This window comes from Hordeum vulgare, chromosome 6H (genome assembly GCF_904849725.1).
Source record: "Hordeum vulgare subsp. vulgare chromosome 6H, MorexV3_pseudomolecules_assembly, whole genome shotgun sequence".
Taxonomy (NCBI): domain Eukaryota; kingdom Viridiplantae; phylum Streptophyta; class Magnoliopsida; order Poales; family Poaceae; genus Hordeum; species Hordeum vulgare.
Window position 1 is genome coordinate 100,277,280 of NC_058523.1, and position 72,089 is coordinate 100,349,368.

The 72,089-nt window shown below is 42.8% G+C and overlaps 2 protein-coding genes and 1 long non-coding RNA gene across 3 annotated transcripts; all 3 read left to right on the plus strand.

The window, feature by feature from the left end:
- Positions 1-2,182: 2,182 nt before the first annotated feature.
- LOC123403607 lies at positions 2,183-3,040 on the plus strand. The gene is made up of 3 exons (XR_006611512.1): positions 2,183-2,389; positions 2,499-2,563; positions 2,700-3,040. It is a non-coding gene; the product is annotated as an uncharacterized LOC123403607 (long non-coding RNA).
- Positions 3,041-39,254: 36,214 nt separating this feature from the next.
- Positions 39,255-43,878, plus strand: LOC123402114 (probable beta-1,3-galactosyltransferase 2). The gene is made up of 12 exons (XM_045095995.1): positions 39,255-39,423; positions 39,511-40,000; positions 40,638-40,734; positions 40,936-40,997; positions 41,109-41,320; positions 41,415-41,478; positions 42,121-42,193; positions 42,318-42,438; positions 42,681-42,768; positions 42,848-42,973; positions 43,074-43,183; positions 43,289-43,878. The coding sequence occupies exons 2-12, from the start codon at positions 39,900-39,902 to the stop codon at positions 43,435-43,437; spliced, it is 1,203 nt and encodes a 400-aa protein (XP_044951930.1). The 5' UTR covers positions 39,255-39,423; positions 39,511-39,899; the 3' UTR covers positions 43,438-43,878.
- A 503-nt stretch (positions 43,879-44,381) lies between these two features.
- LOC123402172 lies at positions 44,382-45,155 on the plus strand. Its single transcript, XM_045096053.1, has one exon. It carries the CDS (start codon positions 44,493-44,495, stop codon positions 44,865-44,867), a length of 375 nt encoding a protein of 124 aa, XP_044951988.1. The 5' UTR covers positions 44,382-44,492; the 3' UTR covers positions 44,868-45,155.
- The last annotated feature ends 26,934 nt before the right edge of the window (positions 45,156-72,089 follow it).

A 72,089-nucleotide genomic window follows, 5' to 3' on the forward strand; every position in this document is an offset into this window, starting at 1 on the left:
CGCTTCTGAGTATTCAACCCGCACTCCTATTGTAAGTGGATACTTTGAAAAAACGTTTCGTTCTTACACAAAACCCCCTGCAGTTTTGCCTATTCAACCCGCAATCCTTTTGTACCTGAATCGGCTAGACGCAAACCATCCGCGTAGCATCTGGATCGGGTCAACACGGCGGCTCGAGCGGCTGGGGGCGATGCGGAGGCTCGAGCCCCGCCTTGTCGCCGGAGAGAGATTGAGACGTGGGATGAGGAAGAAGCGGAGGAGAGGGAGAGGCGTCCGGATGGGGCGCTGACCTGGAGGCGGACGGTCGCCGGAGCCGCGGGCTGGAGGAGATCCGGAGGAGCGGCCCCCGCGGCGTTCCCCGTGCAGTTCCTTCGTCGAATCGGGGCGGGGTGCTGCCGAGTGTAGACAGGGATAAAACACTCTGTCCGCGTCTCTCCGATCTGAATCACCCCTTCGTCCCTCCGGATCAGGATCCGCGGATGCGTCTCGTAGGTCTCCGGCCATCTGAATTCGGTAGCCTAGGATGTTCCTTTTCGGTTCCTCTTTCCTCTACGAGCGATTCCGCTCGTCCTTGACACCACGGCCGTCTGGAGCACACGCTGGTGACGAAAATCGACCCATGTGTTTGCTTCGGATGATTTCCCTTTGCTGCACATAGCTGCAAGCCTGCGACCAAGTGTGAGTCTGACAGAGGTGGCAATTCATTAGTCCGAGGCACAATGAGAATATGGATTGTGAGGCTGTGTATTTAGACAGGTTTAGAGCATCCTTAATAGTATCCAGAAGATAGTTTGTTTATGCGTACTCGATAACAAGTCAAATGATTGTGATTTGGTCATGCGGAGCCGTCGGTTGTTCATGATCACACTGTTTTTTTCACTCAACTATACCCGCAATGTTTTTGACTGTCCGCCTTTTACTCGTTCCAGTACCTTTATCTGAAGAATATCAAAGGGAACGATGGCACTGTCACGCAGTATGAGGACATGTTTGCATAGTGGAAGACTTGCCGCCCTGACAATATTAGTCTATGGAGAAATTGTATTGCAGATTTTGGTAAGCTTAGACATTTAACATCTGTGCAACTCTGTCTTCTTCAGGCATGTGCTCTTTATAACAACTGGTGGCCAATGATAACATGTTAGAGGCACTTCGAAACATTTATCTGATAATTTTAAACAAGTATCATGCAAATGATCCATGACATTTTTTGCAGTTTTGATGTACCTCATACTACCCATGCTGCTCATATTTTTCCTGGGCTCAGATTCCCCATCGATCATGTTGAATGAGAATGATGGATAAGCTGAAGATCAAGGGGAGCATCAGCGCCGCACAGAAGTTCACGCCGGACATCTTCCCCAAGCCCTCAAGTTGTAGAAGGCCGGATTGCCATGCCTTGCCTTGCCCTGGTGATCGGTTAACAAACATGATGGGGGAGGACTACTGCCACTGGGATTGTACAATGAGATTAGGCTTTTTTAAAGCTTGCTTCTAGATATTTTGATAAAAAATGTGAGACATTCTTTGTCATTTCTGCTACTTAAGTAGACAGCTTGGTTGATTTGACTTACTAAGCAATGAGCCATGACTTAAGAAATATCCATTATTTGTAGTAAATGTGCTATATCATTTTTCTATGATTATATGAAATAAATATTGTTTAATCGGTGGCAACAATCTTTACTTGATCACATTATCTCTTAGCACAAACGGAAAGTGTGGTGCTGCGGAAATATTAAGATCTGGTTCAACACCCAACGAGTGATTAAAGTCCTTGTTGACTGCACTTTGCACAATCTAATTATTGTTAGATCAATCTGAGTATGGGGAGAAGCCTCTAGGTTGTCACGTGCACGTGTATGAGCGGTCGACATGGTTAATGATTTAATGTTCAACCCGTAGCAACGCACGGACACATTTACCAGTTTAACTAAAAACAAAGAGGGAGGGTGCGCGTTTGGAAAGAAAATACCTGTATTTTACGCAATGAATGTAAAATAGTACTCCCTTCGTTACGGTTTACAAGGCACCCTTTATATTTCATGCATTTTATGATTTGAGAAGTATTAAGGCGCATTTTATTCACTCCCTAATAGTACACCACGCATTAATATCACCCTTCACATAAGATGGATACAGAGACTATGGTACCTTGGGTTTGCATTAAATTGGAGAATCTTTTTGCTAAGACCATCTTCTTTTTGACATGTGCATCTCAATCTTAGCCTGAAATTAATGTCAATTATGCCAACTGAAAGGTGATAGGCTTCCGATCTATTGAATCACAGTGGATATATTTATCTGCAGACAATGGCAAAGCTCCGTCAGCGTTATGATGATTTGAAAGAGCGGTATGCAGTTTCCGATGTTACTGTTTCACTACAGAGTAAGCAGACAATATCCAACATCATTTCTTCACTTTTAGCATAGATGGATGGATGTATTTCAGTCGGGGGAAACCCTATTGACATTCTCTTGAACTGAACACCTTCCAGATGTGGCTTCTCAGCTAGGCTACAGCAGCATCGACTCTTTGAGCCTGGAGGACACGGTCGTTGAGGTATTGCAATATAAGCATACCAGACATAAGTGTGCCTACACTATTGGACACAAATTTAGGACTTTTTGTGTGTGAATAACTTATCATGAATACAGCTAATGGTGACGTTGGACACATTTCAATTTTGTTTTTTCAGATTGTGAGTCGGATTGAGAAGCTGATGCAAGCAAAGACAATGATGGAAGCTGCTGGGAAGCCTGAATGATTCGAGCACCGACTGAGGTCCGAGGAATCAAGTTCGTAGCTTGATTTCAATATTTTTTGCAACATTCCATATACATAGTGTGTACGTATGAAGGCTTTGAGGGCATGCGCCATGTCGTGTAAATGAGTCTTTCATGACATTATAGTAACACGCTTCCTCGCTGCAAGTTATTCATGCGGCCAGTTGTAAAATGTAAATGGCTCAATGGCCGAACATTAATCAGGAGATGTTTTTTTCCAGTGAGTAAGAAAGAAGAAGGGGAGCACCATTTCACTCTTAATGGAAATATTGTAGTATGTCGATCCCTTGTTTGCCTGATTTTTTATGTTTAATGATCTCAAGAGGGCTACTGAGGCATGCAGTCACCATCTGGATCGTTGTTCCCCTCGAGTCAGCGGCAAATGATATGTTGTAGGGCATGGGGAAAAACTATTTCAGGCCCTGATTCCTTTTCTCATTTTCTTCTTTCTCTTCATATTTCATCATTCATATTCTCTCTTCTTGGACTGGAATTTGAGTTCATGGTAAAATTCCCACGACATTTCTCATGTTAATATTGTTATTAACACGAGCTCTCCCCTTTCAAAATTTGTAGACCTACACAATAGCAAGTTATATATCATTGTGTTTTGCCATCTAATTCTAGCTAATTTTAAATACACATTAATTATATCTCCCGTTGCAACGCACGGGCATTTTTACTAGTACTTTCATAACAGAAATACAATGTTTTGATACCAGAACCAGAAAGAAAGGAAAAGGGAAAAAAGCGAGTTCGGGACAATATCAGCAAACCCACAATTCATGCCTGTCATCAGGAACACAAACTGTGGGGCGAAAACCTGATAGCATCCAAAAACTACGCAACAAAGACCAAAAGTATTACACTGCCATGTATCAGCACCACTACCAGGAGCCCCAAAACAACCATCATCGAACCAGGTTCATAAAAGAGCACAGAAATAAACCGAAAGTTTTCACCAACTGGATAAAGAACCTAAACATTACCATGGATGCCAAGCCATCAGCATTGCAACCAGCAAAGTTTATCACCAACTAGACTTAGAGCCTTCCCGCATTTACCATTCATCCCAGACTTCTTCTTCATCAGCCTGCTCGCTCGCTTCTGGTCTTGGTGGTCCACACAGCCGCAGCATTTGAGCTGCGTTCTCTTTCAGCAACTGAGCTCCCTTCTTGACATTTCCTGCCATCGCCGGTTTTTGCATACCTGCCCAGTATTCAATAAACGTACATGTTGTGAAAGCAATTTCAAAAGGAGTTTTAATCCACTTCTTTTCAAATGTAGCCCGATTCCGAGCCAGCCAAATAGACCACCAAACTGCAGCTAAGCCAACAGTATATATCTCACACAAGCCCGGTAAAAAAGCATACAGCCAAGAGAAAACCTGCCAAATTGTTTTGGGTATACAGCTGGTACCAAAAACAGCACCAACTGTTCTCCAAACAATCTTGGCCACAGAGCATCCAAGGAACAGATGCTGCGCCGATTCAAGTTCATCACAGAAAGAACATTTAGGATCTCCCTGCTAGTGTCGTTTTGTCATATTATCTCTAGTAAGAATGGAGTTTTGAAATAGCTGCCACAAGAAGATTTGAATCTTCAAAGGAATTTTAGTCCCCCAGATCCACTTATAATGGGCCCCCGCAAGATTTCTTTCTAACCATTTATACATATATTTAGTGGAATATTCTCCCGAATTATCTAACTTCCAGTAAACCTCATCACTTTTATCTGCACAAACTTTAGTCAACACACATTGCTTCATTTCATCCCATTTCTGAAGCATAGTTGGAGATAACCTTCTTCTAAAAGAAGTTAGATGGTTCATACTATCCAGTTTATCCACAGTACAGTCCCTATCTAGACAAATTTCAAAAAGATCAGGATATTTATCTTTTAAGAAGTATGTTTTCACCCAAATCATCTAGCCAAAGGCTAACAATGTTACCTTTATTAAGCACCACCCCTCTACCAGCCATGTAATACTCCTTAACTTTCAGAATATTTTTCCAACACGGGGAATCAGTAGTTTTCTGTTTAACTTTAGCCACAAATGTTCTTCTAAGGTACTTAGCTTTCACTATATCTTGCCATAATCCCTTCTTCTTCTCCAACTTCCACCACCATTTAGCTAATAAGCTGATATTTTGCTTCCTTAAATCTTTAACCCCTAGACCCCCCTTTGATTTAGATCTACAAACACGGGTCCATTTCACCATATGATACCCCTTTCTCCCTTTGCAGTGCCAAAAGAATTTTCTTCTAGGTTTGTCCCATTTTTCCAGTGTAGATTTTTTAATCAAAGCCATGGACATATAATATGAGGGAATATGAGATAACACCGCATTTACTTTGATTAATCTGCCTCCACTGGACAAAGATTCACTAATCTAGGATTCCCCATGGCTAATAAACTTATCATCAACAAAAAGCCAATCACTGCATTTAAGCCCAGCATAGCTAACAGGCATACCCAGGTATTTAATAGGGAAAGCCCCAATCTCACAATTGAACATATCAGCATAATTCCTCATAGTATCATCATCCACACCAACTGAGAAAATCTCACTTTTCAGAAAGTTGATTTTTAAACCAGACATAATCTCAAAGAGATAAAGCAGCAGCTTAATATTCAAAGCATTCCTAACATTGTCTTCAAAGCATAGGATAGTATCATCCGCTTACTGAAGAATTGCTACCCCATTGTCCACTAAGTCCGCCCTAACCCAGTAAACAGGCCATTCGCCTGTGCCTTCAGGACCATCTTAGTAAGACAGTCAGCAGCCAGATTAAAGAGGAAAGGGGACACGGGATCACCCTGCCTCACTCCCTTAGCACTCTGGAAATATTCTCCCACCTCATCATTTAATTTCATGCTAATGGTACCACCTACGAGAATTATTCTAATCCAATCAATCCAGCGTGGGTCAAAATTTCTTTTGCTATGACAATCCAACAGGAATTCCCAGTTCACCTTATCATACGGGACTATGGAAATAGACTAGGACTAGGTATCATAATACTACTAGGACTTGGTTTGGTTTTCTTTCCTAATCCTACGTGTACACGATCAACATGATTAACTTCTACATTCACCTCCTTAATCTTGTTGCTTGACTTCACTTCTTGCACTCCGACTTTCTTCCTCATCTCGATGAACTTCTGTTGACCGAGGGACTTGGTGAGAATATCGACAAGCTGGTCTTTCGTGTTCACGTGCTGAACTTCGATCATCTCTTCCTCCATGCACTCCGGATGTGATGGAACCGGTATCTATGTGCTTGCTCCTTTCGTGATGAACCGGATTTTTGCACAATGAGATTGCAGCTTGGTTGTCGATCTTCAATGACACCTTCTGCACCTCCCGCTTCGCAAGAATAGCTAGGAGTCTTCTCAGCCACACTGCTTGACAAGCTTTCGTGCTTGCCGCTATGTATTCTGCCCCGCATGAAGACAGTGCTACCACCTTTTGCTTCTGAGAATTCCAGCTAATCGGATTCAGGCCAAGGTAGAAAACCATGCCCGTTGTGCTCTTTCAGTCATCAACATCACCTGCCATGTCGCTATCTGAATATCCACGAAGGACCAATCTTTCCTTTCCTTTTCTGTACGTGCAGCCAAGATTAATTGTGCCTTTCACATAGCGTAGGATTTGATTGACCGCGCTCATGTGTTCGGTTGTCGGATTCTCCATGAAACGACTCACAATCCCGACGGAATAAGCCAAGTCAGGTCGGGTATGCACCAAGTATCTTAGGCTGCCCACAAAGCTTCGATACATTGTGGTGTCCACCAGTGGATTTGAGCTATGCTTGCTCAACTTGTGACGTTGGTCCATTGGAACTTGTGTCTCGTAGCAATCTGACATGCCACACTTGTCCAATAACTTGACCATGTAGGCCGATTGACATAGGGAAATCTCTCCGGAGCTTTGCTTCACTTCGATGCCCAAGTAATAGCTGAGTAATCCCAGATCACTCATGCTAAACTTGTTCTTCATTTGCACCTTGAGACATTCAATTTCTTGTACGCTATCTCCGGTGATAATCAGATCGTCGACATAAACTCCAACTAGCAGGTTTGAGCCTTTGGAGTTCCTTGTATAAACTGTGTGCTCGAGGGGACATCTCTTGAACCCGAGCGAGACCAAACTTCGGTCTATCTTTGAGTTCCAACCTCTTGGCACTTGCTTCAACCCGTAAAGTGCCTTCTTGAGCTTGTAAACTTTCCCTTCTTCACCTTTCTTCTCATAGCCGAGGGGTTGTTCCACGTACACTTCTTTTGTGAGATCACCGTTGAGGAAAGCAGATTTAACATCCATATGATGAACCTTCCAATCCTCTTGTGCTATCAAATCTAGGAGCACTCTCACTGTCTCGAGTCGAGCAACCGGTGCAAACACCTCATCATAGTCAACTCCTTGACGTGTCAACGACGGTTCGATTGCGCCTTTCAACGACCCCGTTCCGCTGCGGCGTGTAAGGTGCCGTGAGGAACCTTTTTATGCCAATCTTCTCTTAGTAATCGTTGAATTCGTTCAACGTAAACTCTCAGCCGCAATCTGTCCGTAGAGCGCGAACCTTCAACTTGTGTTATGATAACCCACAAGTATAGGGGATCGCAACAGTTTTCGAGGGTAGAGTATTCAACCCAAATTTGTTGGTTCGCCAAAGTAGAAGCGAAATATATTCTCAAGTATTAGCAGCTGAGTTTGTCAGATTCAACCACACCTGAAAGATTAGTGTCTGCAAGCAAAGTATCAGTAGCAAAGTAGTATGATAGCAACGGTGCCAGAAACGATCTATTGACGACAGACTATTCCTAACTGTTGTATCAATGGCGCCAGTAGGTTGCATGTGGGCGGGTAACTATTCTTCCCCGACAACAGTGTCGGAAAAGGATCTTGCAACAAGTAACAGCGAAGTAGCAAGGAACAGCAGTAGCAGCAGCAGAGTAACAGCAGTAGCAACAGCAGCAAAGTGGCCCAATCCCTTTTGTAGCAAGCGACAAGCCTAGACAAAGTAACGTAGCAAGGACCAATAGTAAAAGACTCGTAGGCAGTGGATCGGTGATGGATGAGTATGACGGATGTGATTCATCATGTAACAGCTATAACACAGAGAGATATGTAACTAGCTCCCGTTCGTCAATCTAATGTAGGCATGTATTCCGTATGTAGTCATACGTGCTTAGGGAAAAGAACTTGCATGACATCTATTGTACATCCCTCCCGTGGCAGCGGGGTCCTAATGGAAACTACGAGATATTAAGGTTCTCCTTTTAATAAAGAACCGTACCAACGCATTAACACTTGGTGAATACATGAACTCCTCATACTATGGTCATCTCCGGGAGTGGTTCCGGCTATTGTCACTCCGGGGTTGCCGGGTCATAAGGCATAGTAGGTGACTACAACTTGCAAGATAGGATCTAAAACACACATATATTGGCGACAACATAATAGGTTCAGATCTAAAATCATGGCACTCGGGCCCTAGTGACAAGCATTAAGCATAGCCAAGTAGTAGCAACGTCAATCTAGAACATAGTGGAGACTAGGGATCAATCCCCGTCAAAAACTAACTCGATTACATGATAGATCTCATCCAACTCATCACCGTCCAGCAAGCCTACGATGAGATTACTCACGAACGATGAAGAGCATCATGGAATTGTCGATGGAGGAAGGTTGATGATGACGATGGCGACGATTTCCCCTCTCCGGAGCCCGAAACGGACTCGAGATCTGCCCTCCAGATGAAGAACAGGATGTGGCGGCGCCTCCGTATCGTAAAACGCTATGAAACCTTCTCTTTGATTTTTTTTTGGGCGAGACGGAAGATATAGAGCTGAGTTTGGGGGCGGTGGTGCCACGTGGGCCCCACAAGCCCTCACGGCGCGGCCTAGGGGGGTGGCCGCGGCCCAGGGGCTTGTGGCCCACTGGCATGCCCCCTCCGGTGGATCTTTGCGCGGGTATTTTTCATTTATTCCAGGAAAAATCTCTGTAAATATTGAGGACATTCCGAGAACTTTTATTTCTGCACAAAAACAACACCATGGCAATTCTGCTGAAAACAACGTCAGCCCGGGTTAGTTCCATTCAAATCATGCAAATTAGAGTCCAAAACAAGGGTAAAAGAGTACGGAAAAGTAGATACGACGGAGATGTATCAACTCCCCCAAGATTAAAGCCTTGCTTGTCCTCAAGCAATTCAGTTGACAAACTGAAAGAGACAAAAGAAAAACTTTGTCAAACTCTGTTTGATCTTGTTGTTGCAACTATGTCTAACCCATATCCAGAGTTTTAGCAAGATCATAAGTAAACCACATAAGCAAATGACATCTAGGTCTCACGGTAAACTCATATCAATGGCATAATCAACTAGCGAGCAAATAATAATAAGTCTCAAACGTCAACACTTCAATCAAAACAACATGAAGCAGTACGAATAGATGGTATCTCGCTAGCTCTTTCTGAGACAGCAAAACATAAATGCAGAGCACCTTCAAAGACCAAGGGCTGACTAAACATTGTAATTCAAGGCAATGAAGATCCAGTCACAGTCATACTCAACATAGTTAAAAGCAAAGCATAAAAATGACAGAGGTGCTCTCTAATTGGTGCTTTTGTAAGAGGAGGATGACTCAACAGGAACATAAATAGACAGGCCCTTCGCAGAGGGAAGCAATGATTTGCAGATGTGCCAGAGCTCAAGCTTTGAAAACAGAGATAATAATTTTGGATGGCATGCTTTCATTGTCAACGCAATGACTAAGAGTTCTCAACATCTTCCATGCTACACATGCTATAGGCGGTTCCCAAACAAAAAAGTAAAGTTTTGACTCCCCCACCACCAATCAATCACACTCCCCGGCTAGCCAAATCCTCGGGTACCGTCCATACCAACATCAATCATGGAGGAGTTTTGTTTGTAATTATCTTTTCGATTTGAGCATGGAACTGGGGATTCCAATTACTGGCCCTTTTCTCGTGAATGATAGTGAATAAACACATATCGAGGATAACATGCCTAGCATGGAAGATACTAATAGCCCCCCCCCCCCTCACGACATGAGCGATTCGGGCATGCAAAGCAGATTATTTCTTGAAGATTTAGGGAATGGCACATGCAAATTTACTTGGAGCGGCAGGTAGATACCGCACATAGGTAGGTATGGTGGACTCATATGGCACAACTTTGGGTTTATGGAGGTGGATGCACAAGCAGTATTCCCGCTTAATACAAGTGAAGGCTAGCAAAAGACTGGGAAGCGACCAACTAGAGAGTGACAACAGTCATCAAAATGCATTGAGATTAACTAACATTGAGTGCAAGCATGAGTAGGACATAAATCACCATGAACATGAACATCATAGAGGCTATGTTGATTTTGTTTCAACTACATGCGTGAACATGCGCCAAGTCAAGCCACTTGAAACATTCAAAGGAGGATACCATCCTATCATACTACATCATAGTCATCTCAACATTCATGTTGGCAACCAAGACATACCATTATAAGCTCCTAGCTAAATAAGAATGGCGTAAGCAACTATGATCTCTAAGTTGTCATTGCAAACATGTTTCTCTCACAACAAAGCTGAATCAGGCATGATGAGCTAGTCATATTTACAAAAACAAAATAGATCGAGTTCATACCAGCTTTTCCAGGCTCAGCCACTTCATCATAAATCGTCATTATTGCCTTTCACTTGCACGACCGAACGATGTGAACAATAATGAGCGTGCTCGTGCATTGGACTAAAGCTGGAATCTGCAGGCAAACACAAAGGGGAAGACAAAGTAATATGGCTCTTTGAAAGCTAAACAGGTATGCATGCAAGAGCCACTAAACATTGTAACCAATATCTTCTACCTTGACCCAAAGAAAAAGAAAACTATCTACATGGGAAAGCTTTCAACAAGCAAAGGAAGGAAAGAAAATCCTTTTGGTTTTTATCAAACTAGACAGACACACGAAAAGAAAACGAGAAAAAGAAAATAAAGTAGCATGGATGATACAGTGGCAAAGTCTGAACACCGACTAACAAAGTGAAAGCATAAGCGAGAATGTAAAGTCGGTGAGAACATGTACTCCCCCAAGCTTAGGCTTTTGGCCTAACTTGGTATACTCCCAAGGAGGGAAATAACCAGCTCCGGGGTACTCCGGAGTGGACTGAGGATGCCACTGCTGTGTGAGCTCCTCTGGCTCCCACTGATAAATTGGCGTCTGGTACTCGACTGGTGGCTCGGGCACGGGCACCTGTGGTTGGGCTAAGCCCCAATATGCGTAGATGTCCGAGGGCATAATAGTGGACCTGCCTGCGTGAAGATTGAACAAAGAAGGAGCAGGCAAAGTAATAGTCTCACGAGTACCCTGACTAAATACCAGGTTATAAATCATCCTTCTATTTATATCTCTATCCAGAAAGTCATGGCGAACCATGTTATCGTAATCTAGATATCTCTCGGGAAGAAGAATCTCTTCTTCCTCCTCCAGTCTAATAGGTATCTCAAAGTGTCTAGCAAGACGGGTAGCATAGATACCTCCATAGACAACGCCTTTAGAACGGTTCGTGTTCAACCGTTGAGCTACTATAGCGCCCAAGCTATAAGTTTTATCATTATAAAGGGCTTCGCGCAAGACCGCAAGATCTGGGGAACTAAGTGACCCAACTTTCCTATGGCCAATCAAACATTTTCCCACAAATAATGAGCAGTACCGAAGCACGGGAAAATGAATGCTAGCAGCTCTAGCGCAAGACACTCCTCTCTCCTCTCCTACAGCAATTGTATCGATGAAAGCTTCCAAGTCCCGTGGACGAGGTTCACGAATATCCCCAACGTAAGGTAATTTGCAAACATTGCAAAAATCCTGGAGTGACATGCATTGGGGGATATCATAAAGTTTGAACTCAACCATAGGAGGATTCTTCCTCGGATAGAAGTTAAAGCTTTGTACGAAGATATTAGTGAGGAGGAGGTATTGCGGACACTTATCTTCAACGAAGGCGGTAAGGCCTGTGTTTTCCACCAAATGATAAAAGTCCTCATAAATTCCAGTGGCGCGTAAGAACACGTCGCTTGGCCACTTGCACGCTCGAACTTCTGTGACTCGAGGGACCAGATACTTGGGCTTCTTCTCACTCCCATCATCCTTGGGGTCACGGCTTGACGAGCCTCTTAAGAACCTCCTCATCTTTTCTCTTTTCTATCTCTGAACTTTTTAGCGATTCTAAGGAAAAGTGAAGAAGGCTCAACAAAACTCATAGCAACTACTCCAACTAGTGCCTAGAGGCCATATTACGAATCAAAACTACTTGGGACCAGCTAAAATCAGCATGCAAAGCTCAAGAACATGGTCACCAAGGCAGCAAAAATACGCGGAGTATAAGGCACTAGAGCAAAAACTAATTGGACCAATGGAGGAGTCACTTACCAAGGAGTAATTTCCCCAAAACAGTTCGGAGAACGGTGATTTGAGCAAAGAGATCGAAAATCCCAGCAAGAGGAGCAAGAACACGGGTTTGAGCTGTGAAACGATTTTTCTGGAGGTAGGAGAACTAGATGAGGGCAAGAATGAGTGGAGGGGGTGACTGTGGGCCCCACAAGCCTGGGTGGCGTGGCCAGGGGGGTGCCCGCGCCCCTAGGGCTTGTGGACCACTGGTGTGGCCCCCAGACAAACTCTTCGTCTCAGTATTTTTCAAAAATTCCAGAAAAAATCATACTTGATTTTCACGACGTTCGGAGAACTTTTATTTTCGGGGTATTTTTCTACCGGACGCTAAAACAGAAAACAGGGAAAACTAAACTAAATCTATCTTTTTCTTCTAAGCAACCGAAGGTGAAAGCTTAAAACAAAGGTTTGTGACTCCTTGATTCATCCATCTCATGGTCATCGAAAGAAATCCGTCAATGGGGTTGATCAAATCCTCTCGACAAAACCTTTTCGAATCGCAAAAGACAACAGAGAATTTTCGAACAGTCACTAGGTTACCTCAATGGGGATGTGTATCTCCCCAACAAGCAAATCATACTTCATCTTGACACGAGGAATAGGGCATTCAAAGCTCCCAATAAGAATCGATGAAGTCTTTTCGATAGCATTGATGCAATGTACTCGATATTGTTTCTTCGGAAAGTGCACCGTATGCTCATTACCGTTGTCATGGAAAGTGACATTGCCTTTGTTGCAATCTATAACAGCCCCTGCAGTGTTTAAAAAGGGTCTTCCGAGGATGACCGCCATGGCATCGTCCTCGGAAATATCCAAGATAACAAAGTCTGTTAAGATAGTAACATTAGCAACCACAACAGGCACATCTTTGCAAATGCCGATAGGGAAAGTAGTTGATTTGTCAGCCATTTGCAGAGAGATTTCAGTGGTTGTCAACTTATCTAGTTCAAGTCTATGATAAAGAGAGAGAGGCATAACACTAACACCGGCTCCAAGGTCACATAAGGCAGTTCTAACGTAGCTGCCTTTAATGGAGCAAGGTATAGTGGGCACACCGGGATCACCTAGTTTCTTAGGAGTTCCACCCTTGAAAGTGTAATTAGCAAGCATGGCGGAGATCTCAAGATCAGGTATCCTCCTCTTATTAGTCACAATATCTTTCATGTACTTAGCATACAGAGACATTTTAAGCATATCTGTCAAACGCATCTGCAGAAAGACAGGTCTGATCATTTCAACGAAGCGCTCAAAATCCTCATCATCCTTTTTATTGGATGGTTTGGGAGGAAAGGGCATAGGTTTCTGAACCCATGGTTCCCTTTCTTTACCGTGCTTCCAAGCAGCGAAGTCATTCTTATCATATCTCTTAGTCTTAGGCTGTGGGTTATCAAGATCAACAGGTTCAATCTCCACATCCTTATCATTTCTAGGTTGAGCATCATCATGAACATCACTATTGATATTATCATTAGTCTCGTGTTCATCACCAGATTGTGTTTCAGCATCAGAGACAGAGACATCGTTTAGACTCTCAGGTGTAGCAGCAACGGGGTTGCTAGCGTGCAGGTTCCTATCATCTTTCTTCTTCTTTCTAGGATGACTAGGTGCATCAGTGCTAACTCCTTGAGAATCTTGTTCAATTCTCTTCGGATGACCCTCAGGATACAAAGGTTCCTGGGTCATTCTACCGCATCTAGTGACGACTCTAACGTAATTGTCATTCAACTCATTGAGCAAGTCATTTTGAGCTTGGAGTACTTGTTCTACCTAAGTAGTAACCATAGAGGCATGTTTACTCAGAAGCTTAAGATCGTTGACGTTTCTGTCCACACAAGCACTTAAATGACTAAGCATACGAGCATTCTTTTCCAATTGTCTGCTAACATAATCATTGAAACTCTGTTGTTTGGCAACAAAGTTATCAAATTCATCCAGGCATAGGCTAGCAGGTTTATCAAAAGGAATATCACTCCCATCAAACCTACGCACAGAATTTACTTCTACTACCTGTATCGGGTTATCCAGACCATGGATCTCTTTGATAGGTGGCAGATTTTTGACATCTTCAGATTTAATGCCTTTCTCTCGCATAGATTTCTTGGCTTCTTGCATATCTTCAGGACTAAGGAATAGAATACCTCTTTTCTTCGGAGTTGGCTTAGGAGGTGGTTCAGGAATAGTCCAAGCATTCTCATTGCACAAGATATTATTCAATAGAATCTCAGCTTGTTCTACGGTTCGTTCCCTAAAAACACAACCAACACAACTATCTAGGTGGTCTTTGGAAGCATCGGCAAGTCCATTATAGAAGATATCAATTATTTCATTCTTCTCAAGAGGGTGATCAGGCAAAGCATTCGGTAGCTGGATGAGCCTCTCCCAAGCTTGTGGGAGACTCTCTTCTTCAGCTTGAGCAAAGTTGTATATTTCCTGCAAGGCAGCTTGCTTCTTATGGGCAGGGAAATATTTTTCAGAGAAGTAGTAGACCATATCCTGGGGGCTACGCACACAACCAGGAGCAAGAGAAGTGAACCAGGACTTAGCATCATCCTTTAGCGAGAAAGGAAACAACTTGAGGATATAGTAGTGGCGGATCTTTTCCTCACTAGTGAATAGGGTGGCTATATCGTGCAGTTTGGTAAGATGGGCTACAACCGTTTTAGACTCATAACCGTGAAAAGGATCAGATTCTACCAGAGTGATTAGCTCAGGGTCGACAGAGAATTCATAATCCTTATCGGTCACAAAGATAGGCGAAGTAGCAAACTTCGGGTCGTATTTCATCCTAGTGTTCACAGATTTTTCTTTCCACTTGCGCAGTAGTTTCTCAACATCATAGCTATCCTTACACGCAAGAAAATCCTCAGCTATCTCTCCCTCCATAACATAGCGCGTATCAGGCATAACAGGCAATTCAGGCATAGTAGCAGGTTCTACTTCAATAGTATCAGCAGTTTCAGAAGTATCATCACGTCTAGCAGCAACTCTAGCAATTTGTGCATCAAGGGCACCTAGTGGCAAAGCAGTATCAGGCATAGCATCATCAGGCATAGTATCAAGCATAGCATCATCATAAGCATCATAGGCAGCAGAAGTAGCATCATCAAGCACAGGCGACATATCAAGATTTCTAGCAGGAGGCGAAGTCGCAAACTTACTCAAAACTGAAGGTGAATCAAGTGCAGTGCTAGATGGCAGTTCCTTACCTCTCCTCGTAGTGGAAGGCAAGATTTTAGTTCTTGGATCTTTTGGATTCCTCATAGTGATCAGCAGACGTCAATCCGAAGTGACTCAGAGAATATAGTTGTGCTTCCCCGGCAACGGCGCCAGAAAAAGGTCTTGATAACCCACAAGTATAGGGGATCGCAACCGTTTTCGAGGGTAGAGTATTCAACCCAAATTTGTTGGTTCGCCGAAGGAGAAGCGAAAGAATATTATCAAGTATTAGCAGCTGAGTTTGTCAGATTCAACCACACCTGAAAGATTAGTGTCTGCAAGCAAAGTATCAGTAGCAAAGTAGTATGATAACAACGGTGCCAGAAACGATCTGTTGATGGCAGACTATTCCTAACCGTTGTATCAATGGCGCCAGTAGGTTGCACGTGGGCGAGTAACTATTCTTCCCCGACAACAGTGTCGGAAAAGGATCTTGCAACAAGTAACAGCGAAGTAGCAAGGAACAGCAGTAGCAGCAGCAGCAGAGTAACAGCAGTAGCAACAACAGCAAAGTGGCCCAATCCCTTTTGTAGCAAGGGACAAGCCTAGACAAAGTAACGTAGCAAGGACCAGTAGTAAGAGACTCGTAGACAGTGGATCGGTGATGGATGAGTATGACGGATGTGATTCATCATGCAACAGCTATAACACGGAGAGATATGTAACTAGCTCCCGTTCGTCAATCTAATGTAGGCATGTATTTCGTATGTAGTCATACGTGCTTAAGGAAAAGAACTTGCATGACATCTATTGTCCATCCCTCCCGTGGCAGCGAGGTCCTAATGGAAACTACGGGATATTAAGGTTCTCCTTTTAATAAAGAACCGGACCAACGGATTAACACTTGGTGAATACATGAACTCCTCATACTATGGTCATCTCCGGGAGTGGTTCCGGCTATTGTCACTCCGAGGTTGCCGGGTCATAACACATAGTAGGTGCTACAACTTGCAAGATAGGATCTAAAACACACATATATTGGTGACAACATAATAGGTTCAGATCTGAAATCATGCCGCTCGGGCCCTAGTGACAAGCATTAAGCATAGCCAAGTAGTAGCAACATCAATGTAGCACATAGTGGATACTAGGGATCAATCCCCGTCAAAAACTAACTCGATTACATGATAGATCTCATCCAACTCATCACCGTCCAGCAAGCCTACGATGAGATTACTCACGAACGATGAATAGCATCATAGAATTGTCGATGGAGGAAGGTTGACGATGACGATGGCGACGATTTCCCCTCTCCGGAGCCAAAACGGACTCCATATCTGCCCTCCAGATGAAGAACAGGATGTGGCGGCGCCTCCGTATCGTAAAACGCGATGAAATCTTCTCTCTGATTTTTTTCCGGGCAAGACAGAAGATATAGAGATGAGTTTGGGGGCAGTGGTGCCACGTGGGCCCCACAAGCCCTCACGGCGTGGCTTAGGGGGGTGGCCGCGGCCCAGGGGCTTGTGGCCCACTGGCACGCTGATGACCCACAATATAGGGGATCAATCTAGTCCTTTCGATAAGTAAGAGTGTCGAACCCAACAAGGACCAGAAGGATCTGACAAGAGGTTTTCAACAAGGAAATATCTGCAAGCACTGAAATTATCGGTAACAAGTGATTGTGTGGTGAGATGATTCGTAGCGAGCAACAAGTAACAAAAGTAGCAATGGTGCAGCAAGGGACAAGCCTGGACAAAGTCTTATAGGAGGAAAAACGCTCCCGAGGACACACGGGAATTTTTGTCATGCTAGTTTCATCATGTTCGTATGATTCGTGTTCGTTACTTTGATAGTTTGATATGTGGGTGGACCGACGCTTGGGTACCGCTCTTACTTGGACAAGCATCCCACTTACGATTAACCCCTCTCGCAAGCATCCGCAACTACGAAAGAAGAATTAAGACAAAGTCTAACCATAGCATTAAACTAGTGGATCCAAATCAGCCCTTACGAAGCAACGCATAAACTAGGGTTTAAGCTTCTGTCACTCTAGCACCTCATCATCTACTTATTACTTCCCAATGCCTTCCTCTAGGCCCAAATAATGGTGAAGTGTTATGTAGTCGGCGTTCACATAACACCACAAGAGGAAAAACAACATACAACATATCAAATTACCAAACGAATACCAAATTCACATGACTACTATTAGCATGACTTATCCCATGTCCTGAGGAACAAAAGTAACTACTCACAAAGCATAATCATATTCATGACTAGAGAGGTAATGAGTAGCATCAAGAATCTGAACATAAACTCTTCCACCAAATAATCCAACTAGCACCAACTACAAAGAGTAATCAACACTACTAGCAACCTTACAAGTACCAACCGGAGTCGCGAGACGGGGATTGGTTACAAGAGATGAACTAGGGTTTGGAGATGAGATGCTGATAATGAAGATGTTGATGGTGATGAGTCCCCTCCGATGAGAGGAGTGTTGGTGATGACGATGGCGACGATTTCCCCCTCCGGGAGGGAAGTTTCCCCGGCAGGATCGTCCTGCCGGAGCTCTAGATTGGTTCTGCTCAAGTTCCACCTCGTGGTGTGGCGAAACCATGAAAAAGCTCCTCCCTCATTTTTTCCTGGACGAAACCCTTCATATAGCAAAAGAGGGGGCAAGTGGGCCTACAGGGTGCCCATAAGCCCTCATGGCGCGGCCTGGGGGGTGGCCGCACCGTGCAGGCTTGTGGCCACCTGCACGCCCCCCTCTGGCACTTATTCGGCCCAGTATTTTTGATAAATCAAGAAAAAATCATCGTTGATTTTTACGGTGTTTGGAGTTGCGCAGAAGAGGTATCTCAACTTTGCTCCACTTTCAGGCCAGAATTCCAGTTGCCGGCATTCTCCCTCTTCATGTAAACCTTGCAAAATAAGAGAGAAAAGGCATAAGAATTGTATCGTGAACTGAAATAACAGCCAAAGAAGCGATAAATATCAACATGAAAACATGATGCAAAATGGACGTATCAACTCCCCCAAGCTTAGACCTCGCTTGTCCTCAAGCGAAAGCCGAGCTCAATAAATATGTCCACATTTTTAGAGAGAGAGGTGTCGACAAAACAAGATACGAACATGCATGCATCATGATCAAGATCAGAACCGCAATACCAACATATAATCTCTCATGTTAAAGTGATAATTTCTTCACAAAGTAAAGAACGAATCAAGAACCTTACCGAGAAGTAACAACCGATAGCCTTTAGTCATTGAAGCAATTGCAATTTATCACAACATCACAAAGAGTCAAATAAGAGCTTGTAAAGCGAATCCACATACTGAATCATTCTTTCGTTCTCTACAATTGCTACAGCTCACGTGGTACTCATGAGATCAAAGTTTCAGCTGGACATAGAGAAAGATAGGGGCTTACCGTTTTGCCTCCCAACTGCTTACCTCAAGGGTAATGTCAACAATAATAATTCATGAATGCCTACCTCCAATTGGCATATGAATATAGATCTTTCCCAAGAATATGACGTTAGCCAAGATAAAGGAGAAATAAGGAATTGGTGAAGATCACCATGACTCTTTCAGGGACAAAAAGTAAAGGTACAAGATAGGCCCTTCGCAGAGGGAAGCAGAGGTTGTCATGCGCTTTTGAGGTTTGATGCGTGTCCTCTTAGTGCGGAGGAACGTCACTTTATATTGCCTCCCGTGATAAAGAACTTTATTATGCAGTCTGTCGCTTTTATGTCTTCCTCATCACAGGTTCGTACAAAGCTTAATTTCCACACACTAATAGATGATACATATTAGAGAGAAATTTTTATTGCTTGCACCAATGACAACTTACTTGAGGGATCTTATTCAATCCATAGGTAGGTATGGTGGACTCTCATGGCAAAACTGGGTTGAAGGTTTATGGATGCACAAGTAGTATCTCTACTTGGTGTGGGAGTTTTGGCTAATATGAGGTGGAAGCAATCGTCACATGCTAAGGGATCTCTAATCATATATCATTGTTTAGAGCCAAGCAAACACAATTCATTACGTTGTCGTCCTTGTCCAACATCTACTTCTAGGCATGTAATAGTTTAGTGAGTGTTCACAATCATAGATGGTGTCAGAGATGATATATTTATATGTGAACCTCTCCTTCTTTATCATTTCCTATTAATTGCAACCATGACCAAGTTTCAATCCTCAACAAGTTTGCCTACCCTCAACAAGTTTCAATCCTCATTCTTTTTATATGTGAAGCCATCACTTACCATAAGATCATTACACGATCTTTCATGCTTTTGTTTTATTCTCACTCTTTTGATCATGGCAAGAGGCAACGCCCTTCAACTAATACACTCTTTATTATATGGGTCATGAGGAAGAATACATTGGGGGTGACACAAAGCAAAACTCAAGACTAAAACACTAAGACTTTTAAACTGCTAGAGAAAAAGAAAACAGAAAAGGAAAACTAAAACAAAGGTAAAGGCAAAAGATGTGATGGTGATACGACACCGGGGCAACTCCCCCAAGCTTGGCAAAAGCCAAGGGGATTGCCCATACCCATGCTCAGTTGTCTTCCTTTGGTGGTGATGGTGGAGTTGTTGCAACATGAGTTTGATCCTCCGTCTTCCAAGGCATAGGTGTTCCATCATGGAAAGATGAACGAGTCTCCGGAATCCTCAAATCTGCAGCCAACTGAATTGATTTAAATCTATACTCATACTCACAGTTTTGGTTTTGCACGTCATAGATCTGGGCTTGGAGTTGATCAATCCTGTCACAGAGCCTCGAGAGATGCTTCCCAATGTCATTGGCATCAATCATGTGCTTGTTGGTGAACTCTGTGATCATCATGTGGTTGGCGTTGAGTCGACACTCCACCATCCCTTGGCACTTGAAGACTTGTTGCTCCATTGCTTCGAGCCTCGTCTCCATGCTTCCGGTCTTCTTAGGCCCCTCAACATCATGGATGTGCAACATCTCCTCACACATCTCTATAGATTGAGGGTGTTGCAGCACTCCCGTGAGGTAGGGATTGATGACCTTCTCGAAGATCTTGTCCTTCGGAGCTTTTGGGGAAGCCATGGCGATCTAGATCTGCAACAGAAAGACGCTCGAAACGAAAAACACAGGAAATCTGCGTGATGCAGGGGTCAGCCAAACGGAAGTATATATAATGATTTTTTCGAGACCAGAAGGAGTACCCTGCAACAAAACGGAGTCCGGGAGGCGCACGAGGTGGCCACAAGCCCTCAAGGCGCGGCCAGGGGGTGGACCCGCGCCGTGCAGGCTTGTCGCCTCCTCGCGCACTTTCCGGACTACTTCCAATTTTTGTATTTTTTCAAATATTCGAAAACGGAGAAAATTTCCTACTAGAAAAGTTTTGGACTTTGTTTTCTTACCGAATCACATACCTCTTCGTTTTCGGAGTCTGAAACAGGCTGATAAATGTCCCTTAGGTATTCTCCCGGAGTTATGGTATTGATAATATTGCTTTCAACATTTATGGGAGTACCTGAGATATAATGCTTGATTCTCTGCCCATTTACCACTCTTGGACAATTACCTTCCGTGTTGTTGATCTTGATAGCACCAGAGCGATATACTTCCTCTACAACATAGGGACCTTCCCATTTAGAGAGAAGCTTGCCTGCAAAGAATCTTAAACGAGAGTTATATAGCAAGACATAATCACCTACATTGAACTCACGCTTTTCTATGCTCTTATCATGCCACCCCTTAACCTTTTCTTTGAACAACTTGGCATTCTCATATGCCTGAGTTCTCCATTCATCAAGCAAGCTAATGTCAACTAACCTCTTATCACAGGCAAGTTTGAAATCAAAGTTGAGCTCTTTGATTGCCCAATAAGCTTTATGCTCTAGCTCAAGAGGTAAGTGACATGCTTTCCCATACACCATTTTGTACGGAGACATGCCCATGGGATTCTTATAGGCAGTTCTATAAGCCCAGAGTGCATCATCGAGCTTCTTAGACCAATTCTTTCTAGACCTGTTGACAGTCTTTTGCAGAATCAGTTTAATCTCTCTATTACTTAGCTCTACTTGACCACCGGACTGAGGGTGATAGGGAGACGCAATTCTATGGTTGACATCGTACTTAGAAAGCGTTTTACGGAAAGCACCATGAAAGAAGTGTGAACCATCGTCGGTCATTAGATATCTAGGGACTCCAAATCTAGGGAAGATAACTTATTTCAGCATCTTGATAGAGGTGTTGTGATCAGCACTACTAGTGGGGATAGCTTCTACCCACTTAGTGACGTAATCAACAGCAACTAAGATGTGAGTATACCCATTGGATTTTGGAAAAGGTCCCATATAATCAAAGCCCCAAACATGAAATGGTTCAATGACAAGTGAATAGTTCATAGGCATTTCCTGACGTTTGCTAATATTGCCTATTCTTTGACATTCATCACAAGACAAGACAAACTTACGGGCATCCTTGAAGAGAGTGGGCCAATAGAATCCTGATTGCAATACCTTGTGTGCAGTTCTATCTCCCGCATGGTGTCCTCCGTAGACCTCGGAGTGACACCTCTGTAGGATCTGTCCCTGTTCATGTTCAGGTACACAGCGTCTAATAACACCATCTACTCCTTCCTGATAAAGGTGAGGATCATCCCAAAAGTAGTGTCTCAAGTCAAAGAAGAATTTCTTCTTTTGCTGGTATGTGAAACTAGGTGGTATGTATTTGGCAACGATATAGTTTGCATAATCAGCATACCACGATGCACTACGTGAAGCATTGATGACATTCAGTTTCTCATCAGGAAAGCTATCATCAATAGGTTGTGGGTTATCAAGAATGTTCTCCAACCTAGACAAGTTATCTGCTACAGGGTTATGAGCACCCTTCCTGTCAACAACATGCAAATCAAATTCTTGTAGCAGGAGAACCCATCTGATAAGTCTAGGTTTAGCGTCCTTCTTCTCCATGAGGTACCTAATAGCAGCGTGGTCAGTGTGAATAGTGACTTCGGAATCAACTATATAAGACCTGAACTTTTCACATGCAAACACGACTGCTAAAAATTCCTTCTCCGTAGTAGCATAGTTTCTTTGGGCACTGTCTAGAGTTTTACTAGCATAGTGAATAACATTCAACTTCTTATCGACTCTTTGCCCTAGGACAACACCAACAGCATAATCACTAGCATCACACATGATTTCAAACGGCAAGTTCCAATCAGGTAGTTGAACAATAGGTGCAGTTATCAAAGCCCTCTTAAGTATTTGGAAGGCTTCCTCACAATCATCGTCAAAGACAAAAGGAATATCCTTTCGCAAGAGATTGGTAACAAGCCTAGGAATCTTAGAGGTCCTTAATGAACCTTCTATAGAAACCAGGATGACCAAGGAAACTTCTTATACCTTTGATATCTGTGGGGTATGGCATTTTCTCGATTGCATCAACCTTAGCCTTATCGACTTCAATACCTCTTTCAGAAATTTTATGTCCTAAGATGATGCCTTCATTAACCATAAAGTGGCACTTCTCCCAATTCAAGACAAGATTGGTGTCTTTACATATCTGCAAGACTCGATCAAGGTTGCTGAGGCAATCATTAAAGGAAGACCCGTAAACGGAAAAGTCATCCATGAAAACCTCAACAATCTTTTCACAAAAGTCAGAGAATATAGCCATCATACATCTTTGAAAGGTGGCAGGTGCATTACATAAGCCAAAAGGCATACGTCTATAAGAAAAGGTACCGAAAGGGTAGGTGAAAGTGGTTTTCTCCTGATCAGATTGTGCAACTGGTATTTGGGAGAAACCAGAATAACCGTCTAGAAAACAGAAGTGTGTGTGTTTGGACAGCCTTTCTAGCATTTGGTCGATAAACTGCAAAGGGTAATGATCTTTCCTAGTGGCTTTATTCAATTTCCTAAAATCGATCACCATCCTATAGCCAGTAATAATCCTCTGTGGGATCAATTCATCCTTATCATTAGGGACAACGGTAATGCCTCCCTTCTTAGGGACGCAATGCACCGGACTCACCCAATCGCTATGAGCAACAGGATAGATAATACCTGCTTCCAGGAGCTTTAGTATTTCTTTTCTCACTACTTCTTTCATCTTAGGATTTAATCTCCTTTGATGATCAACAACTGGTTTTAAGTCAGGATCAATTTTAATCTTGTGTTGGCATAGAGTGGGACTAATGCCCTTAAGATCATCAAGAGTATATCCAATAGCAGCACGGTGCTTTCTCAGAGTTTTTAGTAACTTCTTTTCTTCATGCTCTGAGAGGCTCGCACTAATAATAACAGGATATATCTCCTTTTTATCAAGATAAGCATACTTAAGAGTATCAGGAAACTATTTAAGCTCGAACACAGGATCACCCTTTGATGGGGGTGGATCCCCAAGCAGTTCAACAGGCAAGTTATTCTTAAGGATAGGATATTGTTCTAAGACAACTCTATCTATTTCATCCCTTTCATCCATATGCATATCATTTTCATGCTCAAGCAAGTATTGCTCTAAGGAATCAGTAGGGGGCACGGCAATAGAGGCTAAGGCAATAGTTTCATCCCTACTAGGCAACTCCTTTTCATGAGGTTGTCTACCAAACTTAGAGAAATTGAACTCATGTGACACACCTTCAAAGCCAACAGTGACAGTTTGCTTCTCACGATCAATATGAGCATTGACGGTATTGAGAAAAGGTCTGCCAAATATGATGGGACAAAAGCTATCTTGTGCAGTAGCAAGAATGAGGAAATCAGCAGGATACTTCGTTTTACCACACAAGACTTCAACATCCCTAACAATTCCCACAGGGCAGATAGTATCTCTATTGGCAAGCTGAATAGTGACATCAATAGGTTTTATCTCAACACGTGCAATCTCGTCTTTGATTTCATCGTATAAGGATTGAGGTATTGCACTAACACTAGCACCCATGTCACATAGGCCATGATAACAATGATCTCCTATGTGAACAGAAACCACAGGCATGCCAACAACAGGCCTATGTTTGTCTCTAACGTGAGGTTTAGCAATTCTAGCAGCATCTTCACAGAAGTGAATATTATGTCCCTCAACATCGTCGGACAGAAGATCCTTGATAATAGCAATGCTAGGTTCACCTCTAATTTTCTCAGGAGGTGTAGGTGTTCTAATATAGCCTCTACGTATCATAGTTGAAGGTTTAGAATGATCATTTATCCTAACAGGGAGAGGTGGTTTCTCAATGTAAGCACTGGGAACAATAGGATCATTATAGGCAATGACTTTCTCTTCAACTGGAGTGGGTTTAACTACATTGACTTCTAAAGGAGGATGAAATTTAAACCACCTCTCTTTGGGGAGATCAATATGAGCAGCAAAGGATTCACACAATGAAGCTACTATCTCAGAGTCAAGTTCATACTTAGTGCTAAAGTCACAAAAAGTATTTGTCTCAACAAAGGATTTAACGCAATCAAACGTGAAATTCATACCTGACTCCTTACCTTCTTCAAGCTCCCAATCTTCAGAGTTGCGTTTAATTCTCTCCAATAAATTCCATTTAAAGTCAACATCTCTCTTCATAAAAGAACCGGTACAAGAAGTGTCAAGCATGGTGCGATCATCATGAGAAAGCCGAGCATAGAAGTTCTGAATGATAATTTCTCTCGAGAGCTCATGGTTGGGGCATGAATATAGCATTGATTTAAGCCTCCCCCAAGCTTGAGCGATGCTTTCTCTATCACGAGGCCAAAAATTATAAATATAATTTCGATCACGATGTACTAAATGCATAGGATAAAACTTTTGATGAAATTCCAATTTCAACCGATTGTAGTCCCATGATCCAGCATCATCACATAGCCTATACCATGTCAACGCCTTATCCTTCAAAGATAAAGGAAAGACCTTCTTCTTGACCTCATCCTCAGGGACACCTGCAAGCTTAAATAAACCACAAACTTCATCTACATAGATTAGATGCAAGTCTAGATGTGATGTTCCATCTCCTGTAAAAGGATTAGCCAGCAGTTTCTCAAGCATACCCGAAGAAAATTCAAAGCAAATATTTTCAGTAGGTGCAGCAGGTTGAGGAGCAACTCTTTGTGCTTCCGTTCGAGGTGAAGATACCCCGAACAAGCCCCTCAAAGGATTAGTATCCATAGTGACAAGTGACAATAAATTTCAGCACACTATATGAATGTTTCCTTACCAAGTTCCACTTACCAAAGGCGCTTCACTCCCCGGCAACAGCGCCAAAAAAGAGTCTTGATGACCCACAAGTATAGGGGATCAATCGTAGTCCTTTCCATAAGTAAGAGTGTCGACTCAACGAGGAGCAGAAGGATCTGACAAGTGGTTTTCAGCAAGGAAATATCTGCAAGCACTGAAATTATCGGTAACAAGTGATTGTGTGGTGAGATGATTAATAGCGAGCAACAAGTAATAAAAGTAGCAATGGTACAACAAAGTGGCCCAATCCCTTTTGTAGCAAGGGACAAGTCTGGACAAAGTCTTATAGGAGGAAAAACGCTCCCGAGGACACACGGGAATTTCTGTCATGCTAGTTTCATCATGTTCATATGGTTCGCGTTCGTTACTTTGATAGTTTGATATGTGGGTGGACCGGCGCTTGGGTACTGCCCTTACTTGGACAAGCATCCCACTTATGATTAACCCCTCTCGCAAGCATCCGCAACTACGAAAGAAGAATTAAGACAAAGTCTAACCATAGCATTAAACTAGTGGGTCCAAATCAGCCCCTTACGAAGCAACACATAAACTAGGGTTTAAGCTTCTGTCACTCTAGCAACCCATCATCTACTTACTACTTCCCAATGCCTTCCTCTAGGCCCAAATAATGGTGAAGTGTTATGTAGTCGACGTTCACATTACACCACTAGAGGAAAAACAACATACAACATATCAAATTACCGAACGAATACCAAATTCACATGACTACTATTAGCATGACTTATCCCATGTCCTGAGGAAAAAAGTAACTACTCACAAAGCATAATCATATTCATGACCAGAGAGGTAATGAGTAGCATCAAGGATCTGAACATAAACTTTTCCACCAAATAATCCAACTAGCATCAACTACAAAGAGTAATCAACACTACTAGCAACCTTACAAGTACCAACCGGAGTTGCGAGACGGAGATTGGTTACAAGAGATGAACTAGGGTTTGGAGATGAGATTGTGCTGATGAACATGTTGATGGTGACGAGTCCCCTCCGATGAGAGAATTGTTGGTGATGACGATGGCGACGATTTCCCCCTCCGGGAGGGAAGTTTCCCCGGCACGATCGTCCTGCCGGAGCTCTAGATTGGTTCTGCTCAAGTTCCGCCTCGTGGCGGCGGCAAAACCACGAAAAAGATCCTCCCTCATTTTTTCCTGGACGAAACCCTTCATATAGAAAAAGAGGGGGGCAAGTGGGCCTGCAGGGTGCCCACAAGCCCTCATGGCGCGACCTGGGGGGGTGGCCGCACCGTGCAGGCTTGTGGCCACCTGCACGCCCCCCTTTGGCACTTCTTTGGCCCAGTATTTTTGATAAATCGGGAAAAAATCCTCGTTGATTTTTACGGTGTCTGGAGTTGCCCAGAATAGGTATCTCAACTTTGCTCCACTTTTAGGCCAGAATTCCAGTTGCCGACATTCTCCCTCTTCATGTAAACCTTGCAAAATAAGATAGAAAAGGCATAAGAATGGTATCGTGAAGTGAAATAACAGCCAAAGAAGCGATAAATATCGACATGAAAACATGATGCAAAATGGACGTATCACACGCCCCCTCCGGTGGATCTTTGCGTAGGTATTTTTCTTTTATTCCAGAAAAAATCTCCGTAAATTTTCAGGACATTCCGAGAACTTCTATTTCTGCACAAAAACAACACCATGGCAATTCTGCTGAAAACAGTGTCACTCCGGGTTAGTTCCATTCAAATCATGCAAATTAGAGTCCAAAACAAGGGCAAAAGAGTTCGGAAAAGTAGATACGACGGAGACGTATCATGTTCCATCTCCGTTGCAGCCTTCAGCTTTTTGAACGCTTCAAACGCCTCATCTTTAGATTGTAGGAGAACGACCCACATGTAGCGACCCGACTCAAGACGAGTCAAGCCTCTGTGTTTCTGTGCCATCCCTGGATCAGTATGCTCGCACACACAGTACATCAATGTATATATCAAAGTGCAATCACATGTAAAATAGCGTAAAACTGATATATACCTTAAATATCTCAGCGGAAGCGGTCAAGGGAGTGGAGTCCCAATAAACACCAACGGCAAGTTGAGTGTAGACCGTAACCCTGAATCGTACTCTTACTCGTCGAAGAAAAATATCTGCAACATAAGACGTTGCAGCCGTGTAGGTCAGCATATTGAATATGCCGGCAAGTCACATAATAGAGGGGTAAAAGTAATCATCTATACTATATGCATATATGGCAGGTGGTGTTGTAATTTTTAGCGTAAAGCAAATTTTCTCCTACAACAAGAGGGGCTAAAAGAAAAATATTACTACATTGTTGGTTGTTAACGAGATGGTTCCGCCAACCAGTTCTCGTACCCGAGTTGTCAATAATTACCCTCATCAAATATATATAATGGTGTTGAGAAATCCAGATAACTTCAGTTCCTTTGGCTCAAGTCGTCCATGACTGTGGACACGGCTAATCGATTAGGTCTGAGTACTCTGCAGAGTTTTGCACACGTTCCCCACAAGATTTGATCGCCTCCGAGTATGTCCTCGCACTTCAGGGTGTTTGAAGACCGGATGATCAAAACATGGTCTTTCAACGGGTCCCTCTGAATCCCTGTCGGTGCCCATCCAATCCTACCGTTCTTCTACATCTGCTAGCACCGCCTGTCCAGAGTCGCCGCGTTGTCCAACCAAGTCAGAGCCCATAATGACTTGTGGCTGTGCAGGTAAGCCTTGGGTCTTGAAAATATCTGTCCGTCTCTTTGAGCCTGGGTGAAGCTTTCCGCAGGATGTCATGGCCGTCCCCAGCATCCCGGGCATCCACTGGGTTCTCCAGGGAGCCGATCAACCGTCCTTCACCCAGAGTTGCATTGCGTCCGAGGTCTTGAAAATCTTGTCTTAACCGGTCTTGATTATTTAACCAACCTCGCATCACTCGTGCTATGCACTCAACCGAAATCCCGTCTACTCAAGCATAGCAATATGAAATTTTTCATCCCGGGCCAAGTATCGGGGTTGTTGTGTGCCTACCACATGATACTACAATCTATACTAAAATTTCCAAGTACCTAAGCAGCATGCAATTGGGCATAGGATGGTAGAACTACGATGCATAAAACATAGGTGATAGTATGATCAAAGTGACTTGCCTGGTATTACTTGATGAAGATAGTCGCTCTCAAAATCCTGATAATTCTACTCGCCACACTCCGAGCAATCCATCGTAAATGAATAGCATTCAATAAACATTCATGCCAAAAAGGAAGAACCAAGAGAACATAAGAACAAAGCATGTCTTGGTGCAAAATAACAACGTACTAAGGTTTAATAAAAGGTCCTAGTGTGTTGTAAAGTGAAGGTGCATGAATGAGATCAAAAGAGGTAATGGACGATGAACTATTGCTATATAAGCTCGACTTGCATACACTATGGGAGATGATCAAAAATATTGGGAGAACAACATGAATGTTGTTTGACAAATAGTATAAGACATAAGAATTTATTTGTAGAAAGAATTTCTTGAAATGGAGCACTACAACGCAAGTTATAGCGAATTGAAGTATGAATTAAATTTGCATTAAAAAGGTCAAGAGAAGTTGAACTGAAGTACGATGGTTATGTACAAAAATATATGACATGAGTGTTTAGGGGTGAAATGAATAAATTGAAAAGGTGGTACGATTTGCAAGATAAGATCAAATGAATGTTCGAATACAAATTTGAATCGCTCAAATTTGTAAGGTTCAAAGGTCGAAACTAATGATGCTACTGGATATAGGAGATCAATATGAGCGTGTAGAAAAAAGAATTACTAGATTTGAACTAGCGGATCAAAAGATACAAATACTTCAATATAACATTGAATCGGCTTAGAACGATGTGAACACTTTTAGGCACTAATAGATAAATCTGATTTGATCAAAATTATAAGTTGAAAAGTTAAAACTAATGATACAAACGGGAAGATTACTTTGATACGAATTCGACGCAATTGGATTCATCTAAAACGGAGCTACGGATAAAAAGATATGATCAAAAGAAGTTTGAATATGAATATGAACAAATTTCGAAATTTGAAAATTTCAAAAAAATTGATATGATAGGTTCATCGAATAGGTGGGACCAAGACGAAACTCTAGGCGTTGGTTTCATCTAATTCGGATAAACGAGTAAAAAGTTATGGCTATTTGAAAAATCAGGGCCAAGCTGTTTTACGAAAGAAAAGTGCTATGCCTAAAAGAATTCTAGTACTAATGTGTAAATACGAAGACTAAATAATATATCTAATTACTCTACCGTATACTAGTGTAGGAATACTAGTCTAGAAATAATAAACTACGGGAGTAAAAAAAATACGAAGAGAAATACCTTTAGAATGCAGAGTAAGAATTAATTTCAATGAGGAGACGACTTCGAGACATCCCGCCGAAGAGAAAAGAATATTTTTATTTAATAAATCTAGTTAAACCAAAAGATTGATTTAACCCGAAATAGATGATTTTTGGATGCTCCTATGGGTCTATATTTATAGGTGGAAGGGAGGTCTAATGGTCCATACATAGGCAATATGGGACTAAACATATACGTAACGTAGGGAAACTAGAAAAAAAGAGGGAAAGAGAGGTGCCGCATGGGCTGAAAGTTTGGCCAGCCGCATGAGCAGGTTACGGCCGGCCGTGGCCTTTTTTTTTTTTGACGAGCGAACAATTTTTTTTTAAAACAAAGAAGAAAAACGTATATATGAAAAAGAAAGAACATTTTATATAGACATATTATATATCAAAAATTTTAAAATAAAATTTTCTAAAACATGAACATATTTTCAAAACCAAAAAAATATTTTTTAAAAAAAATTATTTTTTTTGCAATAACTTTAAAATGAAATGGAATTTGAATTTCAAATAAATTGCAAATACTTAAAATTTGAATCAAGACATAGTCTCTGATTTTGGAGGGTCATTTTCCTCCTCTCGTTTGAATTTTTTTTTAATCAAAGGGTTTTGAAAATATTCAAACTCAAAATTGAAAAGGATTCAAAATAGAAAATTTTGGGAAAGTCATTTTATTCCCTCTCATTTTTTTGAGAAGTTTCAAATTCCACTCAAGTTTCAATCACTCAAACAAACAAACAATGAATCTAATAATTATATTAACATTCCAAAATTTATAATTTTGGGATGTTACACCACATATATCTAGAGTAATCATCTACCACAAGGAAGAAGTACTTCTTTCATGCGTGAGTTGCCGGGGTGATAGGGCCACATAGATCACCATGGAGCAGTTCGAGTGCATCACTTGCACGATAGGTAGACTGAGCAGGAAACGGCCTGTGGTGATGTTTTGCAACCAAGCACCCGTCACATACTCGATCAACATGGTCAATAAATGGCATCCCGGATACCATCTCCATCTTTGACATCTTCTTCAAGGCGTAGAAGTTAACGTGTCCAAATCTAGCATGCCATAACCACGAATCATCATCACTCTTGGCGAGCCAACACTCCGGTTAAGATTGATCAAGGTTGAGGATATAGAGCTTGTTCCGTGTGCGATTAACATGAGCTAGCACGTTTGAGAGGGTGTCGAAGATCGTCATCACACCGTTCTCGATATCCACCTTGCATCCATTCTCGTCAAGCTTCCCAATAGAGATGATGTTGTTGTGAAGCCGTGGGGTGTAGTACAGTATGCGATGTTCGCCTGTGAGACCCTCAAAGAGGACAGATCCTTGCCCGCAAATCTCCACAGCTGAACCATCACCGAACTTGACCGAGCCTTCAACATCGTATTCCAGCTCGAGGAATTTCTGCTTGCACCCCGTCATGTGGTTACTGGCACCCTTGTCGAGATACCACGACACATTGTGATCACCAGATAACTTCGGTGTCACTTTCTTCTCATGAAGTAGCACCTTCCGGCTTGGTTTCACAACCACCGTTTCAGCGAGATCACAAACTTCGGCCATGAGAAGACCTGGACCTTCGCCTTCCTACTTTGCAAAATTTGCCTTGATCTCCCTCTTGTTAGGCTTCAGAAAACTCTTCGCAAAGTGACCCATCTTATTGCAGTTATAGCACTTGACCTCAACAAGTCCAAGTTTCGTGGCTTCTGCTCTTTAGATTGGTCCTCCTTACCACGACCTTGTGGTTTGCCTTTTCCTTTGCCTTTTCCAGTTTGTCTGTCGCCCTTCGTGTTGCTTGAGCCTTCGCCACCGTCACGCCTTCCTTTGCTACTTGGGGCCTCCCAATCCTGCGCGCTAGTACATGAGTTGGTCACTACCTCCTCATTTGCCTTTCCGACAGCCACGAGCATTCTATTTCCATGTCCGCAGGCGTCTGATCGCCTCCGTTATGGTCATGTCGTCGATGTCGTAAAGCTGCTCGAGCGTACCGATGATGTACGTGAATTTGTCAGTCACTGAACTGAAATTTTTTCTCCACAATCTCGGTCTCATCGAGCTTTGCACCAAGCGCACGGATCTCTCCCACCAAAGTAGTAAGACGCATGGCGTAGTCGTTCACCTATGACTTTTGCTCGCCTCTACGAAGTTCGACGGCTCCTCAACTCCGAGCAGACATAGTCCGGAGTACTCGAGCGTAACTGACTTTGTGTACTTGTAGACTTTCTTGAGCATCTTGTAGCGACGAGGCTCTGAGGATCCCGTTGTGTCTTGCGAAGGAGGCGACACAAATTGTGTCGGTGTTGATGCACTTGAGGAAAACGACTAAATCCCAGGCGTGTCATCGACATCCGTGCCATTGGCATAGTCGTCGTGACCGTGACCATCATCTTGGTTGTCGTCATCACTATGCGCCTCGTTGTCGATGTTGTCGTTGAGATCTTCGCCTGTGTCGTGCGCGTCGTTGTCGCTATCTCCTTGCGACCTATGCGCGTCGTCATCGGTGTCGGCACCATGATGATCACTACCATGGTGGTCACCTTGGTTGGGCGTCTTGCCAACCACCTGGACATCCTCCCCTGCATCATCATCAGTTGGAAATTCAACCGTGAATATGTTACCGCTTGGAGCATCGTCGGCTGCTGCGCTCCAATTCCACGCTTTGTTTTCTTCAAACACGACGTCGCATGAAATCCGCAAATGCTTGGTTTGTGGATCGTAGAAGCGGTATGCATTGGTGCCGGAACTCCTCTCGTATCCGATGAGCACCATCTTGGTGCTACGATCGACAAGCTTTGAGAGGTGCCGCTCCGCCGTCTTCACTTGTGACACGCACGCGAACGTCCGTAGATGAGACACATTCGGCTTACGTCCGTAAATTGCTTCATACTCTATGATGATCACCATCTTTGTTGGAGCCCGGTTGAGAAGATAGACCGCGGTCGAGACAGCTTCTCCCCAAAAAGTCCCCGGCAATATTTCTCACTCTGCTACTCCTTGGAACATTAGAAATGATTTGGCCTCTTTTATTAAATCTACTTCTAATCTCAATCCTCAAGTTTTTCATATTTCCAGAAGTTTGAATGGAGTGGCTCACAATCTTGCTTAGCAAGTCTTCCAAGCGGCTGGAGGACCTATTCTCACTTGTTCTTCTCACTCTCACGTGGCTGATTCCTGTCCTGTGGCAGCCTTTCTTTCAGATTTTAATTTTGCAGGTATCCAGTTGCATATGGTGTATTGCTTCTAAAGTGAGAAGGGGTCTCTCGCTACCAAAATGCTCTCCTTCTCGAGAGTTTCTCAAGTCCTTTGCTTTAGTGGATCATTTGCAGACCTGTTGTTAGCTCATGTATGTTGATCATGTGGTTCAAGGCACTGAACTGTTGTTCTATTGCCTCTCTAGGATCCTCCCTTCAGCTCTCTTCTTTCTTATTACTGTTGCTTCTCATCAAGACTTTTGTAACAGCACTGTATTCCTTGATGAGCTGAATGGTCTGTGTTTAAAAAAAGATGACCACTGGTTTTTATATAGTTTAAAATAATTCATAAAAATTAAAAATAAAAATTCATAGGATTTGAATAAATATGCAACAAAAATAAGAAAAATCATAAATTAAAAGTAGGTCTCATTAAAAATATATTTCATAATTTTATAATAAGCTCACGAATTCCAGAAAAGGTAGTGTGTTTCAAAAACGTTTACGGATTTTACAAAATGTTCATGAATTTGTAAAAGTTTATGAATGTAAAATTTCATGGGTTTGAATAATGTTTACGAGTTTGCAAAAAGCTCATGAATTTGCAAAAATATTCACTAATTCCAAAAAATGTTCAAGGAATTTTAAAAAAGTTCATGGATTTTAGAAACATTTAGCGGTTTTGAACAAAAGTTAACTGATTTGAAGAAAGTTCATAGACTTAAGAAAAAGTTCACGAATTTGAAAAATGTTCGTTCATTTGAAAAAAGGTGACAAAATTGGCATTTTTTTAATACTATAAAATTAGTCATAAATAAAAAAATTGTGAATTTGAAATTTGTTCACAAGTGTAAAAAGAGATATGCAAATTTAGAGGAAAGCTCCTAAAAATAAAAAATGAAATGAAAATAAAATATGAATTGAAAAGGGAAGAAAGGAAAAGAAAAGCCAAAAAATATAAAGAACAAAACCAGACTGGAAATTGTGTTGCACCATGCGGCTTGCAAAACTAGGGTGAATGAAGCTAGCGAGTGTGCTTAAGCATGGGGCAAGAAGGAAAACAAGGTAAATTGGTTGAGCCTAGAGGGTGTTGTGCGTTGTAGTGCAGAAATAGTAGGAATTGGAGATCAACTAGTTAAATGGTACCCCTTATATAGATGGGAGATCAACTAAATAAATACAATGTGTCTAACCCAAACATACTTTGGTCTAGACAGCAAGGAGGCTCTCCCTTTTGAAAGAGTGTAACCTGGGCTTTGAATGCCACTAGAACCTTATATAGATGGAAGATTGGTAATGGTGATCATATTAGTTTTTGGCATAACATTTGGGCTGGAGATTGTTCTTTGGAAGTAAGATTTTGGAACCTATTTGACATTTGTAATCAACAAGATTGTACAGTGTCTCAGGTTTGGAATGGGACATCTCTTAGATTGTCTTTTAGAAGGTGTGTAGACAATAATGGTATGGATTAATGGAATAATCTCATTGACTTTATTAAAAAGCTTTTGCATAACTGATTTACATGATACACCAATCTGGGAGCTGGAATCCAATGGGATCTACTCTGTACGTTCCTTCTACAAGTTTATAAACTTTGGTGGTGTGGTTTCTCCTTTTGGAGATAGCTTGTGGAAAACTCTATGCCCTCAAAATATTCATGTGTTCCTTTGGCTATGTTTGTATAATAAAATATTAACCAGAGACAATGTGGCTAAAAGGAAACATCTTGATGATCTGACATGTTTGTTTTGCAATGAACCAGAGTCCATACAACACCTTTTCTTTGAGTGCGTTAATGTGGGTGTTATTTGGACAACTATATCTGATTTTTTTTCATTGCAATAGGATGCTTTGTTTTCATGATGTAGCTTCCCTTTGGAAACTGAATAAGAAGGAAAAATTGCTCAATATGATTATTGCTGCCTCCTTGTGGAGTGTTTGAACATTAAGAAATGAATTTTGCTTCGAGGGGCGCACTTGGAGAGGCCTAGGCTGCGTCCTTGTCAAGTTAAGAGGGATTTTGCAACAATGGTCGGCTCTCTGCGACGCTGCTCAAGTGGCTATCCTGAAGAATTTCCTCGCAGTGCTGGACAGGCGTCGGGGAGAGCTTCTGAGGATCGCCTGGAGTAGGGATCAGATCTAGTTCTTCTCTTATCTTCTGGTTGTAATATATAAGAGTTGTTCGATGGCTTAAAGTTGTAGCTGGGTGATGAATACTTGTCTCCTTTTTAGATAAAAGGTGATAGGAGGATGATTTTCAGGCTTGGAGGACGTATCGTTTAGATGCGGTGTTGTTTTTGCTGTGCTCCGCTTCAATAAAATGGGGCAGGGGGAAACCCCTTTCTTTCAAAAAAAATGGTACCCCTTATGGGAGCCCCGTAAGGGTCACTTTGGTGGGATAAAATCGCGTCGAGTGGTGCGTTCGATCGCCACCATTGTCACATGATGGGTGCTCCCTCGGGATTTCCATCACCATGCATTTTTTTTTGCTTTTTGTTTCCACGAGAAGCACATAGTACTTGATTCTCATGGAGGAACATATTTTCTTCCATGACAAGCACAACTGGGCATCTTGAAAATGAAAATTATGCATTTTTCTTTTTCATAAAAGTCGCAGATTTGCTTCTATGAGAAGCATAGTTGTGTCTTTCAAAAACAAAAAAAACTTTTCTTTTGCTTCCCCTAGAAGCACATATTTCCTTCTTGTGGAGTCACAAATTTGCTTCCTCGCGAAGCACAATTATGCCTCTCGAAAAGAGAAAAAATATGTTTTCTCTTTCACAAGAAAAGTGCAAATTTTCTTCTTGCATAGGCATAAATTTGGTTCCACGAGAAGCACAAATGTGCCTCTCGAAAAGAAAAAAAAAGTGAAGAAAAAATACGTGCTTCCAGCTTTGGGTTTTTTCATGAAAAGAATTCATTAAAATCAATCAACGTGGGATTTAGTTTTAAAGATCTTGACGCGAAAAATACAACGATGAAAATAATTTAAGATTTGAACGCACGATTCAAGAGATAAAATATTTTGAATAAACTAATCTATAAAAAAAGGGAAACTCTTATGTTGCGACAATGACACATAAACCGGGTGCCACTTATCAACACGTGAGAAGGTGAGTGACAATTGCAAGAGTATCCCTTAGTTAATGATTTCATAGAAATCGACCCTACAAGTACTAAATAGGAAACACGATATAATGGGGCGCCTCGGCTTGCCTTGAAAGTGATATGTGCCCTAGGGAGGGGGGGATAGGCCCAAGGAAAAGGAAAGAAAATGAATACAAAGAAGAATAGATGAGCCTAGCCTATTTCATATGTGCCGAGAGAGAAGATGGAATGGGCGAGAAGTGGAGAGATGGTTCATTTCGAATTAATGTGAATTTATCTATATTTCTGCCTACTAATAAAGTAAAGTGTATTTCTTTGATTTTTTTTCATCTGTTCACCTAGATTTATTATTTTTGGTTTCTTATAAGATTTTTTTCTTATTTGAGGTGGTCCTATTTTTTACGCAAAGAAAAGCTGTGGAAGGGGCCGAATACACAACATGGTGTAGGCCCAATAGCGGATCTGGCCCAAGCGGTCGCGCTGGTGTGTCTGCATGTTTGAATTAGATTAAACAGAGAAAAGGAGATGCTAAAAAAGGAATTTATAATTATTTTATATCATAGGAAATTGATTATGGCCTTATGTAATTGCTAAACCATTTCGAAAACCCCCCAAAAATGGAACAAACCAAGGAACATGTATTAACCATAGGGAAAATAATTTTCAACCCGAACTAGTCTTCCGAAGCTCATTTTAGTTTCAAAAGCTCCGCACCGGAATTATGTTGATATTGTAGTCTCATCAACGGGCCTTATAAAATTATATGCTGTTATTTTCCGCAGCAGAAATAAACCAGGTTAAGCAAAGTTGAGTGCATCTTCAGCCGTCCACGCCCCCCTCCCCCAGGAAATAGCGTCGTCTGGGGACGCGCTGGCGGAAAAATCGGCTTGGGGGGCTCTCGTTCCCCGCCGCCCCCTCAAGGTCATCCCCAACCGTTTTTTAAATCAAACTTGGCCTAAATTCGATCAAAAACGACGCAGATTTGAAGAAAATTTAGCGTTTTCATTTATATTTCTACAAACTAAACTATAAACATAATTTAAAAATAAATTCAAACACTAAACGTTGTCGCCCGCCGCCGCCTTTTACATGCCGAGAAGCTTGTAGAAGTTGATGTAGTCATCGTCGTCGTCGCTCCACACTCTGCTGCCGTCCTTGCTGCACCTCTGCCATGTGTCGTCGTGGCGGACAGGTGTTGGACGGCCTGAGCGCCTCCTCGTCGTTGTCGTCGAGGATAACGACGCCATCCTTCTCGCGGCCGCGGTGTCGAGCGGCGATCTCCTCAAGGGTGTGGCGCTGGCGACCCATCTCCTGATGAGGACATGGCTATCTTGGATACGACCAAACATATTTCATATTTGCATATTTGTGAGATGATTTTTTATAATAATGATGCAATAATTTATTTATGTTATCTGGAATAAAAAATACTTCACCTATTTCTACTCCATGCCTAAATGCATAATTGTCGAACGCTTGCCTGAATCACGTGTGAAGATAAAGGAAGAGGAAATGATTAAGTGTTGTTCAAAAAGTCCTCACATTAAAGCAAATGATTATGTGTTGTTTAAGAAGTTCTCTCACGTCACTTTAGTTCAAGAAAAGATAAAGTCCAACTCTCTCACGTTCTGTACTCAGATTCGGACTGCACAGACACACCTGTCTCAAAATATCAACAACATCTGCACACGACTCCGAATCGGGTGATTTTTTTGTTTGAAAGTAGATTTTTATCTACGTTTCGGCTTAATTGGAATCACTTTTAAATTCGTCCGGAACGTGAAGATAATTACAGAACAATCTGAGATTGCATGAGAGTCCGAGTAAAACTATAACTCCAAAGGTGTTGCATCACCTCCATTTGGGCCTATGGGCCTTGTACGACCTAGGGTTGGTTGGAGGCTATCTTGGAACGTCCTCCCACATCGTTGGCCTCCACCCCTTGCTCCTATATAAGTAGATCAACCTAGTAGATTTTTTCTTGGAATTTGTTTAGTTAAAAGTTAGCCATTCCAACTTCGTGTACTTCGTTTGTGCCAACGATCAGACCAAGACCGCTTTCAGATCCTCATCTTTATCAATACTTCATATATATTCGCAATATTCAGATTGCTTTTATCATATTCTTGTTTGTTCTTCGATTGCTTGCAGGAAGAGACCTTTGTGGTGAGGTTGATCGTGATCCGACGTGGTCAATAACCTCTTAGAGTTGTTTTAGTGATTGCTAAGGTGCAACGTCGTGCACGTTTGTAGTCGGTTCGTCAAAGTCGTCTCCACCAAATCGATAGTCATCATCTCATCGAAAGATCGAGACCCTCGCATTTATCATCTACTCCCGGACGAAGTGTCCCACGCCCATTCGAGGACGGTCTCGTCGGCGGCGGCCATGTCCAGGTGCTCCTGCTTGATGGAGAGGAGCGCCGGCCCGATCTTCGGCTTGACGAGGCGAGAGAAGGAGCCGTCCTCGTTGATGATGATGCCGCCGCTGCGCGTGCACAGCCCGAACAGGGTCTTCAGCAACTCTGGCTTGACAGGGAAGAGTGTCGGTGATCCAAAGGAGCGGGAGCGGGAGCCGGACGAGGATGATGACGCGGTTTTCATGCGCCTCGGCGTCCTAGCTAGTCTAACTTTATAATGGAGTGGTACAAGGTTGTTCCATAAAAAAATCTGCAACTTAATTAGACCAGCAGGACAGTTTCAAAAATAAATAAATTAGTCCAGCAGGACAAGAAAACGCGATTTGACCATGGCACCTCGCAAGGCGCAACCGCAGCATCCTTCCTTCCACAGCCGTGCAGCGACTGCGACGGCACAACAACACGAGCACGGGGAACACAGAGCGAGCGGTTGAGCCTTCCACATCCCCCCACCCCACCCCACCCCACCCCACCATCACCCTCAAGCAAGTGGCTCAGCTCAGCCGCAGCGGCGGCAGCCTGCAGGCGCATGTGAGAAGCCACCGTGGTCCTCGTGGAACTCCATCTATCCATCTATCCGCGCCGGGGAAGGGACGAGATCGCGCCATTAAAAAAGAGCAGCGCGGGACCGCGCTCCCGCGACCTCGAGGGTCTCGAATCCCGGGCGAACCATCCCTGCGCCGAGCTCTGATCCGGTAACAACAAGTGGCCGGCCACCTTGATTCGATTCGCTTGGCCGTTCGTTTTGTTTTTACCCGCCACCATCACCACCACCTCTGCAGGACTGCGGCTCAGCTCCTCGGTTGTTTTCTTGACGCTGCCGACGGACGGACCGACCGTCCATCCACCCCCACCTCGGGGCTTGCCGTCCCCCCCGCTGTCGCGTTTAGATTAATCAATGCGGGCGGGGCTAATGGCGTGCGCCAGTGGACACTGACTGACCTCCGCACCACACCCACATGGCCCGTCGTGGGGTGGGGGGAAGGTGACCAGGCGAGGTGAGCCGTGAGCAGCGCAGAGGTGCGTGCGTGCGAGACCGCCAAGGGCAACCAGCCAAGAACGAGGCCTCCTTCCTTCCTGCTCCCTCCTACTACATGCACTGTGGGAGAAGGTGAGAGACTGAGGAGGCGAGGACACCGTGCTGTAGGCGGCGGCGGCGGCGGAGGCCACCATGAGCTGGAAGAAAGCCGGAGGGGATGGAGGCGTGTCCAAGCGGTGGGCCGTGCTCCTCTGCCTCGGGAGCTTCTGCCTCGGCCTGCTCTTCACCAACAGGTAAACCAGCACCCCCAATTCTCCCTCCTGCTTCCTCAATTTCCCTCCCAAGATTCCCAGCTCAGCTCAGCTCCGATACCAGCTCGAGTTCAGCTGGGCCTAGCGCAAGATCCGCGACGTCTCGCCAGCCTCCAATTTGTGAGACTAGAGATCGGATGGCCGATGGGGTTGCCAAGGCTCGATTTGGGGATTTCTCGATTCCTGTCGGCAGCCTCTTCGTTCTGCCCCGCCATCGAATAATCCACCTGTTTTTGGCTAATCTTGTCACGCAAAGTCCGATTCTGATGCTGCCGAATTGCGGGTGCGTCAAGTAAGGCTCCATGAATTTAGGAATTCGGTGGGTTTGCTGCCACATCGGGCCATTTTTCCTTACCACAACTGGGTCCGAGTGCGGATGATCCTGCGCAGATTCTTGATATAACTGTAGAGACGAGTTATTATTGCTACTAGGTGATGTATCCTCCTCCAACATTGAATAACTGTACTCCTACCCACAACTGTAAGATGTGATCACATCTTATGAACGTCTACTACTTCTGTTCTCTTGAATTGGAATGTTTTTCTCCATTGCGATGCCATTCGACCCCGAAGTTTAGTACAGTAAATGATTCTTGCGCATCCGGTTTGCTTGATCCAGAATGTGGACACTGCCGGAGGCAACCGAGGTTCCGCTACCGAATCAAAGCGTCGAGGAAGGCAAAGCTCTAGTTGATGCAGACTGTGGTTCAAAAAAGGTACCGGTGGTGTACTTCTCCCTCCATTCATTTTTGTCAAGGATTCCATAATTGCACATTGATATTCATATATTGTACAGCAGCCGCACAAGTCAGTGTTATAAAAGCAGATTGCTTCTGTGTAATGAGTGTTGTAGATTTATTATGTTGTACCACCCGCATTAATCGTTGATACATAGTTTGATTATCATGTGCTGCTAGGTTCAAGAACTGCAAAAATACAAAGATGTATTACCAGATCAAGATACTCATCATGATGTACAGTATGTAACCGGCTTTGTCTTTATTGAGCGCATCATTTGTTCCTTTATTGGAAGTATCCTTTTTATGGAAAAAATGGTTATGACTTGCATTTCCAAATTTTTTGGTTGTAGGACACTAGATAAGACAATAGCGACCTTAGAGACAGAACTCTCGGCTGCTAGAACCCTGCAAGAGTCATTGCTCAACGGTTCCCCTGTTTCAGAAGACTTCAAAGTTTCTGAGTCGATTGGGAGGAGAAAGTACCGCATGGTGATTGGCATCAATACTGCTTTTAGCAGTCGCAAGAGAAGAGATTCCATACGTTACACTTGGATGCCTCGAGGTTGCTGACACTCAACTTTATAACTAACTTGCTTTTTGGAACATTTCTTACCCTGCGAAACTTTGAAATAACTAATAACAATGTTTGAAAATAGGCGACAAAAGGAAAAAGCTTGAAGAAGAGAAGGGGGTCATAATTCGGTTTGTCATTGGTCACAGGTATGACGCAGATAGATTTTTATGTGCACTTAACTACCAATGCATGATATTTGAATAGTGAAAAGTTCTTGTATTTATTCATCATAATAACGTATCATAATTGTACACAGTTCTTACTCTTTTGTCACAATGTTTTTTCTTGCCAATGCAGTTGTATATCTTTTCTCAGTTTTTCTTGGCCAAATGCAATTGCATGATATGATTTAGTAATAGTTTCATTCAAATTTTACTTTCAATTTTATTTGTCAATTAAAACTGCATGATATGGTTTAGTAGTAGCTTCCAAATGTAATTTCTGGCCACTACAGATATATGAGCATCTTTTAAAAAATGTACATGAAACTGAGAATAACAACCTTTTGAGTTTAGCAATATCCGCATGCTGATCTTTAGGGGTCCCTTTATTTGTTCTCCTCTTCTGCAAGAGAAGGCTGTAGAATAATGGGTTGTTAAGTAATACAGTCTCAATTTTCTACTTTAAAAATTGCTTCAGAGTTTGGACAAGGTATTTATCGAAAGAGAGGATATTGTTAAAATATTTTATGTGGTATATAAAGGTTAAGTCATGCATAGTTTTTATATGAGAAGGACTGTACGATTATGTCAAGGCATGCATAACCTCATTGTCCACATGATGTGCAGTGCTATAGCAGGCGGAATTATTGATCGAGCAATTGAAGCAGAGGACAGGAAACATGGGGATTTCATGAAGATAGTAAGTTGTTTGTTACTTGAAAGGATATTGGTTTCACATGGGAGAGACGCTGTTATTAATGTCCTCATTTGGACTGAAATGCTATTTTGTTCTCCCTGTTAACTGTGGTTACAACTTTGTGCAGGATCATGTTGAAGGATACCTTGCTCTATCTGGCAAAACTAAGACATACTTTGCTACAGCTGTTTCATTATGGGATGCAGATTTTTATGTGAAAGTTGATGACGACGTTCATGTGAACATAGGTAAATCTCTATATTCTTTATGCCCTTTACAGGTCCGAAGCTAGGGGCAAAATGAGTGTGTGCGTGCATCTGTCATTTCTGTATTCAAAGCTTTTCATCAATTTCTTGATGATCATCAAAGATGTACCCTTTATATGAGTATGTTAACCACCCAAAGTACTTCATAGCATAACATGTGGCTATCTTTGCATTCCTGTTCGCGAAAAAAGCCTTGCTTTTGACATCCGATCTCGCATTTGCAGCAACGCTTGGACAGATATTGTCCAAACAGGCATGGAAGCCAAGAGTATATATGGGGTGCATGAAATCTGGCCCTGTACTATCGGAAAAGTAAGTAGTACATTATATGAATCTCTCCTTCTCTTACAGGTCAAAGGTGTTAAAATCTGTTGTCTTTTTTTTTCTCCAGGGGTGTGAGATACTATGAGCCTGAGCATTGGAAATTCGGCGAGCCAGGAAATAAATATTTCCGACATGCTACTGGTCAATTATACGCCATTTCAAAAGATCTAGCAACCTACATATCTATAAACAAGTGAGGCATCATAAGTTCTCACGCAATTGCGCACATCAATCTTATTACGTGGTTCAGGTGAAAGCTAACTTTGTTGCTGCAAAATCCATTTGAATGCTAGGCATGTCCTGCACAAGTATATAAACGAGGACGTTTCGCTAGGATCTTGGTTCCTCGGGTTAGATGTCGAGCACATTGATGACCGGAGACTCTGTTGCGGGACCCCACCTGGTGAGCTTCCAGTACTTCATGCCTTATAACTCCTGCTTAATATCAGTGACAATAGCACGTCGATGAGGACATTGAATCACATCCTGAACTCCACTCTGCTCGCAGACTGTGAATGGAAAGCTCAGGCGGGGAACACCTGCGCGGCGTCATTCGACTGGAAGTGCAGCGGCATATGCAACTCGGAAGGCAGGATCTGGGAGGTGCACAATAAGTGCGCCGAGGGCGACAAGGCGCTGTGGAATTCCACCTTCTAGCGCGAACGAAACGCCGACTACCGAAGCCGAAGAAGCTCCCCTCTCCTGTTGGTTTGTTTGTTAGTTGTTGTATACTAGATCGCCCCACGGTGCCGTGTATGTAATTCATCCTGTAGGTATAGCTGTGGTTTTGGTTCTGGGAATGGCTGACACCGACGAAGCGGACCACAATTTTACGTAGCGTCTGTCCGCCGGTGGCGCCGAAGGCGAAGGCGAAGAAGGGTATACGAGCTAGCTGTCGCCGCATTCTTTTGGTGGAAAAATGTTGCAGGTGGCCATTCTGTACCGATCTCCTGTACTGTTTGGCTGCCCCAGATGTATGACCGGAATAAAACACGTCCCTGAATCCTGCATTTCAGTGCATTCTGGGCTAGTTTTGAGTTTGTAACAGCTGAGGCTCACTCTAGATGAAATGGGAAACTCTTGATCTGCCGTTCCAAAGATTTGTAGTAGAAGTTTGTAACTATGTGATGATGTGATTTGCGACTTTTGAGGACCTAATCCACGTTTCTTTTAGCCGAAAACCTGAAAGAAGGCCCTAATTTCCAAATATGCCGAATTATGAACTACAGCGGGAAATAAAATCATGAACCGGAAAAAAGACGAGCACAAATGTCAGTCACTTCTTTGTCGAAAAAAATATGTCAGTCACTTCATCATGGAAAGGTTTAGGAGTTTATGAAAAGGCAAAAGAAAAGATCTGATTGCTTTTTTTGCGAGAAAAGGAAAATATCTCATTCCAGAAACATAATCTGAATTGGTGATACGTGCCGGGCCCACCTGTCAGGGACATGCCGCTCGTGTGCTTGTACGGCTGTGCCGACGCTGCGTGCCGGTAGCGCCAGCAAAATGATTCGTCTCCTTTTTTCCAATTTTCCCTCCTGTTTTTCCGTTCCCGCCATCGTTTCCCTCCACTTCTCGTTTCCTCCCGTCCGTCCGTATTAAATCTCACACCCGTCCCCCGCCAATCCTCCCCGCTCCGCACGATTCCGCGCCTCCTCGCCGTCAAGAGCCGACGACCGCGCCTCGTCTCCGCTACCGTCCCCGGCGACGAGATGGTGATGGACCGCCGCGCACGCGCAGCCCCGCGCGCGGAGGAGGAGCGCCCGAGCCACGGCCGGTTCCTCCGCCCCGGCGCGCTCGCTCGGCTGCGGGACTCCAGGATCGTCGCCCGCTCCCTCCGGTCGGCTGCGGCGCGCCTCCCGATCCCGTCCGCCCCTCCTTCCCCGGCGCCGGAGCAGCAACGGCAGGACGCCGTGCCGCACTTCCTGGTGGGGCCCACGAGGGGCCTCTGCGGCGCGGCCCGGTACCCGCTCAGGAGGAGGATGGCCGCGGCGAGGTGCGTGGTGTTCTTGCCGCCGCCGGAGGCGTTCCTGGACGCGCACGCGCACGCGCCCGCGCCGTCGTGGGGCCTCGCCGCCGCGCACTGACAGTGACAGATACCGAGATCAGCCGCGGCGGTGCGTTTAGATTCGCGCTTAGTTAGGACTCTGTGCAGATGGCTCGCTGGATCTTCTCCCTTCCAATAGTTGTAGGATCTGGTGCGACTGTTTTAGATCTGCTATCTTTCCGGTCTAATTTTGTGTTGTAGAATTGATCCAAATTTGCAAGTTTGTGACTAGGATTCATAGCTGGGTGTGTTCATTTTCCTTTGGTTATATAGCTTTCTTAGTTTCTTTTTTTTTTGAATAAAAGGGTTTTCCCCCTGCTCCATTTTATTGATAAAGCGTCAGACGTACAAGTTTACACCCCTCAAAGTAACAAAGACCATCACAGGCCGAAAATATCTCAAACAAGAATTTGGCCAAAGTCACAACCTCTAAATAGAATAAAAAGTTATTTAACAGCAACACAAGCACTTGCAGAATCAGCTCCTCCAGGTGATGTGCAGAAGTTCCCCTCTGAATTTGTCCAGTTTTGAGATGAATTGCCGCAGTACCACCTCCCGTGTGGCGTCGCAGAGAACAGACCATTGTCGGAGAAAGCTTTGCAGCTTCACAAGAACGCAGTCCAGATTTTTTCAAGTTCGACCCTGGAAGCAGAATTACTTTCTTAGTCTCCAAATACTCCATAAGGAGGCAACCACAATCATGTTTTGAACTGTTTTTTTCTTATGAACCAGCCACAAAGCACAAATGTCTTTAAAGCAGGACATAATTGGTATTTGAAAGAAATCCGCAAAAAAATTCCAGATGCATTTAGCCATTACACAATCAAAGAATAGATGTTGTACTAATTCCAGTTCAGAGAAGAATAGACAAGAAGGATCCTCAACATTTTTCCTCTGAGCTAAGTTATCTTTGGTTAGTATTTTATTATACACACTTAGCCAAAGAAAAACATGAATATTTTGTGGACAGAGAATTTTCCAGAAAGATCCATGTTACACTCTTTCAGAAAGAAGATCCATTATCAGGCTTAGACCAAAGAATATTGGGTGATTCAGTGTTATATTTGAAAGAGATGATATCTTTCCAGTTTTTTTTCTGGTTGTCAAAGAATCTTTTTTCCCATGAGGCCAATAAAGCCATATTAAACTCCTTAAGGTTAGGTAACCCTAAACCCCCAAAGGATTTATTCCTAGTAATCGATCCCCAATTAGCAAGGTGATATTTGTGCCGATCCCCTACATCCCCCGAGAAAAAATGTGCCATTTGAGAGTTAATGGCCTCAATGGCCCACTTTGGAAACTTAATCACTGCCATAAGGTAAGCAGGAATACTGACAATACATGCACATAGAAGAATTAGTTTCCCTTTGTAGGTAAGATGTTTGCCTAACCACCTAGAAATACATCTAATGATCCTGTCAATGATTGGTTGGAGATCTTCCCTGCGTAATTTGTCATAATGCAAAGGCACACCCAAGTACTTAATAGGGAAAGACCCAACCTTACAACTAAATTTTTTGGCAAAGGATTTTGTCTCCTCTTCCTCAATGTTAATAGTTAACAGATCACTCTTATGAAAGTTGATTTTCATCCCAGAAAGGTTTTCAAAACAAGAGAGGATCCATTTGAAGTTTCTGGCTTTTTCACAAGAGTTTTCGAGGAAAAGGAGAATATTATCTGCATATTGTAAGCTGGTAATCCCCCTTTAGTCACATGAGGAAGAAGCCCTGAAATGAGATTCCGTTGAGCTGCTTTAGCCAATATTTTAGAAAAAACATCAGCTACAAGGTTAAAGAGGATGGGACATATTGGATCCCCTTGTTTAAGACCTTTGCCACCAACAAAGTAGGGGCCAATCACATCATTAATACGAACACTAAACGTACCTTTCAGGAGAACACTCTTAATCCAAGAGATCCATTTAGTCCCAAATCCCCTCCACTCCGACATCTCAAAAAGAAACTCCCAGCTAACTCTATCATAAGCTTTCTCATAGTCTAATTTGAGCATAAGCTTTCTCATAACAAAAAGGAAAGGCCATCAGGTCCTGGAGCACCATGTGCATAGGAACTGAAAATGGCCTCTTTAATTTCCTCCCGAGAGAAATTCTTTTGTAACACCTCATTCTCCTGAGGAGTAACCATCTCTTCTTCCTTCCAAAACGAAGGACCCAAGCAAATGTTATGTTTATGTTCATAACCAAAGAGGTTATTGTAGAAAGAAGTGGCAATATCAAGCATCTCTTTGGTGAAATGAACTGGGCCATCATCCCTATTTAGCTTATATAAGTGGTTTTTCCTATGGCGATGATTAGCTAAAGCATGAAAATATTTATTGTTCTTGTCACCATCTTTGATCCTCCTATCTCTGGACCTCTGCCACAAGGCAGTTTCTTCTTTCTTCCAGATATCTTCTAATTCTCTCTTAATCTCCTCCATACGAGTCTTATCATTGGAGTCTAAATGGTTTGTTTCAGAAAAAACATCAAGAATGTCAAACTCTTGGAGAAGGGTTTTCTTCCTCTTTTTCATATCAGCTTCTAGATTGATACTCCAACCTTTAATCTTTTTCTGAAGTATCCTAGTTTTATTCATCCAGTCATCAAAAGATTTACCCACATAAGCAGTGTTAGTCTAGGTTTTGCAAACAAGCTCTTCAAAATCTGGCTGGTCAAGCCACCACTTCTCAAATCGAAAAGGTTTTGGGGAGGTAACCCTCCGAGATTTAGTGTCTAAAAGGAGTGGAGTGTGATCACTACTAACACGCGGTAGCGCAGATACAACAGTCAATGGGAAGTGAGCGTCCCAGGATGTGGAAACAAACACTCGATCAATCATTGCAAAAATAGGGTCATCGTGACTATTACTCCACGTGTAGCTCCTATTAGCATTATTAATCTCCATGAGACCCCACTTGTTAATCAAATCATTAAAAAGTAGAGTTGATTGGTTATTGATCAACCCATTGTTTTTGTCAGATACAGATCTAACCAAATTAAAATCTCCACCTAGGAGAACAGGGTAGGACAAATTGTGCATGACATCATGAAGTTCAACAATGAACTCAATTTTGCACTCATTGTAAGGAGTGCCATAAATTGCAACAAAATTCCATAAGAAACCATCCTCTTTATTCTTAATTGTAACTATCACACAATATTTTTTATTAATAAAACCAATAACTTCATAGATGTCAATTCTAAGGCCCACAAGGATGCCACCAGCAGTATTAATAGGAGGTAAGGATTCGAGCAAAAGTCACTACCATAAGCAATGGATTTCAGAACATGATTATGAATGATCTCCCTTTTAGTTTCAAAGAAACCAACAAAATCAACTCTATGATTATGGAGAAAGTCTCCAAGGCACTGTATTTTCCCATGTTGCCTAGACCCCTGATATTCCAAAAGGCTCCTGTCATGGGATTTTAAACGGATGTGACAAGACACAAGGCTTACTTTTGTGAGAAGGGTTGGACTATCCTCCACTAAAACAGCAGTGCCCCCTATTTTAGATCTAGGACTAGCACCAGGGGGTGATGAATGAGTATGGAAAACCACATCTATATTATCAGGGAAGACAACCTCAGGGTTAAGATCAGCAAATTGAAGGCATCTGAGTTTTTCATTCTCTATTATGTCATTAATAATAGCAACTTGCTCTTTATCATCTTTACCAATACAGATATCAATCTTCCTAGCCTGATCCACATGGTTATCATTACTTAGACAGGAAAAAGAGTTACCTTTGAATGATGGGGAATCTCCAGATTCTTCTTCTTCTGATAGGCTTTGGCTTTATCCATAATGTTGATATCTCCATGTCCACGAGTGGTTGGTATGCTAGTTAAGACTGGACCCCATTTGACAGAGGCCCCTTCCTGGAATCTCCCTTTTTTCTGACTCAACATTATCCAAGGTATCTAACAGAGATCTCTTAGTAGAGCCAATGGCTCTTATCAGCTCTTCATGCAAGCATTGCATCTCTGGTAGAGTAACTCCTTCTTCTTCTTCTTCTTCTTCAGACTCAACCATGTCAAAGTTTTTCAGTTGCTCACAACAATATTTCATATGGACAGACATTGGTTCCCCATCTTTTGGAGGTGAAGAAAAGACCCTCATATGAGAGATCATATCTTCATCCATCTTGTCATAGTTATCAGGATCTCCACATTTTTTGATTTCCTCAATGAAGGCATTGTGTGCATTGTTCAACATCATCTTAGGATGGAATGCAGTTGCAGAGACAACACTTCTTTGTTTGTTGCCAAAGGTAGAAGCATGGGTATCTTTCTTGGTGAAATTAGCCTTGTCAAGTTCATCTATAGGATTGGTATCATCTTATAGATTGTCCTTATCATTAGTATCCAGATTACCCTCATAATCTTATTCCTCACCTCTGCTTTTGTCAGGATCCTCCTTATCAGGATCAACTCCATCATCATCATCCTCATCTCCAATTTTCTCAAATCCCTCCACAGTAAAAAACAACAGGTATAGCTTTTTCTTCATTTCCACCAGCCTCTCAAAAGGAATTTTGGCAGGGTCTCTACAAGCTACCTTCACACGGATGGTTTCATAAAAGCTTTTAAAAATTCCATTCCAGTATACATCCACAAGTATACCAAAACATGAGGTAATCTATGCAAACACTTTCCAAGCACACCACTTTGGAGGTATCCCTTCAATCTGTATCCATGCTTCAGTCAGTTCACCATAAGGATTCAACATACCCTGCCATTCAACCACCTTGACTGAAACACGATCAATCGGTAAATCAAAAGGAGGGAATTCAATCAGATCATCAACATTATTCTAGGAAGGAAACCTTAAAAGGAACTTCTTATCTTCTAGTTTTCTTGTCTGCCAAGGCCACTCCTTGTTCTTGCAGAATATCCCATTCAGCTGCATCAGCAGTTCAGAAGCAGACACCTCTCCCCTAACAACCTGAAGTATTGCACAATTCTTATAGTTCATCCACCTAGACTCTGTAGAAACAGGCACATCAATATGGTAAAACCCCAGACCAGCAACATCACTCCCAAAGTAGGTGGCAGTTGGGTGTTGGCGATCCCAAGCTGTATAGTTGTTAACATTGTGGCCTCCCACACATATGAAACACTTCTTGGGGTCAATGCAATTATCAATATAATGCCCAGGCCATCTACAATTGAAGCAGGTCATCTCCTTGTACCTTGGATCCAAAGCTTGGACGACAGGAGGGTTTGGGATGACTCGCACATGTGCTGTTGGAGCCACCACAGCTTGATTGCTTCCAACAACCTGCTTCCCACAACTTGATTGCTTCTTAGTTTCTTATTTTTGATATATATAATAAAGTTGCATCAACCTGTTTGCCAAGACAAAAGAGTCACATCAAACGGATAGAACATGACAATGTTTACCTCTATGCCTACGCTTTTGCATATCGGTGGATATGGCCAAACATGAAAAGAAAATGTGTAGAGGCACAAGATAAATAGCACAACAAACAAAGATGGTGGAACATCCATCCTAGGAGCAACTCTAACTGATCCCCTGTAACGTCTTACAGGAGTAAACAATCTGGTTTATTCCTCTAGCTGACACCTAGTCGATCTCTTATAACCTTTAGAAAAGTAAACAATTTACTCCACATCTTGCTCGAGCAGTAAATATACTTGACCGAGCAGATCCACAGAATAAGACCATGTTTGGCAATCCTTCAACTCTTGGAATCTGTTTGAGCTGGAAAACTGCAACTTCGTCTTTTTCAACTGCAGGTCTACCAGCTCTGGGAGCAGAGTTGGGAAGCAGCGGGATACCGAACATGGTTTAAATCTCGTGGCTCCGCTCGCTCCCTTTCAAGCGTGAATTCTCCACCCAGGTTTGTTGTCTTGTGAGCAGCTCCGTCCCGGGTCGCTGCCATTGTTGCGTCCCACTCTGGTTTGCACCATGGACAACTATGTTGATGTCGTGTTCTACCCTAGTTATACGCCATGACTTGTTGTTGCTTGGCTACGCGGGGCATGACTAGCTGATATGAAAGCGAAGGCGTGTGGTTGGTGACATGTCACCGACGTGGTCAACATCGCGTGGTGTAGCCTGCCCCGGGTCTGTTGCTGCTTGCCGGCACTCGCGCATCTTGCGTTGGGTCTGTTCCTGCCTGTCGGTGCAAGGTGCTTCTTGCCCCGGGCCTTCTCCCAATCACTTATGCCTTTTCTCATGTGTGGTCAGTGTTGGAAATATGCCCTAGAGGCAATAATAAATTAGTTATTATTATATTTCTTAGTTCATGATAATCGTTTATTATCCATGCTATAATTGTATTGATTGGAAACACAATACTTCTGTGGATACATAGACAAAACACTGTCCCTAGTAAGCCTCTAGTTGACTAGCTCGTTGATCAAAGATGGTCAAGGTTTCCTGGCCATAGGCAAGTGTTGTCACGTGATAACGGGATCACATCATTAGGAGAATCATGTGATGGACTAGACCCAAACTAATAGACGTAGCATGTTGATCGTGTCATTTTGTTGCTACTGTTTTCTGCGTGTCAAGTATTTATTCCTATGACCATGAGATCATATAACTCACTGACACCGGAGGAATGCTTTGTGTGTATCAAACGTCGCAACGTAATTGGGTGACTATAAAGATGCTCTACAGGTATCTCCGAAGGTGTTAGTTGAGTTAGTATGGATCAAGACTGGGATTTGTCACTCCGTGTGACGGAGAGGTATCTCGGGGCCCACTCGGTAATACAACATCACACACAAGCCTTGCAAGCAATGTAAATTAATGTAAGTTGCGGGATCTTGTATTACGGAACGAGTAAAGAGACTTGCCGGTAAACGAGATTGAAATAGGTATGCGGATACTGACGATCGAATCTCGGGCAAGTAACATACCGAAGGACAAAGGGAATGACATACGGGATTATACGAATCCTTGGCACTGAGGTTCAAACGATAAGATCTTCGTAGAATATGTAGGATCCAATATGGGCATCCAGGTCCCGCTATTGGATATTGACCGGGGAGTCTCTCGGGTCATGTCTACATAGTTCTCGAACCCGCAGGGTCTGCACACTTAAGGTTCCACGTTGTTTTATGCGTATTTGAGTTATATGGTTGGTTACCGAATGTTGTTCGGAGTCCCAGATGAGATCACGGACGTCACGAGGGTTTCCGGAATGGTCCGGAAACGAAGATTGATATATAGGATGACCTCATTTGATTACCGGAAGGTTTTCGGAGTTACCGGGAATGTACCGGGAATGACGAATGGGTTCCGGGAGTTCACCGGGGAGACACACCAGCCCTTAGTGGGCTGGTGGGACAGCCCCAAGGGGGCCTATGCGCCAAGAAAAGGAAATCAAAGGAAAAGAAAAAAAAAGGAGGGAGGAAGTGGGAAGGGAGGGGGACTCCTCCCACCAAACCAAGTCCAACTCGGTTTGGGGGGGGGGGAGTCCTACCCCCCTTGGCTCGGCCGACCCCTTGAGGGTCCCTTGGACCCCAAGGCAAGGTCCCCCTCCCTCCTCCTATATATATGGAGCAATTAGGGCTGATTTGAGACGACTTTCTCACGGCTGCCCGACCACATACCTCCATAGTTTTTCCTCTAGATCGCGTTTCTGCGGAGCTCGGGCGGAGCCCTGCTGAGACAAGGTCATCACCAACCTCCGGAGCGCCGTCACGCTGCCGGAGAACTCTTCTACCTCTCTGTCTCTCTTGCTGGATCAAGAAGGCCGAGATCATCGTCGAGCTGTACGTGTGCTGAACGCGGAAGTGCCGTCCGTTCGGTACTAGATCGTGGGACTGATCGCGGGATTGTTCGCGGGGCGGATCGAGGGACGTGAGGACGTTCCACTACATCAACCGCGTTCTCTAACGCTTCTGCTGTACGATCTACAAGGGTACGTAGATCACTCATCCCCTCTCGTAGATGGACATCACCATGATAGGTCTTCGTGCGCGTAGGAAAATTTTGTTTCCCATGCGACGTTCCCCAATAGTGGTATCAGAGCTAGGTTCATGCGTAGATGTCTTCTCGAGTAGAACACAAAAGTTTTTGTGGGCGGAGATGTGCGTTTTTCTGCCCTCCTTAGTCCTTTCTTGATTCCGCGGTATTGTTGGATTGAAGCGGCTTGGACCGACATTACTCGTACGCTTACGAGAGACTGGTTTCATCGTTACGAGTAACCCCCTTTGCTCAAAGATGACTGGCAAGTGACGGTTTCTCCAACTTTAGTTGAATCGGATTTGACCGAGGAGGTCCTTGGATGAGGTTAAATAGCAACTCATATATCTCCGTTGTGGTGTTTGCGTAAGTAAGATGCGATCCTACTAGATACCCATGGTCACCACGTAAAACATGCAACAACAAAATTAGAGGACGTCTAACTTGTTTTTGCAAGGTATGCTTGTGATGTGATATGGCCAACGATGTGATGTGATATATTGGATGTATGAGATGATCATGTTGTAATAGAAATATCGACTTGCACGTCGATGGTACGGCAACCGGCAGGAGCCATAGGGTTATCTTTATACTAACATATGTGCTTGCAGATGCGTTTACTATTTTGCTAGGATGTAGCTTTAGTAGTAATAGCATAAGTAGCACGACAACCCCGATGGCAACACGTTGATGGATGATCATGGTGTGGCGCCGGTGACAAGAAGATCGTGCCGGTGCTTTGGTGATGGAGATCAAGAAGCACGAGATGATGGCCATATCACGTCACTTATGAATTGCATGTGATGTTAATCCTTTTATGCACCTTATTTTGCTTAGAACGACGGTAGCATTATGAGGTGATCTCTCACTAAAATTTCAAGACGAAATTGTGTTCTCCCCGACTGTGCACCGTTGCTACAGTTCGTCGTTTCGAGACACCACGTGATGATCGGGTGTGATAGACTCAACGTTCACATACAACGGGTGCAAAACAGTTGCGCACGCGGAACACTCGGGTTAAGCTTGACGAGCCTAGCATGTGCAGACATGGCCTCGGAACACATGAGACCGAAAGGTCGAGCATGAATCGTATAGCTGATATGATTAGCATAGAGATGCTTACCACTGAAACTATTCTCGACTCACGTGATGATCGGACTTGAGATAGCGGATTTGGATCATGTACCACTCAAATGACTAGAGAGATGTACTTTTTGAGTGGGAGTTCTTAAGTAATATGATTAATTGAACTAATTGTCATGAACATAGTCTAATGGTCTTTGCGAATTACGATGTAGCTTGCGCTATAGCTCTACTGTTTTTATATGTTCCTAGAGAAAATTTAGTTGAAAGTTGATAGTAGCAAACTTTGAAGAGGATTGTCCTCGTTGCTGCGCAGGAGGCTTATGTCCTTAATGCACCACTCGGTGTGCTGCACCTCGGGCGTCGTCTGTGGATGCTGTGAACATCCGACATACACATTTCTGATGACTACACGATAGTTCAGTGCAAAATACTTAATGGCTTAGAAGCAAGGCACGAAGACGTTTTGAAACGTCACGGAACATAAGTGATATTCTAAAGAGATGAAATTGTGATTTCTTGCTCGTGCCCTTGTTGAGAGGTACGAGACCTCTGACAAGATTCTTTGTCCACAAAGTAAAGGAGAAAAGCTCAATCGTTGAGCGTGTGCTCAGATTGTCTGAGTACGACAATCACTTGAATTAAGTGGGAGTTAATCTTCCAGATGAGATAGTGATGGTTCTCCAAAGTCACTGCCACCAAGCTGTGAGAGCTTCGTGATGAACTATAACATATCAAGGATAGATACAATGATCCTTGAGCGATTCGCGATGTTTGACACTGCGAAAGTAGAAATCAAGAAGGTGCATCAATAGTTGATGGTTTGTAAAACCACTAAGTTTCAAGAAAGGCGAGGGCTAAGAAGGGATACTTCGTGAAACGGCAAAACAGTTGCTGAGCTAATGAAGAGACCCAAGATTAAACCCAAACCCGAGACTAAGTGCTTCTGTAATAAGGGGAACAGTCACTGAGGCGGAGCAACTCTAGATACTTGGTAGATAAGAAGGCTGGCAAAAGTCGAGAGAAGTATATTTGATATACATAATGTTGATGTGTACTTTACTAGTACTCCTAGTAGCACGAGGGTATTGGATACCGGTTCGGTTGCTAAGTGATTAGTAACGCGAAATGAAAGCTACGGCATAAACGGAGACTAGCTAAAGGCGAGGTGACGATACGTGTTGGAAGTGTTTCCAAGGTTGATATGATCAAACGTCGCACGCTCCCTCTACCATCGGGATTGGTGTTGAACCTAAATAATTGTTATTTGGTGCTTGCGTTAAGCATGAACATGATTGGATCGTGTTTATTGCAATACGATTATTCATTCAAAGAGAATAATGGTTACTCTATTTGCTTGAATAATCACCTTCAATGGTTTATTGAATCTCGATTGTAGTGTTACACATTGGTGCCAAAAGATACGAGTTAATGATGATAGTACCACTTACTTGTGGCACTGCCGCTTGAGTCATGTTAGTATAAATTGCATGAAGAGGCTCCATGCTGATGGATCTTTACTCACCTGATTTCGAATCACTAGTGACATGCAAATCATACCACATGAGCAAGGCCTTGTTTTCATTGAGATGAAACAAGATAGTAACTTGTTGGAAGTGATACATTTTGATGTATGCAGTCCAATGAGTGCTGAGGCACGCAGTGGATATCATTATGTTCTTACTTCACTGACGACCTGAGTAGATACAGGAGTATTTACTTAATGAATCACAAGTCTGAAATATTGAAAAGTTCAATTCCGTTTCAGAGTGAAGTTCGTCGTAACAAGAGGATGAACTGTCTACGATATGATCATAGAAATGAATATCTGAGTTACGAGTTTTTGGTACACAGTTAAGACAATGTGGAAATTGTTTCACAGTTCATGCCACCTGGAACATCATAGTGTGATGATGTGTCTGAACGTCATAGCCACGCACTATTTGGTATGGTGCATGCTGTGATGTCTCTTATCGAATTACCACTATCGTTTATGGGTTATGCATTAGAGACAACCGCACTCACTTTAAATAGGGCACCGCGTATTTCCGTTGAGATGACACAGTATAGACTGACGTTTAGAGAAATCTAAACTGTCGTTTCTTGAAAGTTTGGGGCTTCGACACTTATGTGAAAAAATTTCAGTCTGATAAGCTCGAACCCAAAGCGGATAAATGCTTCTTCATAGGGTATCCAAAACAGTTGGGTACATCTCCTATCTCAGATCCGAAAGCAAAATGTTTGTTTCTAGAAACGGATCCTTTCTCGAGGAAAGGTTTCTCTCGAAAGAATTGAGTGGGAGGGTAGTAGAACTTGATGAGGTGATTGAACCATCACTTCAACCAGTGTGTGGCAGGGCGCAGGAAGTTGTTCCTGTGGCGCCTACACCAATTGAAGTGGAAGCTGATGATGATGATCATTGAGCTTCGAATCAAGTTACTACAAACCTCGTAGGTCGACAAGGTCGCGTACTGCTGCAGAGTAGTACGGTAACCCTGTCTTGGAGGTCATGTTGTTGAGCAACAGTGAACCTACGAGTTATGGAGAAAGCAATGGTGGGCCCAGATTCCGACAAATGGCTGGAAGCCATGAAATCCGAGAGAGGATCCATGTATGAAAACAAAGTGTGGACTTTGGTAGAACTACTTGATGGTCATAGGACTATTGAGTAAAAATGGATCTTTAAAAGAAGACAGACGATGATGGTGATAAGTCACTATTAAGAAAAGCTCGACTTGTCGCAAAGATGTTTTCGACAAGATCAAACAGTTGACTATGATGAGACTTCCTCCCTCGTAGCGATGCTAAAGGTCTGTTAGAATTATGTTAGTTGTTGATGCATTATTTATGAAATATTGCACGTAGGATGTCAAAACATTGTTTTCTCGACGGTTTCCTTGAGCAAACATTGTATGTGATACAACCAGAAGGTTTTTTCGATCTTAAAGATACTAGCAAGTGTGCAAGCTCCAGTGATCCTTCAATGGACTGGTGCAAGCATCTCGGAGTTGGAATATACACTTTGATGAGATGATCAAAAGATTTTGGGTTTGTACAAGGTTTATGAGAAACTTGTATTTCCAAAGAAGTGAGTGGGAGCACTATAGAATTTCTGATAGGTATATGTGGTTGACATATTGTGGATCAGAAGTAATGTAGAATTTCTGTAAAGCATACAAGGTTGTTTGAAATAAGTTTTCAAAGGAGTACCTGGATTACGCTACTTGAACGTTGAGCATCAAAGATCTATGGAGATAGATCGAAAGCGCTTAATAGAAGTTTCAACAAGATGCATGCCTTGACAGGTTTTTGAAGGAGTTCAAAATAGATCAGTAAAGAAGGAGTTCTTGGTTGCGTTGTAAGGTGTGAATTTGAGTAAGACTCAAAACCCGACCACGGCAGAATAAAGAGAATAGACGAAGGTCGTCTTCTATGCCTTAGCCATAGAATCTAAAGTATGCCATGTTGTGTACCGCACCTGATCTGTGCCTTGACTCAAAGTCTATTGAGAGGTACAGAGAGTGATCCATGATTGAATCACTAGCAGCGGTCAAAATTTATCCTTAGTAACAAATGGACTAAGGAATTTTTCTCGATTATGGAGGTGGTTAAAGAGTTCGTCGTAAAGGGTTACGTCGATGCAAGCTTTGACACTAATCTGAATAACTATGAGTAGTGAAACGGATTCATATAGTAGAGTAGATATTTGGAGCATTTCCGAATAGCACGTAGTAGCAGCATCTATAAGATGACATAAAGATTTGTAAAGAACGCACGAATCTGAAAGTTTCAGAACCGTTGACTAAAACCTCTCTCACAAGCAAGACGTGATCAGACCCCATAACTATATGGGTGTTGGATTCATAGGAATCACATGGTGATGTGAACTAGATTATTGACTCTAGTGCAAGTGGGAGACTGTTGGAAATATGCCCTAGAGGCAATAATAAATTAGTTATTATTATATTTCTTAGTTCATGATAATCGTTTATTATCCATGCTATAATTGTATTGATTGGAAACACAATACTTCTGTGGATACATAGACAAAACACTGTCCCTAGTAAGCCTCTAGTTGACTAGCTCGTTGATCAAAGATGGTCAAGGTTTCCTGGCCATAGGCAAGTGTTGTCACGTGATAACGGGATCACATCATTAGGAGAATCATGTGATGGACTAGACCCAAACTAATAGACGTAGCATGTTGATCGTGTCATTTTGTTGCTACTGTTTTCTGCGTGTCAAGTATTTATTCCTATGACCATGAGATCATATAACTCACTGACACCGGAGGAATGCTTTGTGTGTATCAAACGTCGCAACGTAATTGGGTGACTATAAAGATGCTCTACAGGTATCTCCGAAGGTGTTAGTTGAGTTAGTATGGATCAAGACTGGGATTTGTCACTCCGTGTGACGGAGAGGTATCTCGGGGCCCACTCGGTAATACAACATCACACACAAGCCTTGCAAGCAATGTAAATTAATGTAAGTTGCGGGATCTTGTATTACGGAACGAGTAAAGAGACTTACCGGTAAACGAGATTGAAATAGGTATGCGGATACTGACGATCGAATCTCGGGCAAGTAACATACCGAAGGACAAAGGGAATGACATACGGGATTATACGAATCCTTGGCACTGAGGTTCAAACGATAAGATCTTCGTAGAATATGTAGGATCCAATATGGGCATCCAGGTCCCGCTATTGGATATTGACCGAGGAGTCTCTCGGGTCATGTCTACATAGTTCTCGAACCCGCAGGGTCTGCACACTTAAGGTTCCACGTTGTTTTATGCGTATTTGAGTTATATGGTTGGTTACCGAATGTTGTTCGGAGTCCCGGATGAGATCACGGACGTCACGAGGGTTTCCGGAATGGTCCGGAAACGAAGATTGATATATAGGATGACCTCATTTGATTACCGGAAGGTTTTCGGAGTTACCGGGAATGTACCGGGAATGACGAATGGGTTCTGGGAGTTCACCGGGGGGGGGGGGGGGCAACCCACCCCGGGGAAGCCCATAGGCTTTGGGGAGACACACCAGCCCTTAGTGGGCTGGTGGGACAGCCCCAAGGGGGCCTATGCGCCAAGAAAAGGAAATCAAAGGAAAAGAAAAAAAAGGAGGGAGGAAGTGGGAAGGGAGGGGGACTCCTCCCACCAAACCAAGTCCAGCTCGGTTTGGGGGGGGGGGGGGGAGTCCTCCCCCCCTTGGCTCGGCCGACCCCTTGAGGGTCCCTTGGACCCCAAGGCAAGGTCCCCCTCCCTCCTCCTATATATATGGAGCAATTAGGGCTGATTTGAGACGACTTTCTCACGGCTGCCCGACCACATACCTCCATAGTTTTTCCTCTAGATCGCGTTTCTGCGGAGCTCGGGCGGAGCCCTGCTGAGACAAGGTCATCACCAACCTCCGGAGCGCCGTCACGCTGCCGGAGAACTCTTCTACCTCTCCGTCTCTCTTGCTGGATCAAGAAGGCCGAGATCATCGTCGAGTTGTACGTGTGCTGAACGCGGAGGTGCTGTCCGTTCGGTACTAGATCGTGGGACTGATCGCGGGATTGTTCGCGGGGCTGATCGAGGGACGTGAGGATGTTCCACTACATCAACCGCGTTCTCTAACGCTTCTGCTGTACGATCTACAAGGGTACGTAGATCACTCATCTCCTCTCGTAGATGGACATCACCATGATAGGTCTTCGTGCGCGTAGGAAAATTTTGTTTCCCATGCGACGTTCCCCAACAGTCAGTGGCGCGTAGCCGACTTGGCCATCATCGTCGCCGCTCGCCACAGTGACACATAGTAAGTGTTTGATGAAATGCACAGTCCAATTGTAAGTTTTACTCTGCTACTTTTAAGGGATTGGTTAGAAATGACACTTGTAGAGGAGCAAATGTACTCCCCTAAAGGATACTCGGTCGTTTACTTCTAAATTTTAGGGGTTCGACTAGAGTTGCTCTAAGCCTAAACTATCGACGGCTCCACCAAACGCATCTAGCGACCATCGCCCCCAAACACTCACTTAGCAGCCGTCTCCTACCTCACGCGATCTTCCTTCCCCTTGTTGCTTCTAAAGACTACTGGTCGGGCAAAGCCTTGGAGGTTGGTCGATGAATGTGGTCGTGGGGAGGTTTTTGGTATAGTAGCCTTCGACATCGAGATGTGGTGGCCCTAATCTCTGTAGGTATGCATGCGATAATGGTGGCCTTACATGTGCCATCGACGTGGTCTTTCATTGAGCTGCACGAGTGACCTCATGGTCATGTACTGTTAGGTGGTTATCTCAAGTGCCCAGAGGGTCTTGGACCATGAAATCCGACGTCCACAATGAGTATGTTAGTCTTTCGATTCCAAGAGGATGGTGCTGGACGGCTAGAGAGTCCTAATTTGGGATTTTCGCCGTGCACCTCCCCCCACCCATCTTCGTCATGTGCGTGTTGACAAATTTCGCCGTTCACAACCTTTGGTGGTGAATGGCTCTTGTCGCGACTCGGGTGCCTGCTTGTGTTGACATGCTCTTCTTTTGTGTCTCATCTTTGATATACCAATTTAATTATTGATCATGCTTAGACGAACGATCGAGAAGAGGGATCGTGTGCATTAGTTGAGTGTGATTGTTTTTTTATAATAGTAAGAATACACAACTCATTTTTAGATTGTTGTTACTAATGGTAGAAAGATAATTCTCTAGTTGCCTCGGTGTGGAGCTGGAGGTAAAGATAATATATTTTCAACATTATGTCACTTTGCTTAATGCAATAGTCTATTTAAGTACTTAATATCCGGGATGCATGCTAGATAGCGGTGTGTGAGTTGAGTATTAAGCACGGATTCATGCTAGATAGTGGTCTATAGACACAAGAACGTAATGCCTATATGCATTGATGACATTGCTACTCTTTGTAGAGTTGTTGGGCTTCCCTGGAGAGGAAGGGTGAAGTAGTATAGTAGAAGATAGTATTTCCCTCAGTTAATAAGAAAATTTTATCGAACCAGAAGGAGACATCACACTAACAATATGAACGCTATTGTACATGTGATGGCGTTACGGTTTCCCGAAAGAGGAAGGGTGAAGTAATATAGTAGCAACAAGTATTTCTCTCAGTTGAGAACCAAGGTTTATTGAACCAATAGGAGAATCACGCAAACAACCGTCAACAACACACCTACACACACAAGAGAAAATACTTGCACCCAACAAGGGCAAGAGGGTTGTCAATCCCCTTGTAGTCGTTAACAACAATGATTAAATCAGATAGTGATAGATTGATAAATTGCAAAGTAAATGAATTACATCAAGGTATTTTTGAATTTTATAATATGATTAAAATAGACCCCAGGGCCATAGTTTTAACTAGAGGTTTCTCACTTATAAGCATGGCGTATAGTTGTATTTTTTTTATTGTTTTGCAATTGATAGAAAACACATGATCAATTACAAACATTACGTGTGTGAAAACTAGACTATCTCCTCTCTACATCTATTACTGTTACTCCATCAATCAAACGCTATCCAGCATGCATCTATGATATTAAGTTCATGACAAACAAAGTAACACTTTAAGCAAGACGACATAATGTAAATAGAATAAAACCAACTAATATGATTAAACCCCATCATTCCATCCTTAGTAGCAACAATACAATACGTACCTCGCTACCTCTACTGTCACTCGATAAGCACACCGCAAGATTGAACCCACTACCTTGCACCACTTCCACCTAAGATCGATATATGAACTTGGTAGAAGAAAACCCATACATTGGAAAGCATTACATAGCTATAAATATCGCACATAATATAATTCAGAAAGTATCCAATTAAGAATTAAGAGGAAATTCAACCTTTCAATGAATAGTATGATCATAAACCTATAATTCATCGGATCCCAACAAATGCACCGCATAAGGAGATAACATTGGGTTGATATCCAAAGAGGACATGTTATTGGAGATTAAAGGGATAAAATAAGCCATCTAGCTAATCACTATGGACCCATAGGTCTATGATGAACTACTCACACATCATCAGAGATGCAACAAGGTTGATGAAAAATCCCTCCGTGGTCGATTCCCCCTCCGACAGAGTGCCGAAAAAGGCCTCCAGATGGGACTGCGGAATTAAAAAGACTTGCGAAAACAAATTTTTAGGGTTCGATCCATGTTTTTTTGTAATGTTTGGGAATTTATAGCACTAGAATTAGGTCACACAGAGCCATGAGGGCCCCACAAAACATCACGTCACGCCCTGTTGCCTTGTCATCTCCTCATAGGTCTTCTGGCCCTCCCCGAAGCCTCTAGAAAAAATATTAAAAAAGTTTCATAATGTTAGAACTTCGTTTGGTGTGGATTTTTTGTCAAACCAAAAACAACTAGCACTGGTCAATGGGTTAATAGGTTATTTCCAAAATTGATATAAAATTCCATCTAAAGTATCTAAGATTGATAATACAATAGCATGAAACAATAAAAAAATATAGATACGTTGGAAACATATCAACATCCCAAGCTTAATTCCTGCTTGTCCTCAAGTAGATAAATGATAAAAATATATTTTTTGATGTTGAATGCTACCTAGCATGTCGATCATGTAATCTCTTCTACGAAATGAATAGTGAGAAACAATGAAGTAATTGATATGAACGTAATAGTATCCATGAATATAAGAACATAATTATTACTATTCAAAATATACGCTTAACGAATGTTATCCCTACTCATTGAATTATGTAAAGCATTGCATGAATCCATCTTCCTAACATAAGTACAAATCATGAGCACCCCGATGGCAAGTCAAGCAACCGGATCATACTTTTTCACGCGCTTCAGCACTTTCAACTCCACTCAATACATGAGTGTGAGCATGGACATAGCACCACGGGTGGAATAGAATGCCGTGATAGGGATTCATAAGGGAAGACAAAAATGAAGAAATTCTCGCATCAACTCGGTGGATCAACATGCAATAGAGAGACCCATCAATCGATATCAATGTGAAGAGTAGGGATTTCCATGCACCAGATGCACTAGATCTATAAGTATATGAAAGCTCAACACTGAAATTAAATGGGCGTTCATTGATGACCCACAAGTATAGGGGATCTATCGTAGTCCTTTCGATAAGTAAGAGTGTCGAACCCAACGAGGAGTAGAAGGATCTGACAAGTGGTTTTCAGCAAGGTAATATCTGCACGCACTGAAATTATCGGTAACAAGTGGTTGTGTGGTGAGATGATTCGTAGCAAGTAGCAAGTAACAAAAGTAACAACGGTGCAGCGCTCCAATCCCTTTTGTAGCAAGGGACAAGCCTGGACAAACTCTTATAGGAGGAAAAACTCTCCCGAGGACACACGGGAATTTCTGTCATGCTAGTTTTCATCATGTTCATATGATTCGCGTTCATTATTTGATAGTTTGATATGTGGGTGGACCGGCGCTTGGGTACTGCCCTTACTTGGACAAGCATCACACTTATGATTAACCCCTCTCGCAAGCATCCGCAACTACGAAAGAAGAATTAAGGCAAAGTCTAACCATAGCATTAAACTAGTGGATCCAAATTAGCCCCTTACGAAGCAACACATAAACTAGGGTTTAAGCTTCTGTCACTCTAGCAACCTATCATCTACTTACTACTTCCCAATGCCTTCCTCTAGGCCCAAATAATGGTGAAGTGTTATGTAGTCGACCTTCACATAACACCACTAGAGGAAAAACAACATACAACACATCAAATTACCGAACGAATACCAAATTCACATGACTACTTATAACATGACTTATCCCATGTCCTCAGGAACAAAAGTAACTACTCACAAAGCATAATCATATTCATGACCAGAGAGGTAATGAGTAGCATCAAAGATCTGAATATAAACTCTTCCACCAAGTAATCCAACTAGCATCAACTACAAAGAGTAATTAACACTACTAGCAACCTTACAAGTACCAATCGGAGTCACGACACGGAGATTGGTTACAAGTGATGAACTAGAGTTTAGAGATGAGATGGTGCTGATGAAGATGTTGATGGTGATGAGTCCCCTCCGATGAGAGGAGTGTTGGTGATGACGATGGCGACGATTTCCCCCTCCGGGAGGGAAGTTTCCCCGGCAGGATCGTCCTGCCGGAGCTCTAGATTGGTTCTGCTCAAGTTCCGCCTTGTGGCAGCGGCGAATCCTCCGAAAAGCGTCCTCTTGATTTTTTTGGAACGAAACCCTTCATATAGCAGAAGAGGGGAGCCAGTGGGCCAACAGGGAGCCCACAAGCCCCCTAGGCGTGGCTAGGGGGGTGGCCGCGCCTAGCAGGCTTGTGGCCACCCGCTGGCGCCCCTCTGGCACTTCTTCGGCCCAATATTTTTTATATATTCCCCAAAAAATCCACGTTGATTTTTACGACTTTTGGAGTTGCGCAGAATAGGCATCTCAAACTTTCTCCTTTTCAGGCCAGAATTCCAGCTGCCGGCATTCTCCCTCTTCATGTGAACCTTGCAAAATAAGAGAGAAAAGGCATAAGTATTGTACCGTGAAGTGAAATAATAGCCCAAAAAGCAATAAATATCAACATGAAAGCATGATGCAAAATGGACGTATCAACTCCCCCAAGCTTAGACCTCGCTTGTCCTCAAGCGAATGCCTAGATCAATAAACATGCCCACATGTTTAGGGAGAGAGGCGTCGACAAAACAAGATACGAACATGCAGGCATCATGATCATGATCAGAACAACAATACCAACATATAATCTCTCATGCTAAAGTGACAATTCCTTCACAAAGTAAAGTATGGATCAAGAATCTTACCGAGAAGTAACAACCGATAGCCTTTAGTCATTGAAGCAATTGCAATTTATCACAACATTAGAAAGAGTCAAATAAGAGCTTGTAAAGCAAATCCACATACTCAATCATCTTTTCGTTCTCTACAATTGCTACAACTCACATGGTACTCATGAGATCAAAGTTTCAGCTGGACACAGAGAAAGATAGGGGCTTATAGTTTTGCCTCCCAACCATTTACCTCAAGGGTAATGTCAACGACAATAATTCATGAATACTTACCTCCAAGTTGACATATGAATATAGATCTTTCCCAAGCATATGACGGTAGCCAAGATAAAGGCGAAATAAGAATTGGTGAAGATCACCATGACTCTTTCAAGGGCAAAAATTAAAGGTACAAGATAGGCCCTTCGCAGAGGGAAGCAGAGGTTGTCATGCGCTTTTGAGGTTTGGATGTGTGTCCTCTTAGTGCGGAGGAACGTCACTTTATGTTGCCTCCCGTGATAAAGAACTTTATTATGCAGTCTGTCGCTTTTATATCTTCCTCATCACAGGTTCGTACAAAGCTTATTTTCCACACAGTAATAGATCATACATACTAGGGAGCAATTTTTATTGGTTGCACCGATGACAACTTACTTGAGGGATCTTATTCAATCCATAGGTAGGTATGGTGGACTCTCATGGCAAAACTGGGTTGAAGGTTTATGGATGCACAAGTAGTATCTCTACTTGGTGCGGGAGTTTTGGCTAATATGAGGTGGAAGCAATCTTCACATGCTAAGGGATCTCTAATCATATAACATTGTTCGGAACCAAGCAAACACAATTCATTATGTTGTCTTCCTTGTCCAACATGTACTTCTAGGCATGTAATAGTTTAGTGAGTGTTCACAATCATAGATGGTGTCAAAGATGATATATTTATATGTGAACCTCTCCTTCTTTATCACTTCCTATTAATTGCAATAATGACCAAGGTCTACGTTTGTCTACCCTCAACAAGTTTCAATCAACATTCTTTTTATATGTGAAGCCATCACTTCCCATAAGATCAGTACATGATCTTTCATGCTTTTGTTGTTTTCTCAATCTATTGATCATGGTATGAGGCAAAGCCCTTCAACTAAGACACTCTTTATTATATGGCTCACGAGCTCGAATACATCGGGGTTGACACAAAGCAAAACTCAAGACTAAAATACCAAGACCTTTAATCTACTAGAGAAAGAGAAAACTAAAAAGGAACAAACTAAAACAAAGGTAAAGGCAAAAGATGTGATGGTGATACGACACCGGGGCAACTCCCCCAAGCTTGGCACAAGCCAAGGGGATTGCCCATACCCATGCTCAGTTGTCTTCCTTTGGAGGTGATGGTGGTGGAGTTGTTTTGTCCTTTGATTCCAAGAGGGCCATCAATCTTTGATTTATACCTTGGAGATCTATGATATGTTTCTCCAGCAAAACAACTTCACGAGTGAGATAAGTATTGCGAGCACGAGTTGTTTCACAAAACCTCAAGAGTTCAATCAAGGATGGAGACAGTAGGTGGAGGTAGGGTTGGAGGAAATCCACTTCTTCAACTTCTTCTTTGTTGAACACAGATTGTGCTTCGTCCCACGCCTGATTCCTCTCCTTAGTTTTGCCCTTGGTTTCTTTAGGTAGCCTTTCCTTAGCCTCCATGACCTCCATCCTTTTCAGATCAGCATTTACTTCTCCATAGACTTGAGGGAGATTGTTCTCCCCACAAATTCTTGAGACGACATCTTGCTCTTAATCTGCTGCAGAAAACAAGCTCGAAACGAAAACAGAGGAAATATGCGTGATAGGAGGGTCAGACCTTACGGGAGAATATATAATGATTTTTTTTAGACTAGAAGGAGTACTACGCACGAAAACGGAGTCCGGGAGGCACACGAGGTGGCCACAAGCCCCCCAGGCGGGGCCAGCAGGTGGGCCCGCGCTTGGCAGGCTTGTCGCCTCCTCGCGCGCTTTTCGGACTACTTCCAATTTTTCTATTTTTTCAAAAATTCCAAAACGGAGAAAAAATCCTACTGGAAAAGTTGTGGAGTCTGTTTACTTACAAACACATACCCCTTCGTTTTCGGAGTCTGAAACAGGCTGATAAATATCCCTTAGGTATTCCTCCGGAGTTATGGTATTGATAATATTGCTTTCAACATTTATGGGAGTACCTGAGATATAATGCATGATTCTCTGCCCATTTACCACTCTCGGACAATTACCTTCCGTGTTGTTGATCTTGATAGCACCGGAACGATATACTTCCTCAACAATATAGGGACCCTCCCATTTAGAGAGAAGCTTGCGTGCAAAAAATCATAAACGAGAATTATATAGCAAGACATAATCAACAACATTGAACTCACGCTTTTGTATCCTCTTATCATGCCACCTCTTAACCTTTTCTTTGAACAACTTGGCATTCTCATATGCCTGAGTTCTCCATTCATCAAGCGAGCTAATGTTAAATAACCTCTTCTCACTAGCAAGTTTGAAATCAAAGTTGAGCTCTTTGATTGCCCAATAAGCTTTATGCTCTAGCTCAAGAGGTAAATGACAAGCTTTACCATAGACCATTTTGTACGGAGACATGCCCATGGGATTCTTATAGGCAGTTCTATAAGCCCACAGTGCATCATCGAGCTTCTTAGACCAATTCTTTCTAGACCTATTGATAGTCTTTTGCAGAATCAGTTTAATCTCTCTATTGCTTAGCTCTACTTGACCACTGGACTGAGGGTGATAGGGAGACACAATTCTATGGTTGACATCGTACTTAGCAAGCGTTTTACGGAAAGCACCATGAATGAAATGTGAACCATCGTCGATAATTAGATATCTGGGGACTCCAAATCTAGGGAAAATAACATCTTTAAGCATCCTGATAGAGGTGTTGTGATCAGCACTACTAGTGGGGATAGCTTCTACCCACTTAGTGACGTAATCAACAGAAACTAGGATATGAGTATACCCGTTGGATTTTGGAAAAGGTCCCTTATAATCAAAGCCCCAGACATCAAATGGTTCAATGACAAGTGAATAGTTCATAGGCATTTCCTGACGTTTACTGATATTACCTATTCTTTGACATTCGTCACAAGACAAGACAAACTTACGGGCATCCTTGAAGAGAGTGGGCCAATAGAAACCTGATTGCAATACCTTGTGTGCAGTTCTATCTCCTGCATGGTGTCCTCCCTAGGCCTCAGAGTGACACTTTTGTAGGATCTGTCCCTGTTCATGTTTAGGTACACAACGTCTAATAACACCATCTACTCCTTCCTTATAAAGGTGAGGATCATCCCAGAAGTAATGTCTCAAGTCAAAGAAGAATTTCTTCTTTTGCTGGTATGTGAAACTAGGTGGTATATATTTGGCAACAATATAGTTTGCATAATCAGCATACCACGATGCACTACATGAAGTATTGATGACATTCAATTGCTCACCAGGAAAGCTATCATCAATAGGTTGTGGGTCATCAAGAATGTTCTCCAACCTAGACAAGTTATCTGCTACGGGGTTATCAGCACCCTTCCTGTCGACAACGTGCAAATCAAATTCTTGTAGCAAGAGAACCCATCTGATAAGTCTAGGTTTAGCGTCTTTCTTCTCCATGAGGTACTTAATAGCAGCGTGATTAGTGTGAATAGTGACTTTGGAATCAACTATGTAAGACCTGAACTTTTCACATGCAAACACGAGTGCTAAAAATTCCTTTTCCGTAGTAGGATAGTTTCTTTGGGCACTGTCTAGAGTTTTACTAGCATAGTGAATAACATTCAACTTCTTATCAACTCTTTGCCCTAGAACAACACCAACAGCATAATCACTAGCATCACACATGATTTCAAAAGGTAAGTTCCAATCAGGTGGTTGAACAATAGGTGCAGTTATCAAGGCCTTCTTAAATATTTTGAAGGCTTCCTCACAATCATCATCAAAGACAAAAGGAATATCCTTTTGCAAGAGATTGGTAAGAGGCCTAGAAATCTTAGAGAAGTCTTTAATGAATCTCCTATGGAAACCAGCATGACCAAGGAAACTTCTTATACCTTTGATATCTATGGGGTATGGCATTTTCTCGATTGCATCAACCTTAGCCTTATCGACTTCAATACCTCTTTCAGAAATTTTATGTCCCAAGATGATGCCTTCATTAACCATAAAGTGGCACTTCTCCCAATTCAAGACAAGATTGGTGTCTTTACATCTGTGTAAGACTCGATCAAGGTTGCTGAGGCAATCATCAAAAGAAGACCCGTAAACAGAGAAGTCATCCATGAAAACCTCAACAATGTTTTCACAAAAGTTAAAGAATATAGCCATCATACATATTTGAAAGGTGGCAGGTGCATTACATAAGCCAAAAGACATACGTCTATAAGCAAAGGTACCGAAAGGATAGGTGAAATTGGTTTTCTCCTGATCAGATTGCGCAACTGGTATTTGGGAAAAACCAGAATAACCGTCTAGAAAGCAGAAGTGTGTGTGTTTAGACAGTCTTTCTAGCATTTGGTCGATAAAAGGCAAAGGGTAATGATCTTTCCTAGTGGCTTTATTCAATTTCCTAAAATCGATCACCACCCTATAGCCAGTAATAATCCTCCGTGGGATCAATTCATCCTTATCATTAGGGACAACGGTAATACCTCCCTTCTTGGGGACGCAATGCACCAGACTCACCCAATTACTATGAGCAACAGGATAGATAATACCCGCTTCCAGGAGCTTTAGTATTTCTTTTCTTACTACGTCTTTCATCTTAGGATTTAATCTCCGTTGATGATCAGCAACTGGTTTGGAGTCAGGATCAGTTTTAATCTTGTGCTGGCATAGATTGGGATTAATGCCCTTAATATCATCAAGAGTATATCCAATAGCAGCACAGTGCTTCCTCAGAGTTTTTAGTAACTTCTTTTCTTCATTCTTTGAGAGGCTAGCACTAATTATGACAGGGTATATCTCTTTTTCATCAATATAAGCATACTTAAGAGTATGAGGCAACTGTTTAAGCTCGAACGCAGGATCACCCTTTGGTGGGGGTGGATCCCCAAACAGTTCAATAGGCAAGTTATTCTTAAGGATAGGATATTGTTCTAAGACAACTCTATCTATCTCATCCCTTTCATCCATATGCATATCATTTTCATGCTCAAGCAAGTATTGCTCTAAGGGATTAGTAGGAGGCACGAAAATAGAAGCTAGGGCAATAATTTCATCCTTACTAGGCAACTCCTTTTCATGAGGTTGTCTACCAAACTTGGAGAAATTGAAATCATGTGACACACCTTCAAAGCCAACAGTGACAGTTTGCTTCTCACAGTCAATATGAGCCTTGACAGTATTGAGGAAGGGTCTGCCAAATATGATGGGACAAAAGCTATCTTGAGTGGTAGCAAGAACGAGGAAATCAGCAGGATACTTCGTTTTACCACACAAGACTTCAACATCCCTAACAATTCCCACAGGGCAGATAGTATCTCTATTGGCAAGCTGAATAGTGACATCAATAGGTTCTATCTCAACAGGTGCAATCTCGTCTTTGATTTCATCATATACGGATTGAGGTATTGCACTAACACTAGCACACACATCACATAAACCATGATAACAATGATCTCCTATCTTAACAGAAACAACAGGCGTGCCAACAACAGGCCTATGTTTGTCTCTAGCGTGCGGTTTAGCAATTCTAGCAGCGTCTTCATAGAAGTGAATATCATGGCCATCAACATTGTCGGACAGGAGATCTTTGATAATAGCAATGCTAGGTTCAACTCTAATTTTCTCAGGGGGTGTAGGTGTTCTAATGTAGCCCCTATGTATAACAGTTGAAGCTTTAGAATGATCCTAACAGGGAAAGGTGGTTTCTCAATGTAAGCACTGGGAACAACAGGATCATTATAGGCAATGACTTTCTCTTCAACTGGATTGGGCTTAACTACATTGACTTATAAGGGAGGATGATATTTAAACCATGTCTCTTTAGGGATATCAATATTGAGCAGCAAATGATTCACACAATGAAGCTACTATCTTAGAGTCAAGTCCATACTTAGCACTAAAATCACAAAAAGTATTTGTTTCAACAAAGGATTTAACGCAGTCAAACTTGAAATTCATACCTGACTCCTTACCTTCATCAAGCTCGCAATCTTCAGAGTCGCGTTTAATTCTCTCCAATAAATTCCATTTGAAGTCAATATCTCTCTTCATAAAAGAACCGGTACAAGAAGTGTCAAGCATGGTGCGATCATCATGAGAAAGCCGAGCATAGAAGTTCTGAATGATAATTTCTCTCGAGAGCTCATGATTGGGGCATGAATATAACATTGATTTAAGCCTCCCCCAAGCTTGAGCGATGCTTTCTCTGTCACGAGGCCAAAAATTATAAATATAATTCCGATCACGATGTACTAAATGCATAGGATAAAACTTTTGATGAAATTCCAATTTCAACCGATTGTAGTCCCATGAACCAGTATCATCACATAGCCTATACCATGTCAACACCTTATCCCTCAAAGATAAGGGAAAGACCTTCTTCTTGGCCTCATCCTCGGGCAAAAACCTGCAAGCTTAAATAAACCACAAACTTCATCTACATAGATTAGATGCAAGTGTGGATGTGATGTTCCATCTCCTGTAAAAGGATTAGCCAGCAGTTTTTCAAGCATACCCGAAGGAAATTCAAAGAAAATATTTTTAGTAGGTGCAGCAGGTTGAGGAGCAACTCTTTGTTCTTCCTTTCGAGGTGAAGATACCCCGAACAAGCCGCTCAAAGGATTAGTTTCCATAGTGACAAGTGACAATAAATTTCAGCACACTATATGAATGTTTCCTTACCAATTTCCACTTACCAAAGGCGCTTCACTTCCCGGCAACGGCGCCAGAAAAGAGTCTTGATGACCCACAAGTATAGGGAATCTATCGTAGTCCTTTCGATAAGTAAGAGTGTCGAACCCAACGAGGAGCAGAAGTATCTGACAAGTGGTTTTCAGCAAGGTAATGTCTGCACGCACTGAAATTATCGGTAACAAGTGGTTGTGTGGTGAGATGATTCGTAGCAAGTAGCAAGTAACAAAAGTAACAACGGTGCAGCAAAGTGGCCCAATCCCTTTTGTAGCAAGGGACAAGCCTGGACAAACTCTTATAGGAGGAAAAATGCTCCCGAGGACACATGGGAATTTCTGTCATGCTAGTTTTCATCATGTTCATATGATTCACGTTCGTTACTTTGATAGTTTGATATGTGGGTGGACCAGCACTTGCGTACTGCCCTTACTTGGACAAGCATCCCACTTTTGATTAACCCCTCTCGCAAGCATCTGCAAATACGAAAGAAGAATTAAGACAAAGTCTAACCATATCATTAAACTAGTGGATCCAAATCATCCCCTTATGAAGCAACGCATAAACTAGGGT

What these genes read in the sequence shown, in the direction of transcription:
- LOC123402172 (XM_045096053.1), top strand. Translation starts at nt 44,493, where the DNA reads ATGGTGATGGACCGCCGCGCACGCGCAGCCCCGCGCGCGGAGGAGGAG.
- LOC123402114 (XM_045095995.1), top strand. Translation starts at nt 39,900, where the DNA reads ATGAGCTGGAAGAAAGCCGGAGGGGATGGAGGCGTGTCCAAGCGGTGG. An exon ending in GGCCTGCTCTTCACCAACAG is followed by an intron (nt 40,001 to 40,637) that starts GTAAACCAGCAC and finishes TGCTTGATCCAG; the next exon opens with AATGTGGACACTGCCGGAGG. An exon ending in CTGTTGCGGGACCCCACCTG is followed by an intron (nt 43,184 to 43,288) that starts GTGAGCTTCCAG and finishes CTCTGCTCGCAG; the next exon opens with ACTGTGAATGGAAAGCTCAG.